This window comes from Salvelinus alpinus, chromosome 16, assembly GCF_045679555.1.
Source record: "Salvelinus alpinus chromosome 16, SLU_Salpinus.1, whole genome shotgun sequence".
Taxonomy (NCBI): Eukaryota; Metazoa; Chordata; class Actinopteri; order Salmoniformes; family Salmonidae; genus Salvelinus; species Salvelinus alpinus.
Window position 1 is genome coordinate 35,316,995 of NC_092101.1, and position 63,377 is coordinate 35,380,371.

Consider the following 63,377-nt stretch of genomic DNA (forward strand, 5'->3'; position numbering starts at 1 on the left):
TCTCTCTCTCACACACGCACACACATTCCCCCCTCTACATTATAGAGGAGACGTCCACTGCCTGTATCCCGCCCCTGGCCACTGCCTACCCGGACCCAAAATGAGTGCTCAGGGCCAGTGTTAGCCCAGAAGCTCTGGTGAATTTAGAGAGGTGTTTGAGCTCTTAAAAACGTCCTAATTGTACCCACTGGGAATGACCTGAAATAATCCACGAAGGCTTTCTTCTTTCATGATTTTGCAGCATGCTATCTCCATCTTGAGTCAACATCTCTGTCGCACACACACACACGAACACAAGTTCAAAATGAGAGATAGAGCATGAGCAGAATAACATCAACATGCCTATGAGAGCTATCATGCTCTTGGGTGGTTTATTAAGCCTAACGACAGAGTATATTATAAGTGTGCATTTGGTTTGATTGCGGTAAGAAATATCTACCGCCTCTACTGTCATTAACATATTTTCAAAGGCAGAATTTGCATAACGGTAGTGATCTTTCCCACTGGGCAGAGACGTCTATTCCACGTTGGTTCAACATCATTTCATTGAAATGACATAGAAAACAACGTTGATTCAACCAGTGTGTGCCCAGTGGGTTAGGTCATTAACATTTAAGCATGTGTTAGTGTGACAGTCGAACATGACAGTACTGAGTTTCAGCCTGATAGGAACAGTCACGTTTGCTCTGAGATGTCGGTGCCAGTCTGCCTCCATCTCCTCTGCTATCTAATAGTAATGAATGTTTATCTGGTAAGTGAAACACTTAGAACACAAATTAACATTTCAACAACTCTCATGACACCATTACCACATTGTTTACTGCAAACTAAATAATCACCCACAATATTTAATTATTATTATTTAATATTTATTTTAAACTTCTTTTATAACTCTCCAATTACTGGTAGCTGAATTCATCAAAACAATATTTTCTATGGAAAAATCTAATCTAAAAATGTTCAACATTATCCATGAATGTCAGATAGCACCTACTGTATTAATAGGTTATCACTCCCATCTCCACAATATCCCAAATTCTCCATCCTGGAGGAACTAAGACACAGACTTACACATACACCAGTGTTTCGCCTATATTCATTTGTTGCCGCCACTCCCAAAAATATGATTGAATGATTTTTCAACAACAAAAAAATCCAGTTGGTAAAACGTTTTCAGTGTAAACTTAACTCACTAAAACTAGATATTAAGTATGTAGAAAAGATAATGGAGCTATAAACAGTACCAGTCAAAAGTTTGGACACACCTACTTATTCAAGGGTTTTTCTTTATTTTTACTATGTTCTACATTGTAGAATAATAGTGAAGACATCAAAACTATGAAATAACACATATGGAATCATGTAGAAACCAATAAAGTATATTTTAAATTTTAGATTCTTCAAAGTAGCCAACCTTTGCCTTGATGACAGCTTTGCACACTCTTGGCATTCTCTCAACCAGCTTCATGAGGAATGCTTTTCCAACAGTCTTAAAAGAGTTCCCACATATGCTGAGCACTTGTTGGCTGCTTTTTCTTCACTCAGCGGTCCAACTCATCCCAAACCATCTCAATTGGGTTGAGGTCGGGTGATTGTGGAGGCCAGGTCATCTAATGCAGCACTCCATTACTCTCCTTGGTCAAATAGCCCTTACACAGCCTGGAGGTGTGTTTTGGGTCATTGTCCTGTTGAAAAACAAATGATAGTCCCACTATGCGCAAACCAAATGGGATAGCGTATTGCTGCAGAATGCTGTGGTAGCCATGCTGGTTAAGTGTGCCTTGAATTCTAAATAACTCACTGACAATGTCACCAGCAAATCACCCCCATACCGTCACACCTCCTCCATGCTTCGCGGTGCACATGCAGAGATCATCCGTTCACCTACACTGCGTCTCACAAAGACACAACGGTTGGAACCAATAATCTCAAATTTGGACTCATCAGACCAAAGGACAGATTTCCACCGGTCTAATGTCCATTGCTCGTGTTTCTTGGCCAAAGCAAGTCACTTCTTATTGGTGTCCTTTAGTTGTGGTTTCTTTGCAGCAATTCGACCATGAAGGCCTGATTCACGCTGTTTCCTCTGAACAGTTTATGTTGAGATTTGTCTGTTACTTTAACTCTGTGAAGCATTTATTTGGGCTGCAATTTCTGAGGCTGGTAACTCTGATGAACTTATCCTCTGCAGCAGAGGTAAGTCTAGGTCTCCATCCCTGTGGCGGTCCTCATGAGAGCCAGTTTCATCATAGCACTTGATGGTTTTTGCGACTGAACTTGAAGAAACTTTCAAAGTTCTTGAAATTTTCCGCATTGACTGACCTTCATGTCTTAAAGTAATGATGGACTGTCATTTCTCTTTGCTTATTTGAGCTGTTCTTGACACAGCCCTATTTGGTAAAAGCCCAAGTCCATACTATCTTCTGTATACCACCCCTAACTTGTCACAACACAACTGATTGGCTCAAACGGATTAAAAAAGTTAAGAAATTCCACAAATTAACTTTTAACAAGGCACATCTGTTAATTGAAATGCATTCCAGGTGACTACTTTATGAAGCTGGTTGAGAGAATGCCAAGAGTGTGCAAAGCTGTCATCAAGGCAAAGGGAGGCTACTTTGAAGAATTTCTAATATAAAAAGTACAATTTGTATAACACTTTTTGGTTAACACACGATTCCATGTGTTATTTCATAGTTTTGATGTCTTCACTATTATTCTACAATGTAAAACATAGTAAAATAAAGAAAAACCCTTGAATGAGTAGGTGTGTCCAAACGTTTGACTGGTACTTTACTTTTAAATAAGATCTTTGAGAACTAAAAATCAACAAAATAAAAACTAGACATTCAGGGAACATCTAAAATTCTGAAGATGTCATGGCATGGGCCCCCATAATTTTTTAAATAATGTTTGAGTCACTCAGATAGCAGAAGAGGATGGCATAAACCATGGAAAAATGTGTAGAATTGCAAGAAATTAGCTATAAAACAGCAAAATATTTTCTCTGCACCCAACAGGAGGGCCTTAAAATCTTGGTCGGAGACCGCACCATTTTACACGCCCACTACCCCACCTGTTGGTTCCAGTCTATGTCTTGGGTCTTGAGTCTTTTACCATTTTTAGGGCCGTCCTCCAACACCTGGATGGCAAGGAGCTCGGCCCCTGTGATGTACTGGACCATACGCACTACCCTCTGTAGCGTCTTGCGGTCAGATGGTGCGGCAGGGTAGCCTAGTGGTTAGAGCGTTGGACTAGTAACCGAAAGGTTGCAAGTTCAAATCCCCGAGCTGACAAGGTACAAATCTGTCGTTCTGCCCCTGAACAGGCAGTTAACCCACTGTTCCTAGGCCGTCATTGAAAATAAGAATTTGTTCTTAACTGACTTGCCTAGTTAAATAAAGGTAAAAGAAAAAAAAAAAAAAAAAGATGCCAAGCAGGTGCCATACTAAGCGGTGATGCAGCCAGTCAAGATGCTCTCAATCGTGCAGCTGTAAACTTTTTCAGGATCTCAGCCCATACCGAATCTTTTCAGCCTCCTAAGGAGGAAGAGGTGTTGTCGTGCCTTCTTCACGACTGTGTTGGTGTGTGTGGGCCATGCTCATTTCTTAATGATATGGACACAGAGGAACTTGAAGCTCACAACCCGCTGTGTTAGAAAGAGCAATCATCGTTCTTTACCGTTTTATTTTCTCTATTTCCTCAGCTGGCAGCACACACTTCTCCCCCTCTATTACCTCTTTCAAAATACCTTTGGGTTTAATTTAAGAGAAACAAACATTCAAGAAGCAGACCGTTTTAATGTATACAGTACAATAGAAAAATACTCTGCATTAACATCTTCAAGCACAAATGTACAAAACAAAGCTCTTCTCTTTCTGCTTAAATTTGCTATTTATTTTCTCATTAGAAAAAGACAAGATAGTGTGAGCTCTTGACAAACGGCAGCAATTATGAAGCATTATCTCGTCTCCTACAGAAACCAATTGACTCAGAGATTATGTTACACATTCAGCAATGACAACTCCAGCAATACGATCTCTATCACACACATAGACACACACACACAAACACACTGATCCTGGCCAGTGTTGTATTACAGTAAAAACCGGGACATACGCCCCCTGGTGTCAAAGCAGAGCATAACAGAAACCAGATCAGAGCACTAACAGTCAGTAGCATGTGTACCTCAGAGTGAGAATAGTCTGGGTGATGTCTCGCTTCTTCACTCTTCTACAGGCAATGTAGAAGGCTGAGGAAAGAGAGAATACCTGCCATATCTTTGTCTCCCATCCAAAACAACAGATCTATCATCAGTCTCACTCACTGACAGTCTCACATACTGACGACACGCCTTTGGCATTCACCTTCCATTGACTTTAGTGATTGTCTTTCTCTCAAAGGTTCTGATCTTATTAGTTGCTTTGTGTTCCCGTTAGTTGTGTTCTTTATTCGTGTTCTCATCTCCGTCTCAGATCTCCTCCTCCTTGTCCATGCAGATGTTGGCCAGTGTTTTGAACTTTGACCCCAGTGAGTCCAGGAAGTCCAGGTTATCCTGGTCACCAAAGTCACTGCAGCAACCCACCGACCCGGCCGGTGACCCTTCACCCTCGTACCCGTACGCTCGGGCCAGGTCGTCTGCAAAACGCTCCTCTGACTCATCTGCAAAATACACCAGCTTCTGCAGGACAGAGAAAAGAGGTGTCAACAGGTTACAGAACGGCTTAGGAATACAACCAGGTCCCGACTGTTGTCACACCAACCCAGATATTTATTGCAAAAACACTTGACAGGAATGACAAATTGAGTGCTGAAATTACATTCTTTTGAAACAGCCCATATTGACTAAATCTACAAATGCAATACATTAATCTGAATGAAAAACCACAACAACAAAAAACCACATGTTGCTTTGGCTATGGTTTACCTTGCCCAGGTAGAGTCCATTGGTCTTCCAGGTGTGCAAGGCGGAGAGAGTGGAGGAAGCCTGGGACTGTTTGAGGAAGGTAGTGTCTGTGTAGAAGTTACCGCCCCCGTACTGTCCAGTGGAGTAAAAGCTACTCTGTCCCTGAGCTGTCAGGAAGTCCCGCCTACTGCTCTCCCGATTCAGATTGATCGTCTTCTGACCAATCAGAGGAGGACCTGGAGCCGGACACCCCGCCCCATTCTGATCCAGAAGCCCCACCAGCCCTGCCCCCTTCACGGAGCCATCCACTGTGTCCACGGCAACACCGGTGGAAGGTACAATCAGCAGGGCCGCAGATTTCTGACCAGAGATGAGACAATGACAAAGTCCCATTCACACACACACACAAACATGCGTGCACACACACACGCATACACACACAAAACACGCAGGCAAACAGTACACACGACACACACACTCATCAATGATAGAGGAGCTAGTCCAGAGGAAAGCTGATCTCACCACTTCATCTCCAGGAGCCTCTGTGTTAGACTTCAGCAGCATGCCACCACTACAGTCTTCCATGTAGATCTTCTCTCCCTTAGTGGTGCAGTAAAACACAAATAATAGACCTGCATATGAGAGAGCAAATATCTTAGTTACATAAATCCAAATAAATAGAGAATTGACTGAAATGATAGATGTGAAGTATAATGTAGGATATGTCATATTCATGCCTGAGAAAATGGTATGTGTACTCTGAGTGGTACTTGATTTAATACAGGAATAAACTGACAAAGTATCCGATGTGACTAAGTGATGCAGGATAAGATATGTGATGAATGTACAAGTGCGGGCATGTGCTAGTGTGTATCCATCATTCCTACTCACAGAGCAGTAGGAGCAGCAGGAAGGCTAGCAGCATGGCTAGGACGCCCCAGATCCCCACAGAGACAGAACTCCTCTTGGCCACACACTCTCCCCCCAGGCACTGACACACCCTTACAGACAACACCTGGACCCCGCCCTTATTCTGGAGGTCAGTCAGATGCACAGGGACCGTATACACACCCCGGGCCATCTCCACCACCTGCTCCAGCACAGCTGACCCATCTACAGAAGGGGTGGGGTGTAAGAAGGAAGGGAGTTAGGAGGTGATTGACAATATGAGGGATAGAAGAATAGAGGAAGGGGATTTAGAGAGTTAGAGAGAAAAAGAGAAAAAGAGAAAGGGGGGAGAGAAAAAAATTAAGAGACAGAGCGAGCTAGAGATAGATTACTCTAACCAGGGTATAAATGCCTCGTGAGGAGATAACCTTTGGAATGTTCAGCGTTCAGAGAGTTTCCCTCCATATTTGGTAGTCTCCTGTGGTGGCTGTGCCCCTCACAGTGTGTGTGTGTGTGTGTGTGTGTGTGTGTGTGTGTGTGTGTGTGCGCGCATTCGGAAAGTATTCAGACCCCTTGACTTTCTCCACATTTTGTGACAGCCTTATTCTAAGATTGATGGGGGAAAAAACTATTAAATCAATCAACACACAATACCCCATTACGAGAAAGAAAAAACGGAAATATTACATTTATTCAGACCCTTTACTCAGTACTTTGTTGAGGCAACATTGGCAGCAATTAAAGCCTCAAGTCTTCTTGGGTATGATGCTACAAGCTTGGCACACCTGTATTTGGGGAATTTCTCCCATTCTCTGCAGATCCTCAAGCTCTTTCAGGTTGGATCAGGAGCGTCACTGCACAGCTATTTTCAGGTCTCTCCAGAGATGTTGGATCAGGTTCAAGTCCGGGCTCTGGCATGGCCCCTCAAGGACATTCAGAGACTTGTCCCAAAGCCACTCCTGTCATGTCTTAGCTGTGTGCTTAGGGTCGTTGTCCTGTTGGAAGGTGAACATTCATCCCAGTCTGAGGTCCTGAGCGCTCTGGAGCAGGTTTTCATCAAGGATCTCTGTACTTTGCTCTGTTAATCTTTCCCTCGATCCTGACTAGTCTCCCAGTCCCTGCTGCTGAAAAACATCCCCCACAGCATGATGCGGCCACCACCATGCTTCACCGTAGGGGTGGAGCCAGGTTTCCTCCAGACGTGACACTTGACATTCAGGCCAAAGATTTCAATCTTGGTCTCATCTGATCAAAGAATATTGTTTCTCCTGTTCTGAGTCCTTTAGGTTCCTTTTGGCAAACTCCAAGCGGGCTGTCATGTGCCTTTTACTGCGGAGTGGCTTCCGTCTGGCCACTCTACCGTAAAGGCCTTATTTGTGGAGTGATGCAGAGATGGTTGTCCTTCTGGAAGGTTCTCCCATCTCCACAGAGGAACTCTGGAGCTCTGTCAGAGTGACCATCGGTTTCTTGGTCACCTCCCTGACCAAGGTCGTTCTCTCCTGATTGCTCAGTTTGGACAGGCAGCCAACTCTAGGAAGTCTTGGTGGTTCCAAACTTCTTCCATTTAAGAATGATGTAGGCCACTTTGTTCTTGGGGAACTTCAATGCTGCAGAAATGTTTTGGTACCCTTCCCCAGATCTGTGCCTCAACACAATCCTGTCTCAGAGCTCTACGGACAATTCCTTCGACCTCATGACTTGGTTTTTGCTCTGATATGCACGGTCAACTGTGGGAGCTTATATAGACAGGTGTGTGCCTTTCCAAATAATGTCCAATCAATTGATTTTACCACAGGTGGACTCCAATCAAGTTGTAGAAACATCAAGGATGATCAATGGAAACAGGATGCACCTAAACTCAATTTCGTGTCTCATAGCAAAGGGTCTGAATAGGTATTTCCGTTTAATTTTTTTTATAATTTTGCTAATAATTCTAATCAGTTTTTGCTTTGTCATTATGTGGTATTGTGCGTAGATTGATCACAACTTTTTTATTTATTTAATCAATTTTGGAATAAGGCTGTAACAAAATGTGGGAAAAATTCAAGAGGTCTGAATACTTCCGAATGCACTGTATGTGCTTTGCAGCGTGTGGCTGTGCGCCATGGCGTCATGTGAGTGTCCTGCAGCGCGAGGGTCCCCTGGAGTGTAACCTGTGTATTTATCTCAATCCCTATCCCCTCCGGCATCTCACTCTATGGTCACTGTGTGCGTGTGTGTGTGGTGTGTGCGTGCCTGCATGCACGTGTGTCTATGTGCCCACTGTGTGCTGGGCCTATGGCAGCCTGTGGTGGTTGTTTTGGAACTTATCCACTGATGTATTTACTCTGCCACTAAATAGAAGGTGACAGACACACACACTAAATGGAGGGTGACATTTCCTCTGTGCTGCCTGGCATTTAGTTGGACCTTTCTCCCCTGTGAGGCTGCAGAGGTCTGGCTAGGGCTGATACACACACACAATACAACCCCCCCCCCCCCTTCCCTCCCACAAACAGAGGTCTGGCTCTGTCTAACATACACTAAGGCTGCAATATATATATATATATATATATAGCAAACTACTTTTGACCAGGTCACACATGGTAGTGCCCTATAAAAGGGAATAGGGTGCCATTTAGGACACAGAACACACAGGCCTCTGAACAATCACTGCCTTCTGTCTGTTCCACTGGGCTTAAAGGGGCAATCTGGGATCTAGTAATCTGTTCTATGGTCATTTAAATTCTAGATATAGTCTTCAAATCAAATGTTACTTGTCACACGCGCTGACCTTAACGAAATACTTACTTACAAGCCCATAACCAACAATGCAGTTAAGAAAAATAAAAGTTGGCAGCATAAAAAAAAGGGGGAGGGTCAATGCAAATAGTGCAAATCTGGTAAATCCAGATAGCCATTTGATTATCTGCTCAGCAATTTTATGGCTTGGGGGTAGAAGCTGTTAAGAAGCCATTAAGACCTAGACTCGGCGCTCCGGTATGGTTTCCATGGGGTAGCAGAGAGAACAGTCTATGACTAGGGTGGCTGGATTCTTTGACACTTTTTTGGGTCTTCCTCTGACACCGCCTGGTATAGAGGTCCTGGATGGCAGGAAGCTTGGCCCCAGTGATGTACATACTGGGCCGAACGCATTACCCTCTGTAGCGCCTTGCGGTCGGAGGCCAAACAGTTGCCATACCAGACGGTGATGCAACCAGTCAGGATGCTCTTGATGGTGCAGCTGTATAACTTTTTGAGGATCTAAAGACCCATGCCAAATCTTTTCAGTCACCTGAGGTAGAACAGGCGTTGTCGTGCCCTCTTCACGACTGTGTTGATGTGTTTGGACCATGATAGTTTGTTGGCGATGTGGACACCAAAGAACTTGAAGCTCTCAACCTGCTCCACTACAGCCCTGTCATAGTCCATGATAATCTCCTTTGCCTTGCTTACATTGAGGGAGAGGTTGTTGTCCTGGCACCACACTGCCAGGTTTCTGACCTCCTCCCTATAGGCTGTCTCATTGTTGTCGGTGATCAGGCCTATCACCCTTGTGTCGTCAGCAAACTTAATGATGCTGTTGGAGTCGTGCTTGGCCACGCATTCGTGGGTGAACAGGGAGTACAGGAGGGGACTACAAACACACACACACCCCTGAGGGGCCCCCATGTTGAGGATCAGCCTGGCAGATGTGTGTTGCCTACCCTTACCACCTGGGGGAGGCCCGTCAAGAAATTCAGGATCCAGTGGCAGAGGGAGGTGTTTAGTCCCACTGTCCTTAGCTTAGTGATGAGTTTGAGGGCACTATGGTGTTGAACGCTGAGCTGTAGTCAATTTTATTTATTTATTTAACCTTTATTTAACCAGGAAGGGCTCATTGAGATTTAAAATCTATTTTTCAAGAGCGTCCTGGCCAAGATAGGCAGCACCAAGTCATTACAAAAATTACAGACAGACAACATGAAAAACTACAAGTAATCTAGTAAAAACCATAGAATTCACAAGAGTATAACAAAATCAAAAACAGCAAATTAAAAACATTGACAGGTCAGGGAATCAGCCTCAAAATCCTTCATCAGTGATTTAAAAACACCAATCGGGACAAGTTCTTCCAGTTTAAAATTATTTTGTAAGGTGTTCCAAGACGATGGCGCAGAGTACATAAAAGACCTTTTACCAAATTCAGTTCGGATATTTGGAACAGTTAGCAGGATTTCTGAACAATAAAAATGCCCAAATAAAAAGGTAGTAAACCCAAAATGGCTTTGTAAATAAAAGTATACCAGTGACTGAGCCTACGAGTGACTAGAGAAGGCCAGCCAACCCTGGTATATAAAGTGCAGTGGTGCGTAAGGGTTTTGCAGTTTAAAATAAATCTCAAAGTGCCATGGTAAAGAGTGTCAATTGATCTCAAACACTGAGCGGAAGCATTCATATATAAAATATCCCCATAGTCTAGTAAAGGCATAAATGTAGCTGATACTAGCCTCCTTCTGGCTTCAAAAGAAAAACAGGCCTTATTCCTAAAATAAAATCCCAATTTCAGCTTCAATTTTTTTGTAAGTTGTTGAATATGCAATTTAAAAGAGAGGCCGTCATCAATTAGAATTCCAAAATATTTATATGAGGTTACAACCTCAATCTCCTTGCCCTGACAGGTAGTAATAGGTGATAGGTTCAGAGGTCTATTTCTTGCATTAGAAAACACCATTAGTTTAGTTTTGTCAGTATTGAGGATAAGCTTCAATTGACACAAGGTATGTTGAACAGTATAAAAAGCAGTTTGCAAGTTCTGGAAAGCTTTTGTAAGAGATGAGGCACAACAGTAAATAACAGGATCATCAGCATAAAAATGAAGTTGTGCATTTTGGACATTTTTGTCTAAATCATTTATATAAATAGTGAAATGTTTGTCTAAATCAATGAACAGCATTCTCACAAAGGTGTTCCTTTTGTCCAGGTGGGAAAGGGCAGTGTGGAGTGCAATAGAGATTGCATCATCTGTGAATCTGTTGGGGCGGTATGCAAATTGGAGTGGGTCTAGGGTTTCTGGGATGATGGTGTTGATGTGAGCCATGACCAGCCTTTCAAAGCACTTCATGGCTACAAATGTGAGTGCTACGGGTCGGTAGTCATTTAGGCAGGTTACCTAGGTGTTCTTGGGCACATGGACTATACTATGGTGGTCTGCTTGAAACGTAGGTATTACAGAATCAGTCAGGGACAGGTTGAAAATGTCAGTGAAGACACTTTCCAGTTGGTCAGTGCATGCTTTGAGTACAAGTCCTGGTAATCCGTCTGGCCCTGCGGCCTTGTGAATGTTGACCAGTTTAAAGGTCTTACTCACATCGGCTACGGAGAGAGTGATCACACAGTCATCCAGAACAACTGGTGCTCTCATGCATGCCTCAGTGTTGCTTGCCTCGAAGTGCACATAGAAGTAATTTAGCTAGTCTGGTAGGCTCGTGTTACTGGGCAGCTCGCTCCATAATAGTTTGCAAGCCCTGACACATCCGAAGAACCTCAGAGCCGGTGTAGTAGGATTTAATCTTAGTCCTGTATTGAAGCTTTGCCTGTTTGATGGTTTGACGGAGGGCATTTCTTATAAGCTACCGGGTTAGAGTCCCGCTCCTTGAAAAGGGGCAGCTCTACCCTTTAGCTCAGTACAGATGTTGCTTGTAATCCATTGCTTCTGGTTGGGGTATGTACGTATGGTCACTGTGGGGACGACGTCATCGATGCACTTATTGATGAAGCCGGTGCCTGATGTGGTATACACCTCAATGCCATCGGATGAATCCCAGAACATATGCCAGTCTGTGCTAGCAAAACAGTCCTGTAGCTTAGCATCTGCGCCATCTGACCACTTCCGTAATGATCGAATCACTTCCACTTCCTGCTTTAGGTTTTACTTGTAAGCAGGAATCATGAGGATAGAATTATGGTAAGATTTCACAAATGGAGTCCGAGGGAGAGCGTTGTATGCGTCTCTGTGTGTGGAGTAAAGGTAGTCTAGAGGTTTTTTTCCTCTGGTTGCAAATGTGACATCCTGGTAAAAATTTGGTCTAATGGATTTAAGTTTTCCTGCATTAAAGTTCCCGGCCACTAGGAGCGCCACCTCTGGATGAGCATTTTCTTGTTTGCTTATGGACTTATGCAGCTCATTGAGTGCGGGCTTAGTGCCAGCATCGGTTTGTGGTGGTAAATAGACAGCTTATTTTTTTCTCATCTTAAATAGACTGCTACGAAAAATGTAGATGTAAACTCTCTTGGTAAATAGTGTGGTTCTTCAGCTTATCATGAGATACTCTACATCAGGCGAGCAAAACCTTGGGACTTCTTTAATATTAGATTTAGCGAACCAGCTGTTATAGACAAATAGACACAGACCACAACCCCTGGTCATAAAAATACAAAAATATTGAAACTTGCTGACTGTACTACATAATTGTAGCGGGTTTACTAATGTGTTAGTTCTATTAGCTATGTTGACTATGACATTAGATAATATGGTGACAACGATGTAGGTAGGCTGTGTGTAGCGATTATGATAGGAATGTTTGGCTTGGAAAGTTTTTTTTGCCTGGTCACAGACAGTAGATATGTTGGATACTGAAGTCCACGTGAAGGGAAAAGGTGAAAGAGGAGGAGAGCGCGTAGATGCGAGAAGGAATTACAACAAAGTGATCATGCTGTTTGTATGTGGCTGTTATGAAAGTGAACTGTGTTTGCGATCAGGGGTGTATTCATTCCACTAATTCTGTTGAAAAATGTTTCTTAAAGCAGAAGCAAATGGAATCAAACAGGGATAAACATACCTAAACTCTCATTTGCAACTGTTGGACTAACGATTACACCCTAGATCAGCTAGATGCAGGCAAGAGTGTGCAAGGCGGTACTGTCACTCTCTGTCACTGATTACTAAAAATGATCTTGACCTGTGCACATACGTTGTAAACTTTAATTCATAGGTTAGATTGTAGCAACCTCATGTTGGGTATAGGGAAAATAGCCTAAACCTATCAATGTTACATTGAGCTGGGTGAATAGAATATGAATGACAGTCATCCAATATGCTGTAATAGAAATAAGGCCAAGCTCATTCAAAAATATATCTTCCTCCCTCATCTTAAACGTCACAGACTGCCACTGCTCTGGATGTAGACATACTATACCCACAATTCAACCACAACCATATTTCAAACCCAACCCACTCTACTCACTTTGAATGTCTCTCAGCCTCCATTTCCCATCATGCCCCTCTGGCAGCATGAAGTTGAAGGGTCTGGCATAAGGTGATAGGTCAGCATCCTCTGCTTCTATGGTTACGGAGCCCATCTGCCCATCCTCCCCCTCACATAGCGTCAGGTATGTCCCCGGGACGATCATCGGGACGTTGTCATTGACGTCCTCGATCAGCAGCGTTATATTGCCATTGCCAGACTTCTTACCTAAGAGACAGAAAGAAGGTGGAGGGGTCAGGTGAACAAGGTCAAGCTCTGAGCGACAGTCCCTGTTGGGTAACTTTTCAGGTTTCACTCATTCAAAACTGAACTTATTCATCCATTCGTTCATTCAAACCTGGAATCGCTCATCCATTCATTCAAACATGATGTCATCTGTAACCTGAATTAATTTGTCTATTCATTCAGTAATCCATTCAACTATTTTGTTACATCTAAAATCCATTGTATTATACAATAGTGCCACATAACAAAAGTACAATACTTTGAGTGGAATATGTAATAACAGTTGAAGTGCTGTACACACACATGCACAGTTATGTTAAGGTCAAATGTAGCCGTTTTTATCTAAATATGAAATCATTTATGGGTAGCAATTAAGTAAGTAGCTTACTGTGATTGATTTAAATTAAAATGGTCAAACAAAAATAGCATCTATTTCTCAAGCAAGAATTTTGCTAGGACTGCCTGGGAGTGGCCTGAGTGAGGGGCCTAATGGGAGGGATATGTAACCTGAAAACTAGCAGTTATGGGTGGAGAGGTTTGAAACTCTTTGTTATTGGTCTATTAACTTATACTGCCAGGTGATGTCGCCAGACATGCCAAAACTCCACCCATGGAAAAAAGAGTTGGAATTGCAGGCTGTCTTTTCAAACAGCTCTTATAATAAAAAAGGTATTATCATAATTTTCTAAATTTCACAGTATTATTCCAATCTCATATTGTGAAATATATATTCAAAAAAAAATATGTATAGTTAAATCCCGTTTTTGACTGCACTGCTCCTTTAATTAGAAAAACAGCTTGTGAGTGTTCTGTTGTGTAGATTTCCTTTGGGGCTTTAGAACAGTTCAGCCCTAATGAAGATTAAACAGTTCAAGTGTCTTGCATGAATGTCCTCCTGCCACATTCTATGTGACTCTGTACTTAAAGCAAGACTAGATAGAGACAGATAGCAACCAACGGCTTTGATCTAATTTACACTATGGTGTTGCGTGACCCTTTCACACATATCACTCTCAGGAATGGTAGACATTCAGATTATACAGATTAGTTTAACCCTTTCAATTCAATGGGCTTTATTGGCATGGGAAACATACACTACATGACCAAAAGTATGTGGACACCTACTCGTCGAAGATCTCATTCCAAAATCATGGGCATTAATATGGAGTTGGTCCCCCATTTGCTGCTATAACAGCCTCCACTTCTGGGAAGGCTTTCCACTAGAGGTTGAAATATTTCTGTGGAGACTTGCTTCCATTCAGCCAGATGGGCATTATTGATGTTGGGCACATAGCCCTGGCTCGAAGTCAGCCATCCAATTAATTCCAAAGGTGTTCGATGGGGTTGAGGTCAGGGCTCTGTGCAGGCCAGTCAAGTTCTTCCACACCGATCTCAACAAACCATTTCTCTATGGACCTCACTTTGTGCACGGGGGCATTGTCATGCTGAAACAGGAAAGGGCCTTCCCCAAATTGTTGCCACAAAGCTGGAAGCACAGAATCGTCTAGAATGTCATTGTATGCTGTAGAGTTATGATTTCCCTTCACTGGAACTAAGGGGCCTAGCCCAAACCATGTAAAACAGCCCCAGACCATTATTCCTCCTCCACCAAACGTTACAGTTGACACTATGCATTGGGGCAGGTAGCGTTCTCCTGGCATCTGTCCGTCAGACTGCCAGATAGTGAAGAGAACACATTTCCACTGCTCTAGTTTCCAATGGCGGCGAGCTTAAACAACACTCCAGCCGACGCTTGGCATTGTGATCTTAGGCTTGTGTGCGGGTGCTCAGCCATGGAAACCCATTTCATGAAGCTCCCAAGAAACAGTTATTGTGCTGACATTGCTTCCAGAGGCAGTTTGGAAGTCGGTAGTTAGTGTTGTAACCGAGGACATGCGATTTTTACGCGCTTCAGCACTCGGCGGTCCCGTTCTGTGAGCTTGTGTGGCCTACTACTTCGCGGCTGAGCCGTTGCTCCTCCTAAACGTTTCCACTTCACAATAACAGCACTTACAGTTGACCGGGCAGAAATTTGAAGAACTGACTTGTTGGAAAGGTGGCATCCTATGACGGTGCCAAGTTGAAAGTCACTGAGCTCTTTAGTAAAGCCATTCTCTGCCAATGTTTGTCTATTGAGATTGCATGGCTGTGTGTTCGATATTATACACCTGTCAGCAACGGGTTGAAACGGCTGAAATAGCCGAATTGACACATTTTAAGGGGTGTCCACATGTTTACATTGCCAAAGCAAGTGAAATAGAGAATAACCCAAAGTGAACTAAACAATAAAAAATTAAGAGTAAACATTACTCACAAAAGTTCCAAACAGAGACATTTCAAATGTTATATTACAGCTATATACAGTGTTGTAACAATGTGCAAATAGGTAAAGTACACTGAGCACAGAGGAGAGTTTCCACCTAGCGCACCCTGATTGACAACCCAACACTGATCAGCCACACCCCAGTTCAGCTACTCCAGGTGTTCTCACCAACGCCTCACAACAGCATAGCAAGTCTGTTATACTGTAAGGACGTGGTCCTTTATGAACACCAATAAAGTCATGTTTTACTGTATCACTGCATGTTCACCTACACTATGAGTAAAGCTGTAAACCTCACAGGGAAATGTTATTAAACCCCAAAAGGCAGATGTGTCATTTCATACTAATACATGTATGAAATATCCTTCATACACTCTCCAGTGCGGTTGCCCATGTGTAATAACAGTTTGGGTGAAAACCACACTCACTCTCGTCCACAGCTTTGATAGTGATGGTGTAGGCTCCGTTGGTAACTAGAGGAGACTCCAGGTCGATGGTGTTAGCTACCCTCAGCTCTCCCGTGGTCTCTCCCACAGCTATCCATGAGCCAGGGTCAAATTTTGTGTAGTACCTACAACACACAAATCAACATTTGTATTGGTCACATACACATTTTTAGCAGATGTTATTGCTGATGTTGCACAAAAAAATTAAATAGTGCAAAGTTGCTTAGGAGCTAGAAGCAGACCTGCCATGTCTGTCAGCACCATCTTACACACACACACACACAGAGACAGAGAGAGAGACAGAGAGAGAGAGAGAACAGGTTTAACAGATAGCATAGAGCTATTGATGCATTCCAAACTACAGGTGACAAGTGCAACACGATATGCATGTAGAAACATGAATAGAAGAATGTATGAAAGACACTAGAAAACATCTCATAACATCTAACTTAATCTAAAGGAAAATATAATTTACTCCCAATCTACTCTAATATAACCAGCTTTAGGGTAGTCATTGGTCTTTATTCTTCCTTTACTGTTACTGGATGTGTAGCGACAGTGGGTCGTTAGCGTGCACTGGGGACAGTGGGTCGTTAGCGTGCACTGGGGACAGTGGGTCGTTAGCGTGCACTGGGGACAGTGGGTCGTACTTGATCCCCTTGCTACTCTTGGTCTCTGGGTCCAGTGCGGTGTAGGTGGAGAGGAGGGTCCCGTTGGGAGTGTTCTCTTTAACCCTGATCACCATGTTAGGAGGGGTAAACTCTGGCCCCTCGTCCTCATCACCCACACTGACATCCACAGGGATGGACAGCCAGGTCCCTGCTATGCCCACCAGGGGAGCCTCGTTCTGGGCAGAGATCATCAGCTTCACTGTCTTCCCCTTCTCATAATCAAGAGGCTGGAGGGGTGGGAGAGGAGAGAAGAGGGGAAAAAAACAGGTTAAGCTCATGACTAACTCAGACTAGCCTGGCTGTCATTCTGTCAGCATTAGCCTGAGCTCTGTGGCTGCATCCCCAATGGCTCCCTATTCCCTACCAAGTGCACAACTTTTGACCAGAGCCCAATGAGCCCTATGGCCCCTGGTCAAAAGTAGCACACTATATAGGGAATAGGGTTCCATTTGGGAATAGGGTTCCATTTGGGACATAACCTGTGCAAAATGTTCCTGTTACGACTCAGGTCAAGCTGAAGTATCCATCCTCGGACACATTTAACACCCACCTACCAGAGAGCAGAGACGCACTGTGACCTGCTAATAATAACATCCACGCTCACTTCTTATCACTGCTACAACTTAGACACACATACCCCCACAAGTCTGACAAGACTAATCCACACTCAGCTCTCCAGGGAGCTATTAACTTATACCGCCAGGCAGGCCAAAAGTCCACCCATCCAACCTCATATTGTGGAAATATATATAAAACACAGGGAAATCATGTTTTTGACTGCGCTGTCACTTTACTAAGAAAAACAGCTTGTGAGTGTCTCTGTGTGACACTCTATGTGACACACACAGAGAGACAAGTCTGCCAATACAAATTCCACGCTCAACTCTCCAGAGAGCTGCCTCTGAATTATAACAGTGTGAGCAGATTAATTTCATCATTCATCTTTTAGTCAGTGTCGCTCTGTCTTTGTCAGTATGTCAGTCTCTCTCTGTAGCAGTCTTTTTATTTGTGTCAGTCAAGTAAAAAGCAAGTGTTGACACACCCAAACGAGATGGACATGTGCTGACTAATGGAATAGTAAAGTTATGAAATCATAGTAGTATACCCATAAAAGTATTTGGAACATATTTCAAGTACGTGACTATCTTTGTTTGTGTCAGTGCTTTCGTCTGTGGTTGTTGTTATCTCTGTCACCTTGATGACATAGAGCAGGCCCTCGTTGGTTTCAGGGTCCGTGTCGATCCGGAAATTCACATTCTCGTTGCCCTGGGTGATGACAAACCTGGCGTTCCAGTTTGGAGTCTTCTCCTCATCCTTGTCATCCACAGGAATCCTCAGGACCAGCACGTCTGCTTGGTTCTCCTTTACACTGGCCTTGTACTGTCAGGCAGAAACAAACTAAATCATTTTGTAAAATAAGTGGAGCCCTCGTTTTTTGTTGTCGTTGTTGTTTTTGCCCTTGCCTGGTTATATTTCACCAAATTTTTTATGTATAATGTATCCTTTTAAGTGCAAATAAATACATTAAATAAATAGCGTCGCCTGAGTATATTTGACTATTTAAGTAGCGTGTCAATAATGACCACTTAGCACCTACCGAAAACACCCTGAGGTGATTTGTTGACTGCATTATTAACACCACATACCTGTTTTGTTTAGACACATATTGACTGAATGGACAGGTACGAAAGGTCAAAAGGGTAAAAGAGGGCAAAAAGAGGTGTTAAAAAGAGGTCTGCAAAAAGTCCAAATTAAAGGTCTTGTGGACACAGCCTTCCAGATCATCCATTTAATGACCCCAGAAGCACACACACATGACTAAATCACTAACACCTCTGATCGTTTTAATTGAGGATACCAAGGTTATGGTCTTTTTATACCACAATATCAGACTCTACCACTTCTGTGAAGGATTGCACAACTTGTTAACTTTCCCCAAATTCCCAGGTTTTTTGCTTACTCCCTTTCGATTTCGGGAATCTTTCATCCAGGATTTCTAGAAAATCTGGTAATTTAGGAAACATTTCCAGAATCTTACAACCTTACTATGTGTTATTCTCTTTACATTAAAACACATTTTGCAGGTCTGCTTCCAATCAAAATTATGTGTTAACTAATACACTCTAAATGGCCTGTCCACGCAGAGATTAGCCAGCAGTGTTATTTTCCAACAGCCAATTTAATGTAAATAATTTCCTTTATAGTGCATGACTTTTGACCAGGGCCCATAGGGCACTATGTAGGGAATAGGGTGCTATTTGAAACACAGAACAGTGCTGTCTCATGGCAGAAGGGTTGAGAGGTTAGAATAGGACCTCAGGTTAAAGAACTGGTAACCTGTCCAGGCAATTACTCTCTACAGCTCTGATGTTACCTAAATATCTCAGCATGTTTGAGAAAAGTGAAAATCTATTTAACATTTTCAAATGCTGTAGGCTAATGCATTGTGGCGAGGGGTTGGGATATCAAAATGTAACGTTTTCCACATATTCACTCTATGGCTATTATTTGTGTGCAATATCGTTGAGTTTGCGTCAAAGATGAGTGATTTATTGACAGCATTCCAAATGGCACCCTATTCCCTATATCCCGACGGACTCCGGTCAAAAGTAATGCACTATATAGGGAATAGGGTGCCATTTGGGATGCAAGCCATAGTTGTCATCTTAAACACAAGTGGGATGAGTGACGTACGATGGTCTCCCTGAAGGTGGGAGGGTTGTCGTTGATGTCCAGTAGCGTAATGGTGGCCGTAGCAGTGTTAAACAGGCCGTTCTTAGCTCCGTCCATGTCCCGGATCTCCACGGTAACAGCATTGACAACCTGCGTCTGGAAAGACCCAAACACACAGAGAGACATTTCTACTACATATACATTTTAGTCATTTAGCAGACGCTCTTATCGAGAGTGCATACATTTTTTCGTACTGGTCTCTCACAACCCTGGCATTGCAAGCTCAATGCTCTATCAATTGAGCCACAACATTTCCACCACAGAAAACCTCAGTGAAGTATCATCATTCAAGAGTACTCAAGTCTGCTCTGGTTTATACCTCAAATTCAGTACACCATTCAGTTAGCTAGAATGTCAGAGACTAACAATCACTTGTTAGACAATATTAACATAGCCCAACAATACAATAGGCTAACTCTATCTTACAGTGATGCTGGTCTATTTAGAGGGAAACAGGTGGGTGTTGAATAAGGAAGGAAGCCCTGCCTATGGTACCTCTCTGTCAAGAGTGCTGGTCTTGGCTGTGATCAGCCCACTGTGAGACCCGATGGTGAAGAACTGACCACCAGTCAGAAGGGTGTATCTGATCTTAGTGTGGGGGGTGTCTGCTTCATCCTTATCAGTGGATCTCACTTCTCCTACCTCAGTACCTGGAGAGAGGGAGGGAGGGGGAGAGAGAAAGAAAGATCAATATTGTATTTAAACTATCAGACGCACACACACACACACACACACACTCACCAGGTTTGCACTGCTCTAAAACAGAGAAGGTGAGTGGTCCAGAGAAGGTCGGTGCGTTGTCATTGATATCTTCCACCAGAACAGTGATGTCCAGAGGTCGATCTGTCTCCTTCCCTGACCGCCTGTCAAACACCTGGGCTGTGAACTACACACCACTCATTAAGAACACACATACTGAACACATCTGGTCAGAGGTACAGACAGCAGACAGACAAGATGACTCCACTGCTATTATCTTGCCTATAATCGTTGTGCGTTCATTTAGACCAACTTTATGGCCTGTACTGAAGGTCTGTCACACTTACCACAAACTTGGGGTACTGTTCCCGGTCAACAGGGTAGTGCACACGCACCATGCCTCTGTCCCGATCCACAGAGAAAAGGTTCTCCGGGGGCATGGTCACCCCTGAACCACTGATTATATAGTACACTGTGAAATTCACTGATGAATCTGACCCCACCTACAGAGAGGGAGAGAGAAACAAACTTACAGAAATAGCCTAAAATAACACCAGTACAGTTCTAACACACTGACACATAAAACAAGAGCCAAGGAGAGAGGTGAATGATGATAACAAAAGGGGGGAGTTTGAGATTGGAGGAAGGTGATTGAGATGAGGGGGGGAGATTACAGAAGAGGGATAGGAGAGTAAGACTGATGGGATACATAAGGAAACAGAAGAGAGGATGTGAGGACAGTGATAACGATGAATGCATGTCCTCACCAGTTCTACATCTTTGGGGAAAGGAGGGATGTCCTGCTCTATGATGCTGAAAGGGAGAGGACTCCATCTCCTTTTAGAGCGCCTCAGGACCTCAGACGGACCCCTCGGAACCCCTTTATGCGCAGGCACATTGAAGGGCACCCTCATGGGTACTTGAATATGCTCCTACAAGGACAGTGTCACAGTGATAAGTAAAGATACAAGCAGTCTACTTTCTAAACCTTACCGGAAGACTCACATATCTACTGTAACTCTGTTATTGCATTTCTGTTGTAGAGTGCAGTTTGAGTGGAAGGGTTGGTGGGGAGTACTGGGTGTGTCTTCTGTTTGTGATTCAATACTGCATGTTGCATGTATGATTCATTGCATGATTCAGTAAAGTCATTCAGAAGTATCTCTCTCTCCCTCCCCCCTCCCAGGCATTCCTCACCTGTTCAAGGTCTGGGGACAGATGGACCTCCATCCTCCAGCGCCGTCCTCCCCCGTCCCTCCCCCTCACCCAGAAGGACCTGCCCTCCGCTGTAACCGTGGTGACGTCCACCGTGACTATGGTGCCGTCGCTCCGCATGGCGAAGTGGGGGTCACTGGAGGTCAGCCACTGACCCTGTATGTGACACCCTGTCACTGGTACTGGACAACAGAGAACACAGACACACACAGAGAGAACACACACTGTTATGTCGATTGAACTATCATTAAAAGTGAAGACATTTTATCAAATCAATTTTCTAGGTGTAATTATTATTATGCGATTTAACTAATCATGTAAACTTTAATTAACTAGGAAGTCGGAGCACCATGGAATTTTTTTAATAGAGTCTCTATTTCCCGAATCGACTCTTCAGATATTTTCATATCTTATCAAGTACAATCTTCTATTAATGCTTATTAATCTTTACCTTCCGTTAGTCTCATTCCAAACGTCATAAAATTCTTGGTTATCTGCACGAACCCTAGCATAAATTATGAATCAGTGATATACAAATTGGTTTAATTATTTATTTACTAAATAACTAATCAAGTCACAGAAATACATGAAAATACACACAATTAGTTAATACATGGGGTATTACATGATACAAAAAAAGTGTCCCTGGCGGACAAAACCGATAGCTGATAACTACACTAATAGAAATTGATAATACCTTACATGAACGACCTTTAATTTGAAAGGAAATTGCAATTTACATATTTACGAATGTATGTCTTGTTGTCTCTCTATGGTAGCCGGTCCATCTGCTGGAGAGAGTCGACAGAAAGCCTCTGGTTTGTCCACCAGAGATCAAAGTTGTAGGTTGTTAGAATGGATACTTCAGAGTATCATTCAGAAATGTTTTTAGAATAGATGTTTCGGCGGTTGTCGGTATTCTCGTTCTAGACTTAATTTCCAACTGCAGACTAGTAATTATACGTCTAACATTTGCTCTTATTCTGTAGTGATCAATGGTCTCAGAGTTTAACCATTTCCAGCCGTGTAGCCAATGCTCCACGTGATATGGTCTTGTCCTTTGGTAGAGTTGTAGTGCCAACTATTTCAACATGTCGCATCAGCTGCATGTTTTCTAGTCTCATGTCAATTTCGTTAGGTGGTAATGTAGTTCAACCATTTGCAACCTCAGCTTACACTGTGGTTTGCGTGGTCTGGTGTGAATTGCGTCACGAGTGGGTTTTATACACTTCAGAGAAAAGGGCGGTCCATGACACCGACGTAATGTCTATGCTCACGTACGTGTAACTTTATATGAAAAACCCACTCTCATTTATAAGGTTAACATCACATTACATCTTTCACAAATAGTTTCATGTTTAATCACATACGTTTCACAATATTTAGATGCAAACCTGATAGCTGGGAGATGTACACTTTAAGAGATACAGTTATGTGTGTTTCCTGTCCTTCATGGGATCACCAAATGAAACACACTTGTCATAACTGTCCCCTAAGTGTCCACGGAGCATTCCCACATTCTCAAAAGTAGAAATATTGCTTAATTTGGCCAAGAGGTTCTTTGTTCTCTTAGACTCTCTAAATACTGCATGGCAGTTTCTACCTGTCGTAAAGTCATAAACCTTTGGAGAGAAAGAAGAGAAGAGAGAGGACATCGTTACAACACTGTATATATACATAATATGACATTTGTAATGTCTGTATTCTTTTGGCACTTCTGTGAGTGTAATGTTTACTGTTCATTTTTATTGTTTATTTCACTTTTGTATATTATCTACTTCTCTTGCTTTGGCAATGTTAACATATGTTTCCCATGCCAATAAAGCCCTTAAATTGAAATTGAGAGGAGCAGTCATGAGCACATGAGCTTCTGCATTTTTCAGCATGTTCTTAAAAAAGATGGATTTAGAGTTAGAAAAAAGTAAATTGTGTGTCAGGGACATATACTGTATGCTACCCTCTACAACATAACCTTAACTCCAAATCAAAACCTACAACCTGATTTTGGACGGAATTACGGAATCACCTGGAAGGCGTACAACTACCAAAGATTATTATTCCAAAGCTATACAGCAAATGCTCTGGATAACAGAAACCTGAAAACACCATCCAACCTGGAACTGAGTGAGTAATATTTAGTCTGAAGCTATATTTTATTTCTAAAAGCCAAGAAGAAAAATATATTACTTTACTTTAGAAAGGACTGAATGCAAGAATTAAGGCTGCCAAGATACAACTTAAATTAGCACTGACATGTCAAGTGAGAGGTGTCAAAGCCCTTTTGCCCAACAATGGCAGGAGAGTCACACAGTCTACTCCAACCAAATGGAGAGGCCTTAGAAGCTGCCTCCCGCTGTTCAGAGGTAGTTAAAATACAGTACCCTGTGTATGTAAAGAATGATAAGACACAAAAAGAGCACAAAATGAAGCTCCTTATGGAAAATCAAGAGACACTTTTTGCTGACTATTAAAAAAATGGGAACATCAGCAACCTCATCTTCCACACAGACCATCCCCTGGCATGGCACAGTGCTATATTAACACACTACCCCTCAGTTAACCTCTCTGGCACCAGTGGGACGGTAGCGTCCCACCTCGACAACAACAAGTGAAATTGCAGGGCGCCAAATTCAAAACAGAAATCCCAAAATAAAAATTCCTCAAACATACAAGTATTATACACCCTTTTAAAGACACACTTCTTGTAAATCCAACCACAGTGTCCGATTTCAAAAAGGCTTTACGGCGAAAGCACACCATGTGATTATGTTAGGTCAGCGCCTAGTCACAGAAAACCATACAGCCATTTTCCAACCAAGGAGAGGTGTCACAAAGGTCAGAAATAGCGTTAAAATGAATCACTTACCTTTGATGATCTTCATCTGGTGGCACTCCCAGGTCTCCATGATAGACAATAAATGTTTGTTTTGTTCGATAATGTCCCTCTATGTCCAAAAACCTCCGTTTTGTTGGTGCGTTTAGTTCAGTAATCCAAAGGCACAACGCGCGCTCTCAACATCCAGACGAAACGTCAAAAATAGTACAATAAAAGTTCGTAGAAACATGTCAAACGATGTTTAATATCAATCCTTAGGTTGTTTTTGTTATGAACAGTCAATATTTCAACCGGACAAAAGCTTCGTCAATAGAAAAGGAGAAACAAGAAATGCGCGCTCCCGAACACGCGCTGGAATCATGTCTGGAAATGTTCACTGTCCACTCATTGAAAGTGCTGTATCTCCCTCATTTTTCAGAGTAAAAGCCTGAAACAATGCCTAAAGACTGGCCACATGTAGAGGAAGCCATAGAGATTGTGAAGTCTTTGTATGGTGGATAGGCTTTCAATGGAAAAACAGCCTTTCAAAATAAGAGTACTTCCTGGATGGATTTCCTCAGGTTTGCGCCTGCCATATCAGTTATTTTATACTCACAGACATCATTTTAACAGTTTTGGAAACTTTAGAGTGTTTTCCATCCAGATCTACTAATTATATGCGTAACTCAGGATACTAGACAATGAGGACTGAGTCAGCTAATAATAATCTCTATAAGTCTGGAACAGTATAGGTAAAGGGTAACCCCAAACAGTTTCAGCTGGACTTTCTCAAGCTCTACCTTGAGAAAGATACCCCCACCCCGAGCGGGTCAGACCTCGTCATTATATAACCCCACAAACGAGCAACCCCAAGCGGAAAGTCAACCTCCCAGCACAGAGTACTACTCCCTCATTGAAATGAAGGATAAATTCACCTAAGTGGAGGTAAGGCAGGTGGAGCTGGAATAGCAGGTGATTACACTCCAGTCAGCACAGACCCAGACAACAGTCCAGCACTACAACACCCCCTTAACCAGACCCGGAGAGCTGGAGGTGGAGAGAGACATATCTGCACTCTGAACTGTGGTGAGACAACTTCAACAGGAGAAAAAGCAGGAGCAGGAGAAGAACAGAGCACTAGAGGAAAGGATCAGACTGCTGGAGGAGAGGGTAATTGGGATAGCGTGTGACAGAACAACCAACTAGAGAAGTGGCAACCCCCGCAGAGAAGCCAGCAGAACAGCCCACCTCAGCTCCCGAAAAAAGTCTTGACACCACAGCAGAACAGTCCACCCCAGACCATGATCACAGCGGGACAGACAAATAAAGAACCCCAAGCCCAGGGGATCTCGCCCCTCTGAGCAAGCCCCCTGTCAGCCACCCTGATAGTCCTCCTGACAACCCCCCCACACGCACTGAGGACATACACACGACACAGATTGTACTCCCTATGGACTCAAACGGGAAATATATACAAGATAAAAAAACTTTTTCCCAAACACAGTGTGTCTAAACTCTGGTGTCCAAACACCCAGCGCACCCTAGACCTTCTGTCTGAGGACCAACTAGGTTCACCTAGGGACTTAATAATAGACACAGGCACAAACGACCTGAGAGCACAGCAGGAAAGGGAGTGATTGAAAAAGCTTCTTTTACTTTCCCCAATGCACAAGTGGTTATATCCACCCTGATACCATGAAAAGACTTCCACCCTGCTACCATACAGCGGGTAAACACAAGTATTTCCCGTGACTGTGCCTCAAAACCAAATGTTTACCTGGCCCACCACTCCTCCCTGGACTTGAACAGCCTTTATGACCAGGTCCACCAATACAAGGCAGCAGTGCCCACCTTCCCCCAGACCCTAAAGGACATCGCTCTCAAACACAGCCCCAATACTTCACACAGGAGCAACAGATCAATTGACACCCCGCCCAGACCAGCGAGACACTCTCCCAGACCTGTGGAACCCCACCCCCCGGACCTACACAGAGGACCCACGCCGAGAGGACCTACATCCAGAACACAACACCACCAACCACATCCACACCCCCACCAATCAACACCACCCCCCCCCCCCCCAAGTCAACCATACCCACACCCCATTTAGGTCTCCTCAGATCAGACCTATTCCCACCCTGCCCACCCCATGCACCCCACCCCCGCAAAGAGGGCCTCAACATGGATGGCACACATGCGCTCAGACCGTGAGCAAGCAAACAGGTCCAACCCCCATTCTTACACTAACCCAAGCCAATGGCATGTACCAGATGCTCAGCCGGCTCTGCTCACACTTACTGGCCTGAGGCCAAACCACGCGAACAACAACATTGGACACTTTATGTAACACAAAGCCTTCACTATCTCATCCTGGAATATCCAAGGCCTGAGGTCATCTGCCTTTGGCCAAAAGAGCAGGAACCTGGACTTCATCAAAGAAATCGGAAATACAGACATTGTCATCCTACAGAAAAATGGTAGAGGAGACGGACCCACTGGTTTTCCTCTAGGTTACAGAGAGCTAGTAGTCCCATCCACCAAACTACCAGGTGTAAAACAGGGAAGGGACTCAGGTCTACTCTATACCAAATTAGCATACCCCCTAACTCAGTCCATTAAATTAATCAAAACAGGAACATTTTACATTTGGCTAGAAATTCAAAAGGAAAAGATCTTAACAGAAAAATGTCCTCCTGTGTGCTACCTATATCCACCCCACTAGAATCCCCATACTTTAATGAAGACAGCTTCTCCATCCTGGTGGGGGAAATCAATCATTTCCAGGCCCAGGGACATGTACTAGTCTATGGCGACCTAAATGCCAGAACCGGACAAGAACCTGACACCCTCAGCACACAGGGGGACAAACACCTGCCTGGAGGTGACAGCATTCCCTCCCCCATATCCCCCTTGGCACAACTATGACAATATAACCAACAAAAACGGGTCACAATTCCTGCAGCTCTGTCGCACACTGGGTATGTACATAGTCAATGGTAGGCTTCGAGGGGACTCCTATGGTAGGTACACCTATAGCTCATCTCTTGGCAGTAGTACTGTAGACGACTTTATCATTGACCTCAACCCAGAGTCTCTCAGAGCGTTCACAGTCAGCCCACTGACACCCCTTTCAGACCACAGCAAAATCACAGTCTACTTGAACAGAGCAATACTTAATCATGAGGCATCAAAGCCAAAGGAACTGAGTAATATTAACTTCTTGCAACTATAGGGGGTGCTGTTCCGCATTAGCATATTTGGGTCTCCAAATTAAACTGCCTCGTGCTAAATTCTTGATCGTACAATATGCATATTATTGTTATTATTGGATAGAAAACAGTCTATAGTTTCTATAGGAGTTGAAATTTTGTCTCTGAGTGGTACAGAACAATTTCTACAGCACTTTTCATGACAGGGTTCAGATTTCAGAAATTTTTACCTCTGATCTGGGGTCTGTTTATAAGGCCACAGTGAATGCTATGAAGAAACCGACACTACCTACGTCTTCCTCTGGGTGTCTGTACGTCATCACGTTTTCAATGAACTCGATGGGATATTCCCAGCCATTATAAAAGCCCAAAATGTACAGAGACCCCCCTTTCTCAACGTGCGCCTCAAGCGTGAAGGCCATCGGACCTGCCTCGTTCCAAATCGTTTTCTAACCAGCTATATTTCTCCGGTCATGTTTTCAGTCGTTATAGTTGTTAAAAACATCATAATGTAGTTAAATTTAACCGTTTTATAGCAATTTATATCCGTTTAGTGCGATTCTGAGGAATTTATTTGTCGTGCACTTTCTAGCTTTGGGAACGTTTCGCGGTCTCGGTCGTTGTTAGTGGACATTTCGAAGGACAGAGGACATCTATCGACCAAAAGACGTTTATAACATAGAAAGGATACATTGCCCAAGAATATGATGGAAGATCAGCTCAAAGTAAGCAATATTTAATATGATAAACCGTGTTTCTGTCGAAATATTTTAAACGCATACATCGCCATTTTGTTTGGTATAGCTTCACTTGGCCAACCCTGTATTGAAAAGTAAGGATAATTTTAAAAATGTAAATCAGCGGTTGCATTAAGAACTAATTTGTCTTTCGATTCCTGTCAACCCTGTATTTTTTAGTCAAGTATATGATTAGCTTTTAATTAAACTAGATCACTCTGATAGATGACGTCAGACATATTGAGGCTTGATTTCCTAGTATTTTTATTGTGTAACCACGGTTTTGTATGGCTAAATATGCACCTTTTCGAACAAACTGTATATGTATGTTGTAAAATGATGTTACAGGAGTGTCATCGGAAGAATTCTGAGAAGGTTAGTGAAAAAATTAATATCTTTTGGCGGTGATTACGTTATAGCGCTCTTTGGCTGGAATCGATGCTCTGGTAACGTTTTCACATGTAGTATGCTAACTTATCGATTTATTGTGTTTTCGCTGTAAAACGCTTAGAAAATCTGAAATATTGTCTGGAATCACAAGATCTGGGTCTTTCCATTGCTATGCTTTGTCTATTCTTATGAAATGTTTTATGATGAGTAAATTGGTCATACACGTTGCTCTATCTAGTAATTCTAGTCGATTTGCGATGGTCGGTGCAATTGTAAACTGTGATTTCTACCTGAAATATGCACTTTTTTCTAACAAAAACTATCCTATACCATGAATATGTTATCAGACTGTCATCTGAAGAGGTTTTTTCTTGGTTAGTGGATATCAATATCTTAGTTGAGCCGAATTGGTGATAGCACCTGAAGGAGTAAGAAACTGATGGAGTTAGAATAGTGGTGTATTTTGCTAACGTGTTTAGCTAATAGATTTACATATTTTGTCTTCCCTGTAAAACATTTTAAAAATCTGAAATGGTGGCTTTATTCACAAGATCTGTATCTTTCATCTGGTGTCTTGGACTTGTGATTTAATGATATTTAGATGCTACTATCTACTTCTGAAGCTATGCTATCTATGCTAATCAGTGTGTGGGGGGTGGGGGGTGATCCCGGATCCGGGGTTGAGGTTCTAGAAAGGTTAAGAAATGCTATAGATGGAAGGAATGTAGTTTGGAAACCTATCAAAAATCAATTAAGCAACAAATTAAAATCTCTTTTAGACAACTTCCTGGACAAAATGGTCTACTGTAATAGTGAAGGTGTAAACTTTGCAGTAGAAATTTTTAACAGTATATTTGACATATCAGCTTCCCTATCAAATCTAAAAATCTCAATTAGAAAACCGAAGAAAATGAACAACAATGACAAATGGTTTGATGAAGAATGCAAAAATCTAAGAAAGAAATTGAGAAACCTGGTCCAACCAAAAACATAGAGACCCAGAAATCCTGAATCTACGCCTTCACTATGGTGAATCGCTAAAACAATACAGAAATACACCACGGAAAAAGTAGGAACAGCACGTCAGAAATCAGCTCAAATTAATTGAAGAATCCATAGACTCTAACCACTTCTGGTTAAATTGGAAAACACTAAACAAACAACAACATGAAGAATAATCTATCCAAAATGGAGATGTATGGGTAAAACACTTCCCTAATCTTTTTGCCTCTATAACAAAGAACAAACAGCAAAAATATATACATAATCAAATACAAATCTTAGAATCAACAAATAAAGACTACCAGAACCCACTGAATTCTCCAATTACCGTGAATGACCTACAGGACAAAACAACAACCTTCCAACCCAAACAGACCTGTGTTGTTGATGGTATCCTCAATTAAATGATAAAATATACAGACATCAAATTCCAATTGGCTATACTAAAACACTTTAACATCATCCTTAGCTATGGCATCTTCCCCAATATTTTGAACCAAGGACTGATCACCCCAATCCACAAAAGTAGAGACAAATTTGACCCCAATATCTACCGTGGGATATGCAACCTTGAGAAAATCCTCTGCATTATCGTTAACAGCAGACTCATACATGTACTGAACAAATGTCAACTTGGCTTTTTACCAAATTATCGTACGACAGACACACATTCACCCTGCACACCCTAATTGACAAACAAACAAACCAAAACAAAGAAAATCTTCTCATGCTTTGTTGATTTCAAAAAAGCCTTCGACTCAATTTGGCATTAGGGGCTACTATACAAATTGATGGAAAGTGGTGTTGGGGGAAAAAACATACAACATTATAAAATCCATGCACACAGACAAGTGTGCGGTTAAAATAGGCAAAAAAAACACACGATTCTTCCCCCAGGGCCGTGGGGTGAGACAGCTTAAGACCCACCCTCTTCAACATATATATCAAAGAATTGGCAAGGGCACTTGAACAACCTGCAGCCTTACCTTACAAGAATCTCAAGTCAAATGTCTACTGTTTGCTGATGATCTGGTGCTTCTGTCACCAACCAAGGAGGGGCTACAGCAGCACCTAGATCTTCTGCACAGATTCTGTCAGACCTGGGCCCTGACAGTAAATCTCAGTAAGACCAAAATAATGGTGTTCCAAAAAAGGTCCAGTCGCCAGGACCACAAATACAAATTCCATCTAGACACCATTGCCCTAGAGCACACAAAAAACGATACATACCTTGGCCTAAACATCAGCACCACAGGTAACTTCCACAAAGCTGTTAACGATCTGAGAGACAAGGCAAGAAGGGCATTCTATACCATCAAAAGGAACATAAAATTCGACAAACGAATTAGGATCTGGCTAAAAATAATTTAATCAGATATAGAACCCATTGCCCTTCATGGTTGTGAGGTCTGGGGTCCGCTCACCAACCAAGAATTCACAAAATGGGACAAACACCAAATTGAGACTCTGCATGCAGAATTCTGCAAAAATATCCTCCGTGTACAATGTAAAACACCAAATAATGCATGCAGAGCAGGATTAGGCTGATACCCGCTAATGTTCAAAATCCAAAAAAGAGTTAAATTCTACAACCACCTAAAAAGGAAGCAATTCCCAAACCTTCCATAACAAAGCCATCACCTACAGAGAGATGAACCTGGAGAAGAGTCCCCTAAGCAAGCTGGTCCAGGGGCTCTGTTCACAAACACAAACAGACCCCACAGAGCCCCAGGAGAGCAACACAATTAGACCCAACCAAATCATGAGAAAACAAAAAGATAATTCTTTCCAATGTGTCAAGTAATTAACAAAAAAAAACTGAGCAAACTATAATGCTATTTGGCCCTAAACAGAGAGTACACAGTGGCAGAATACCTGACCACTAACTGAGCCAAATTTAAGGAAAGCTTTGACTATGTACAGACACAGTGAGCATTGCCTTGCTACTGAGAAAGGCCGCCGTAGGCAGACCTGGCTCTCAAGAGAAGACAGGCTATGTGCACACTGCCCACAAAATGAGGTGGAAACTGAGCTGCACTTCCTAACCTCCTGCCAAATGAATGACCATATTAGAGACACATATTTCCCTCAGATTACACAGATCCAAAGAATTCGAAAACAAACCCGATTTTGATAAACTCCCATATCTACTGGGTGAAATACCACAGTGTGCAATCACAGCAGCAATATTTGTGACCTGTTGCCACAAGAAAAGGGCAGCCAGTGAAGAACAAACACCATTGTAAATACAAGCCATATATGTTTATTTATTTCCCCTTTTGTACATCGTTACAACACTGTATATATACATAATATGACATTTGTAATGTCTTTATTCTTTTGGAACTTCTGTGAGTGTAATGATTACTGTTCATTTTTATTATTTATTTCCCTTTTGTATATGATCTACTTCACTTGCTTTGGCATCGTTAACATATGTTTCCCATGCAAATAAAGCCCCATGAATTGAATTGGGAGAGAGAGGGGGGGGGCTATGATCCTCCCCCCAGGGCACATCATGACAGTAGACACACTGGGCAACACACACACACACACACACACACACACACACACACACACAGACAGAACAAAACACAGAACTTTGGACAGAACACTCAAGCTCGTATTCACAAATAGTTTCAGAGTAGAAGTGCTGATCTAGGATCAGGTCTTCTCTATCCATATAAACTTATTCAGTATGATCTAAAAGGGAAATCTGATCCTATATCCTACTCTGAAACTCTTTGAGAATACGGGCCACGGTAACTACAGGCAGTGAGGCAGACATAACTCACACACACATAAAACACTGTCACTAACTAAACTCAGCAAAAAAAAGAAACGTACCCCTTTTTCAGGACCCGGTCTTTCAAAGATAATTCGTAAAAATCCAAATAACTTCACAGATCTTCATTGTAAAGGGTTTAAACACTGTTTCCCATGCTTGTTCAATGAACCATAAACAATTAATGAACATGCACCTGTGGAACGGTCGTTAAGACACTAACAGCTTACAGATGGTAGGCAATTAAGGTCACAGTTATGAAAACTTAGGACACTAAAGAGGCCTTTCTACCGACTCTGAAAAACACCAAAAGAAAGATGCCCAGAGTCCCTGCTCATCTGCGTGAACGTGCCTTAGGCATACTGCAAAGAGGCATGAGGACTGCAGATGTGGCCAGGGCAATAAATTGCAATGTCCGTACTGTGAGACGCCTAAGACAGTGCTACAGGGAGACAGGACGAACAGCTGATCGTCCTCGGAGTGGCAGACCACGTGTAACAACACCTGCACTGGATCGGTACATCCGAACATCACACTTGCGGAACAGGTACAGGATGGCAACAACAACTGCCTGAGTTACACAAAGGAAGGCACAATCCATCCATCAGTGCTCAGACTGTCCGCAATAGGCTGAGTGAGGGGTGGCAGGCAGCCTAGTGGTTAGAGCGTTGGACTAGTAACCAAAAGGTTGCAAGCTCAAATCCCTGAACTGACAAGGTAAAAAGCTGTTGTTCTGCCCCTGAACCAGGCAGTTAACCCACTGTTCCTAGGCTGTCATTGTAAATAAGAATTTGTTCTTAACTGACTTGCCTAGTTAAATAAATGTAAAATAAAAAAATTATAAAAAAAGACCAGACATCACTGGCAACAACGCCCCCTATGGGCACAAACCCATTGACGCTGAACCAGACAGTACTGGCAAAATGTGCTCTTCACTTAAGAGTCGTGGGTTTGTCTCACCAGGGGTGATGGTCAGATTTGCGTTTATCGTCAGAGGAATGAGCGTTACACCGAGGCCTGTACTCTGGAGCGAGATCGATTTGGAGGTGGAGTGTCTGTCATGGTCTGGGGCGGTGTGTCATAGCATCATCCTACTGAGCTTGTTGTCATTGAAGGCAATCTCAACGCTGTGCGTTACAGGGAGACATCCTCCTCCCTCATGTGGTACCCTTCCTGCAGGCTCATCTTGACATGACCCTCCAGCATGACAATGCCACCAGCTATACTGCTCGTGATTTCCTGCAAGACAGGAATGCCAGTGTTCTGCCGTGGCCAGCGAAGAGCCCGGATCTCAAACCCATTGAGCATGTCTGGGACCTGTTGGATCGGAGGGTGAGGGCTAGGGACATTACCTCCAAAAATGTCTGGGAACTTGCAGGTGCCTTGGTGGAAGAGTGGGGTAACATCTCACAGCAAGAACTGGTGCAGTCCATGAGGAGGAGATGCACTGCAGTACTTAATGCAGCTGGTGGCTACACCAGATACTGACTGTTACTTTTGATTTTGACCCTCCCTTTGTTCAGAGAGACATTATTCCATTTCTGTTAGTCACATGTCTGTGGAACTTGTTCAGTTTATGTCTCAGTTGTTGAATCTTGTTATGTTCATACAAATATTTACACATGTTAAGTTTGCTGAAAATAAACACAGTTGACAGTGAAAGGACATTTATTTTTTGGACTTTACATTGACTAGGCTACACACAGATAGGCGTTATAGACCTACCTTGAGAGATGACATAGCCAGGCCTGACCTCCACTGGGACCTGGGCTTGGATGGAATGAGGAACACAGCACTCAACAGACTGAGCTATGATCTGAGAGAGAACAGAGAGAACAGGGTTTACGTGTGTCTTTCATCCTGTCTTTGTCACTCTCCTCCTACAGTCCATATTTTAAATTCTTTATTGGCAGTGATGCATTAACCCCCAAATCCATTTCTGCTATCTGCCAACTCCTTGTCACGAGAGCAGACAGACTGGCTACAGATGCATGTCTTCTAACACTAACCTTTAAGATATAATCCTTAATTAAAACAATAACAAAGCAGCCACCTTGCCTCTGTTTTCCTAAAAAGATTAGGGATTGGCCGGGAGAAATGTAACCACTCAAATTCAGACAGATCTATGGATGCATGGACTGACCATACAATTATAGTTTTAACCATGTATCAGGGCTGGGAATTGCCAGGGAACTCACGATACGATATTATCACAATACGCAGGTGCCGATACGATATGTATTGCTCATTGTACACAGTGTACAAAACAGTAGGAACACCTGCTCTTTCCATAACATAGACTGACCAGATGAATCCAGGTGAAAGCTATGATCCCTTATTGATGTCACTCATGGCAGATGAAAGGGAAAAGACAGGTTAAAGAAGGATTTTTAAGCCTTGAGATATTGATTGTGTACTTGTGCCATTCAGAGGTTGAATGGGCAAGACAAAAGATTTAAGTGTGTAAAGAACTGCAATGCTGCTGAGTTTTTCATGCTGAACAGTTTCCCGTGTTTATTAACAATGGTCCACCACACAAAAGACATCCAGCCAACTTGACACACCTGTGGGAAGCATTGGCGTCAACATGGGCCAGCATCCCTGTGGAAAGCTTTTGACACCTTGTAGAGTCCATGTCCTGATGAATTGAGGCTGTTCCAAGACCAAAAGGGGTGCAACTCAATATTTGTTTTTGTAATGTTTTGTACACTCAGTGTATGTCTACTGCAGAGAGACAAGTGAGACCCATAATAAAAATTTGTATTGATCAGTCATGGAAATATAAGTGCTGAAAACTTGTTGGCTCACTATTTAAAAAGCTATAGGATGAAAAATACTTCAGTTTTGGCATAGATACAGCCGACTAGCGCTTGCTAATGCTACCAAAACATAATAATCTACAAATCTATATTTGGAGTCAAAGTATCAATATAATATCATCCCAAATAATATTTTGATATGTAACTATCAATTTCTTCCCCATCACTAGTTTTGAGGCTGTACGGTGTTTGTTCACATTTATGTTGTTTACAAACATTGAAGTAAAATAAGCTTATATTTTGGATTCTGATGGGGTATGACAGTTGAACTTAGCTCATGAGGCATTTATCTATATTCTTCAAGAATCAAAGGGTATATTTCCCTCAAACGCAACTCTGGACCTCGAAACCAGTTCCACTGCGTTTATTGTTCCCCTCTAATCAGGGACTGATTTATAACTGGAACAACAGGTGGGTGCAATTAATTATAAGGTAGAAATGAAAACCAGCAGGCTCCGGACCTTGTAGGGTAAGAGTTGAATACCCCTGTTATATACCATTTATTTATAAGTCCAAAAATGGATGTAGAAACTAGGGATTCTAGCTTCACTGAAAATACCTAACCTTTAGAGTGGCGGGTAGGCTAGTGCTTAGAGCTCTGGGTCAGTTACCGAAAGGTTACAAGATCAAATCCCACCGCTGACAAGGTAAAAATCTGTCGTTCTGAACAAGGCAGTTAACCCATTGTTCCTAGTCTGTTATTGTAAATAAGAATTTGTTCTTAACTGACTTGCCTAGTAAAAAAAAAAAAATAACCAATCAAATGTATTTATAAAGCCCTTTTTACATCAGCAGCTATGCAGAAACCCAGCCTAAAACCCCAAACAGCAAGCAAAGCAGATGTAGAAGCACTGTGGCTAGGAAAAAGACACTCATGTTGGACAGATCAGTTTTCCAATCACACTCTGTTCACATCATTGAAATGTGTTTGAACTAATAAGCCTATAGTAATACTACTGCTGAAGAGTGCCTGACTAATTCTAGCAAGTGTGAGGAAACCAGTAGACGTGTGAATAACATACAATGATAAATGTAGCCCGAGTCAAAGGCAATACTACTTATTCAAGTTTAATCTTCAATGTGAGATTGGTACATCAATTTTTTTTCTCACACATCAACTGTTTATCAAAACAAGTGGTGAGGTGACTGCTTTGTTTTTTTAATCCCAGATTGGGATATGGGTTATTTTAAGCAATATTTCTAATATAGGTCTCTGAAACTGTATAAGATGTTTTGGTGGGTCATTGTTGAGCAATGAGTAAGTAGGCCTAATGCTGTTTGTATGAAGCCCCCAAATGACCTTATTATTTTCCTATATGGAGTAGCCTGGTCATTATGGCTCAAAACAATGTCAACATGGGCCGCCACTCACTTGGCTATTTGAAAATATTTTATCTTTACAGGAGTTTATCAAAAAAGTCTTATCTGGATTCTGCTTTCCCAGGCCTTCGTTTCATTTATAACCCGTAGTGCCTTCGATAATCATTAACCCCATTCGCAGCGAGAGTGCTGTATCAGTGAAATGTAGAACTAATGAATGCATTTGCAAAAGATCTACACAGGCCTACTCAGTTTGACAAATAAGTAGCCTATAGCCTAAACACACGTCAGAGAAAGAGACTAGGACAGGAGACTAGAGAACACGGATCATGCTCATTTTATACACAGTTTCAGCTCAACAACATACGTCTGTCATTTCTGTGCTAAATTCCACAACGATTTGCTTACGAAACTTCTGCATGAGATAAGCGCAGTGGTCAGACATTGAGGACTGGACTGCCCACCTACTTTTAAAGCTGAACTTAAGTCCCTCAACACTTTTATTCAGGGGAAATACCGAAAATACCGAAAAAAACGGATCCCTAGGTTTTGGCCTTTCTAGGGAGTTTTTCCTAGTCACCGTGCTTCTACACCTGCATTGTTTGCTGTTTGGGGTTTTAGGCTGGGTTTCTGTACAGCACTTCGAGATATTAGCTGATGTACGAAGGGCTATATAAAATAATCTTGATTGATTGAATACCTTTCCACTGGGCACAGACGTCAATTCAACGTCTATTCCATTGAAATGACGTGGAAACAAAATTGATTCAACCAGTGTGTGCCTTGTGTGTTAAATTGTCTACATCAGAGCTATTCTCCAAGACAGCTATTGCAACTTTCAAGACAAAAGTATTGTTTGCGGTTTCCGTCACTTACCACAGTGAGCAGGCTGACGCAAAAGACGCCCGGGGCCATGGCGCGGCGGGATGAATAAACAGAAGTCTGGAGAATCGCGCCCTACCTAAAATGACTGAAGTCGTTCGGTGAAGTCCCGGGTGCAGCGAGGGATGGGTGAGGTTTTGGCTCTAGAGCCTTTGTAATTATTTTAGCTCACACATTAATTCCAAGGGTGTGTCGGGAAGAATTGAGACTGAGAGAGACAGGCTGTGAGGGGGTACGGAGTCCGCTCTGGGGTTGGCCGTAACGATCACCACCTACAGGTTTACCGGGAGGGACTGTCCCGCCTCCTGTCCTGTCTTATCTCGGCTCTGGACTCCACCCACGCCAAACCTACCCAACTGTGTGTGTTTTACTGTCTATGTTGACTATAAGTGTTTATCTAAGTTATTATCCAACATTTCAAAATGTGCTATTGTAATAAAAGTGACACCCTGTATATTAGGCCTATGTTTTTAATTTTTAACAGAGTCATTGACCAAACCAACCAGAAAGGAACCAGAGGCTTCAGTGTAGACCAGAGGTGTGATTTTATCTCTTTGCAGGTAAGAAGTCTGACAGCCATGTATAGTATCATTCCCCTAAAATCCCCAAAAGTCCCCACAAAGATAGGAAAACAAGGAAAATTCTCTCTCGTGGGAACATTTCCCACACCCTATGAGGACAAAGGCTTAGGGGTTAGATTTAGGGTTACAATTAGGGTTAGATTAAAGGTTAGGGTAAGGGTAAAGGCATCAGCATGCTTAAGTTCAGCAGGCGCCTAGCCAACCTCGGCTAGCCGACCTGCACTTGAACATTTTGAAAAAGCGCAATAGTGCTGTTTTTCCATTTTGAGACGCCGTAGCCAGTATACAGTTCCTCAAAAGTCCAAATTAATCTAAGATAACTCAAGAAATCAGGCATTAATTCTGATGTTTTTGCCAAAGAGATCGTAATCGTGCAATTTTACATCTAACTAAAATGTTTGGTGAAGTATTTTTCAATGAAAAAATGTGCATGAAAATGAGTTGTCTCTCATTGAATGATAAAGTCTTTATTGAAGAATTCGTATTGAAGAATTGAAGAATTCGTACTGTTGACCAATCACAGACGAAGGGCATAGACTTCCGCTCCGAACTTCGGCTTGACTCCTGAAAAAAATGTGTGTGCCCGAACAACCGAAAAAACCCTCACCGAAGTCCAAAACAAACAAAAAGTCATCATCATCAAAACTCTACCAAAATGTTTCGGCTGGCAAGCATGCAGCCGAAATAACCTTAAGGGGTTAGGTTTATTTGTTTAACCTTTAGGCAAGTCAGTTAAGAACAAATTCATATTCACAATGACAGCCTACTCCGGCCAAACCCGGATGACGCTGGGCACCACCCTATGGGACTCCCAATCACGGCCAGATGTGAAACAGCCTGGATTTGAACCAGGGACTGTAGTGACACCTCTTGCATTGAGATGCAGTGCCTTAGACCGCTGCGCCACTCGGGAGGGTTAAGGTTAGGGGTTAGGGAAACTAGGATTTGAATGAATTTTAGGTCCCCACGAGGATAAAATAACATAACATCTGTGTGTGTGCGTTCGTGTGGTATGCGTGTGTGAGAAAGAGAGAGTGAAGTAATCAGTCATAATAAAACCTTTATCTGTCACGTTCTGACCTTAGTTATGTTGTTATGTCTTTGTTTTAGTATGGTCAGGGCGTGAGTTGGGTGGGTAGTCTATGTTCCTTTTTCTATGTTATTCTGTTTCTATGTGTTTGGCCTAATATGGTTCTCAATCAGAGGCAGGTGTCAGTCGTTGTCTCTGATTGGGAGCCATATTTAGGTAGCCTGTTTGTCATTGTGTGTTGTGGGTGATTGTTCCTGTGTCTGTGTTTTCACCATACGGGACTGTTTCGTTTTCGTTCGTTCACTTTGTTGTTTTTGCTCAGTGTTCTATTTCTTTATTAAAATATGGACACTTAGCACGCTGGGCATTGGTCCTCCGATCCTTCTTACTACTCCTCCTCAGAAGAGGAGGAAGACGAGCGTTACAGAATCACCCACCACCAAAGGACCAAGCAGCGTGGTAACGGGCAGCAGCAGCAGCAGCGGCCGAAATCTCAAGACTCCTGGACATGGGAGGAGATTTTGAACGGAGAGGGACCCTGGGCTCAGGCTGGAGAATATCGCCGCCCCAAAGCAGAGCTGGAGGCAGCGAAAGCTGAGTGGTGGTGGTATGAGGAGGCAGCACGGCAGCGCGGTTGGAAGCCCGAGAGGCAGTCCCAAAAATGTATTGGGGGGGTGGCACACGGGGAGTGTGGCTAAGTCAGGTAGGAGACCTGAGCCATCTCCCCGTGCTTACAGTGGAGAGAGAGGGACCGGGCAGGCACCGTGTTATGCCGTGAGGCGCACGGTGTCCCCGGTGCGCAGGCATAGCCCGGTGCGGTACATAGCAGCGCCTCGTATCGGCCGGGCTAGAGTGGGCATCGAGCCTGGTGCCATGAAGCCGGCTCAGCGCATCTGGTCTCCAGTGCGTCTCCTCGGGCCGGGGTACATGGCACCAGCCCTACGCATGGTGTCCCCGGTTCGCCAGCCCAGCCCAGTGCGGGCTATTCCACCTCGCTGCACTGGCCTGGCTACGGGGAGCATTCAGCCAGGTAGGGTTGGGCAGGCTCGGTGCTCGAGACCTGCAGTGCGCCTCCACGGTCCGGTCTATCCGGTGCCGCCTCCACGCACCAGGCTGTCTCTCCGTCTCCTCCCTACAGGTGCTCCCGCCTGTTCAGTGCTGCCAGAGTCTTCCTCATGTCCAGCGCCGCCTGAGCCGCCCTCCTGTCCAGCGCCGCCTGAGCCGCCCTCCTGTCCTGAGCCGCCTGAGCCGCCCTTCTCAGGAGCCGCCCTCCTGTCCAGCGCCGCCTGAGCCGCCCGTCTGTCCTGAGCCGCCTGAACCGCCTGTCTGTCCTGAGCCGCCCTTCAGTCAGGAGCCGCCTGAGCCGCCCTTCAGTCAGGAGCCGCCTGAGCCGCCCTTCAGTCCAGAGGCGCCTGAGCCACCCTTCAGTCCAGAGGCGCCTGAGCTGCCCTTCAGTCCAGAGGCGCCTGAGCCGCCTTTCAGTCCAGAGGCGCCTGAGCTGCCCTTCAGTCCGGAGCTGCCCCTCAGTCCGGAGCTGCCCCTCAGTCCTGAGGCGCTCCTCAGTCCAGTGGGGACCTTTATTAGGGTCCCCAGTCCAAGGTCGGTGGCAAGGGTTGCCGCTCCAAAGACGCCACTTAAGCGGGCTAAGACATTGGTGGAGTGGGGTCCCGCGCCAGAGCCGCCCCGCGGACAGATGCCCACCCAGACCCTCCCCTATAGGTTCAGGTTTTGCGGCCGGGGTCCGCACCTTTGGGAGGGGGGGGTACTGTCACGTTCTGACCTTAGTTATGTTGTTATGCGTTACATTATCTCCAGACATAAACAGGTTGAACTTTACTTAATTCATTCATACAGGTGTATCAGACAGAACAATAGTACATGAGTCACAGTCTAGTCTACACCTTGAAATACAGACATACAGAAAGAAGCCTGCTGAGGGAGAATACAAATGTGATGTGTGCTGAGCATCCTGGCACAAATGGTTGCCATGAATCACCCAAGTGGGTGCCACACATTGGTGGTGGATGACGCGAGTTTCCCCCTTACTATGTAAAGCGCTTTGAGCACCTAGGTGGAAAAGTTATTCCAATCAATTATTATAATTAATTATTATGTGTCATTACAGTGTAACCGATGTGAAATGGCTAGCTAGTTAGTGGGGTGCGCGCTAATAGCGTTTCAATCGGTGACGTCACTTGCTCTGAGACGTTGAAGTAGTTGTTACCCTTGCTCTGCAAGGGCTGCGGCTTTTGTGAAGCGATGGGTAACGATGCTTCGTGGGAGGCAGTTGTTGATGTGTGCAGAGGGTCCCTGGTTCGAGGTGAGGAGAGGGACAGAAGCTATACTGTTACAACAGTAAAACATGTTAATCTTTGTTTGTGGTTGTGCATTAAGGTGTCTATACAAAGACTACTGCTCTAGCCTCTTATTCATGTACCGCACACTTTTCCACAGAGAAAATAAACCACCTAGCCCTCATAGCCCAGACTCCAGGAATGCACATCCACCACTCCAGGCCCTTGAGGAGTGTGTGTGAGGAATATGTGTGCGTATCTACATTCATATGTGTGTGTGATAAGTGTGTGTGTTTGTGTGTCAATGTGTGTGGTAGGCTAAGTGAGGGGCACAGACAGGGGAGTTGAGAGGGAGTGAGAAAGCAGAATGGTGACCTCACTCCCACCTCTTTATGAAGAGCTGATCAGGGTGCATGACACTGGAGGGAGCAGAGAGAGAGAGCAAACTAATATTCCTTTCAAACAGAGACGAAAACCTGCCAACTTTAACATTCCACCAACTTTTCTTTATATCTGAAAGGTATTGCCCGCCACAAAGCCTGTACTTCTATTTCCACCATCTGACCTAGTCATGATTGCGGTAATGTATAAATGTCAACTTTCATATTACCGTCGTTAGCACGCATTCAATTATTAAAGGGGAACTGCACCCGGTGATTTGGCCTCGTTTTGGGGCTTTTGGCTAGTTGGGTGTATTAGTCAGACTCAGACATGAGTTAGCTGCCGCCATAGCTGCATCTATTATTTTGTTTTGCCCTAGACAATACAGAATACACTTTATGAGCAACAAACTACCTTGTAGCTAGCTAGCTAGTCTGCATCGCTAGCATTATCAAATGATAACGTTACATAACCAGCAGTATCTAGACAATACACAATAAACTCGTATGAGCTACGACCTAACTAAGTTGTAATGAGGTAGCTAGGTAGCTAACGTTAACTTAAACATTAGCTAGCCTGCCTCGCTAGCTAATGTTAGCTAGCCTGCCTGCTTTATCAAAAGATAGCTACCTACATAACCAGCAATAACATTATCTACATTTACATTACATTTAAGTCATTTGGCAGACGCTCTTATCCAGAGCGACTTACAAATTGGTGCATTCACCTTATGACATCCAGTGGAACAGCCACTTTACAACAGTGCATCTAAATCTTTTAAGGGGGGAGGGGGGGGGGTCAGAAGGATTACTTTATCCTATCCTAGGTATTCCTTAAAGAGGTGGGGTTTCAGGTGTCTCCGGAAGGTGGTGATTGACTCCGCTGTCCTGGCGTCGTGAGGGAGTTTGTTCCACCATTGGGGGGCCAGAGCAGCGAACAGTTTTGACTGGGCTGAGCGGGAACTGTACTTCCTCAGAGGTAGGGACGCGAGCAGGCCAGAGGTGGATGAACGCAGTGCCCTTGTTTGGGTGTAGGGCCTGATCAGAGCCTGAAGGTACGGAGGTGCCGTTCCCCTCACAGCTCCGTAGGCAAGCACCATGGTCTTGTAGCGGATGCGAGCTTCAACTGGAAGCCAGTGGAGAGAGCGGAGGAGTGGGGTGACGTGAGAGAACTTGGGAAGGTTGAACACCAGACGGGCTGCGGCGTTCTGGATGAGTTGTAGGGGTTTAATGGCACAGGCAGGGAGCCCAGCCAACAGCGAGTTGCAGTAATCCAGACGGGAGATGACAAGTGCCTGGATTAGGACCTGCGCCGCTTCCTGTGTGAGGCAGGGTCGTACTCTGCGAATGTTGTAGAGCATGAACCTACAGGAACGGGTCACCGCCTTGATGTTAGTTGAGAACGACAGGGTGTTGTCCAGGATCACGCCAAGGTTCTTAGCGCTCTGGGAGGAGGACACAATGGAGTTGTCAACCGTGATGGCGAGATCATGGAACGGGCAGTCCTTCCCCGGGAGGAAGAGCAGCTCCGTCTTGCCGAGGTTCAGCTTGAGGTGGTGATCCGTCATCCACACTGATATGTCTGCCAGACATGCAGAGATGCGATTCGCCACCTGGTCATCAGAAGGGGGAAAGGAGAAGATTAATTGTGTGTCGTCTGCATAGCAATGATAGGAGAGACCATGTGAGGTTATGACAGAGCCAAGTGACTTGGTGTATAGCGAGAATAGGAGAGGGCCTAGAACAGAGCCCTGGGGGACACCAGTGGTGAGAGCACGTGGTGAGGAGACAGATTCTCGCCACGCCACCTGGTAGGAGCAACCTGTCAGGTAGGACGCAATCCAAGCGTGGGCCGCGCCGGAGATGCCCAACTCGGAGAGGGTGGAGAGGAGGATCTGATGGTTCACAGTATCGAAGGCAGCCGATAGGTCTAGAAGGATGAGAGCAGAGGAGAGAGAGTTAGCTTTAGCAGTGCGGAGCGCCTCCGTGATACAGAGAAGAGCAGTCTCAGTTGAATGACTAGTCTTGAAACCTGACTGATTTGGATCAAGAAGGTCATTCTGAGAGAGATAGCAGGAGAGCTGGCCAAGGACGGCACGTTCAAGAGTTTTGGAGAGAAAAGAAAGAAGGGATACTGGTCTGTAGTTGTTGACATCGGAGGGATCGAGTGTAGGTTTTTTCAGAAGGGGTGCAACTCTCGCTCTCTTGAAGACGGAAGGGACGTAGCCAGCGGTCAGGGATGAGTTGATGAGCGAGGTGAGGTAAGGGAGAAGGTCTCCGGAAATGGTCTGGAGAAGAGAGGAGGGGATAGGGTCAAGCGGGCAGGTTGTTGGGCGGCCGGCCGTCACAAGACGCGAGATTTCATCTGGAGAGAGAGGGGAGAAAGAGGTCAGAGCACAGGGTAGGGCAGTGTGAGCAGAACCAGCGGTGTCGTTTGACTTAGCAAACGAGGATCGGATGTCGTCGACCTTCTTTTCAAAATGGTTGACGAAGTCATCTGCAGAGAGGGAGGAGGGGGGGGGAGGAGGATTCAGGAGGGAGGAGAAGGTGGCAAAGAGCTTCCTAGGGTTAGAGGCAGATGCTTGGAATTTAGAGTGGTAGAAAGTGGCTTTAGCAGCAGAGACAGAAGAGGAAAATGTAGAGAGGAGGGAGTGAAAGGATGCCAGGTCCGCAGGGAGGCGAGTTTTCCTCCATTTCCGCTCGGCTGCCCGGAGCCCTGTATCTAACGTCGTTACCTAAATTATACCAGAGAGGTCATTATATTCCAGTATCCCTGATTATACTCACCACCACCGGTCATTGCACACAAAGCAACCGTTACTGGTGCAGACTTGGGGCCTGACCAACTCCAACCACCTATTCTGCATACTAGGGTCCTTCGGCATGACATGCAGAAAATAGAACTTTGGCTGTGGAGGCATGGTCAATCCGTTTAGGGCTTTTCAGTCTGCCGTCCTTTGAATGCGTTGGGGGCCATGAAACAACGGAGCCCCATTAAATGCAGGGAAGCAAAGTGGGCGGAGGGGCGATTTGAACGTGGAGCTTAGCAAAAGGGGGCATGATTTGTTGACATAATTTTAATCCAAACCCAACCTTCATTTACTCTTGTGATGAACTGAGGTTCCAAACTTTGTTTCAGACGAGGCTGAACTTATGACCAAAATGATCCTATTTACACTTTGTAGTCAAAATGTTTCTGACTCATATAGATGCCACATAAGCCGTTTACAAAGGGATTTGTTGCTTTTTGGGGCAGTCGCTCTTTAACATTCTATCGTTGTTGTCCGGCAAAAAAGTTGTCCTTTCATTATGAAAAAGCATAAACACAAAAACAGCAATCTGCATGACAATCATCACAGCAGCCTGGTCCAAATAACTGTCTGGAACATATTATCTAACCAGATGATTGTTTGCGAAAATTCTAACTGAGAGATTGACGGGTTTTCAGTTGAGGTCGAGGAGATTGTGTGTGTGTGTGAATCCTGGCACTGCGCCTGCAAATCCAATTTGTTTCCCAACAACACTTTATTCCAGTCATTCTGAAGCATATATCATCACACCGCTAAAGAGAACACACACACATACACAATAAATGCGACGGTAAACACACACACACACACACAGAGAGATTTGCCAGGGCAGAGCCGCAGGATTCACAGGGTGCGGCTCCAGCAGAGCCTGAAATGTAGCACTACTCTGATATTTGGGGAGTGTCTCCCTCCTCCCTCCTCTCCCTTCTCTCTCCCCCTTCCTTCCCTCAGGTCCAACTCAATCCTTAGCTTCCCACCCCCGGGCCTCCACCCTTCTGACTTGTAGCTTGTAACCAGTGGCAACGAGAGGACAACCTCCCACAGTGGTGTCCAATTACATTAGCAGAAAGAAGGAGGAAACTGAAAGAAAACCTCAACTACTGGTCTATCCCAAATGGCACTATGTTCCATTTATAGTGTAGGGGAAAGGGTTCCATTTGAAACGCAACCGCTGATCTGCTGAAAGGGAAAGTCCACTTCATCCAGCAGATCAGAGAAACTTTGTCTGCGTCCCAAATTACAGCCTATTTCCTATAGGGCTGTGGTCAAAAGTAGTGCACTATGTAGGGAATAGGGTGCTATTTGGGACCACGAAACTAGGCTAGGGATCAACAGACCAGCTATCATCCCCATATGACCAGTGGCGATTTTAGCATGTACATCTTGGTGGGGGGAAAAATAAACTATGTGGGATGCATGCCAGCAAAGCCACTACACAACACAACCCTAAACAATACATTAATTACATAAAGCTGTTCCAACAGCAGAGTCCCAACAGCAGTCCCAACACCTTACCACTGCTACACCTGGCTATCAGCGCAGCCTTGTCTGGCAGCAAAACAGTTCCTTAGACCTCATTTACTGCCTTTAAAAAAAACATAGCTGATATGGCTGACTTGCTTAAACAAATGTGGTTTCTACTGACAATTGAGATGCACAAACTATGGCATAAGGGGACGACAAGCGGATAAGAGGCAATCCGTAATTCCGATTAAGACATTAATGAGCAAGCTAGAACGGACGTTGTCAATATAACTATTTGTTCAGCACTTTTGAAATGTACAACGACAGAATTCAGAATATGGGCCATTCTTACAGTATTCTCCCTGTACACAAAGTCAGAACTGTAGGATAAATAAAGGGGGCATATAAGCAGACAATGAAAGCTTTTACAATATTCGATGATTACATTTCTCAAAAACAGGTTATAGGCTACATGTGCACCACCACGTCAGAACAGTACGTGAAATTAAGAGGTGAAAATAGACCAAATTATTAGGGTGAGGCACATGGGCTACTAACAGCTTACTACAGAACATACACTTAGTATTACTTTCTTAGCTACAGTATACATACCTCCCTGGCATATTACATAGTTTATGCAGCAGCACACAAGACATTTTTGGACTCACCTTGTTGTGCTGTGCTCACTTGAACAGGAAGGTGGCGCCGTGGCCCTTGGGCAAATGTTGTCATCAAACTTTGTCATCAAAGTCTGGCATTCTCTGGATTTATGGTGCTTTCAAGACAACTGGGAAATCTGAAGAAAAAAAAGTTGAATCATGATGACGTCAGTGACCTTCATGTCGTAGCTCTATAAAGAGGCTTGAGTTCCAGATTTACAATTGGATGAAAGTTCAAAATGTATTTTCCCAGTCGTAGCTCATTTTTCCCTAGTTTCCAGTTGTCTTGAACTCACTAAAGTCAGATTTTGCAGTTCTGAGTTAACAGTTGTTTTGAGAGCGGCACAAATCATGCTTCATTGACTGCATGGCCAATGTTGAATGTTTATAATTTTAAACTAGGAAAAGAGACCCTTAATCTTAGGCTTGGGACCACACAGCCACTCCTCTGAATAGCAGGCTAATGATTGCTTTGCAATGCTTGCAGTTAGCCACTGATTCCTTCCAAACTCCTTGAATTTGCGATTTCCAACTTGTTGTGTAATGTTTATGTCCAATGGCCGATGAGCACCAATATGTTTTATCTATAATTTCATAATTTCTCTTCATATGACAAGGATTAAAAAGGATTTGCCAGTAGATTGTCGACTTGATTCATGATGATGACTGCTAGCTAAGATCAATCCAATCAAAGCTACTGTAGATATAATGTGATTTGATGTAATTTTATCTGTGGCCAATGACCTTGAGCCTTCTTGGATGGGTACTTCTAATGTAACTCTATGGCAGCACCCAAGGGGCTTGAATTTTAGAGCTCTACCATTAGACTTGGCGGTGACGTGTCCCGATGAGCGACAGAACATTGAGTCAATTGGTGCAACGCTCGAATATTCACCTGTAGTTTTCCTTAAATCCACCAGTAGCAGTTAGGGACCACCAACTATTTTTTCTAATTTCAATAGCTCTTTAACCATTACTCCTAAAACTTTCAAAACTGGTTCAAGCTAACCCGATGGCATAGACACACATTGCACACACTTTTTTTTGTTGGTTTAAATCTCACACTATTTTAAATCATTTATTTTAATTTCTAAAATTCAATAGTGCCTTGGTCTTTTGACCCACACACCTCAAACAATATTCAGAATGGACACTCAGTGGGCCTACACATTGCACACGCTTTTGTTTGGCCATTTGCATCTCATGAGATTTTATGATAATTTTTTAAAGATTAAATGTCAATAGCTCCTTAGTCTTATGACCTATAACCCTCAAACTACTTTCAGAATATCCACTGAGTAGCCTTATATGTAGTACATCCTTTTTTTTGTCCATTTTCATCTCACACGATTTTACTTTAATTTTCAATGTTTTTCAATGTTGCTCATTTCAATATCTCCTTGGTCATGTGACCTACAACCCTCAAACTACTTTCAGAACATCCAGTCACTTAATTGCACACCCTTGAATTGTTCATTTTCAACTCAGGTGATTTTACATTAATTAAAACTATGTTTTTTATTGTTTTGAATTTCAATACCTCTCTGGTCATGTGACCTACAACCCTCAAACTGCTGTCAGAATATCCACTGACAAGCCTTATATATTGCACACCCTTTTTGTCCATTTTCATCTCAAACGATTTTACATTTTTCAAACATTCAAATTTCAATAGCTCCTTGGTCATGTGACCTACAACCCTCAAACTGCAGTCAGACTATACACTGAGTAGCCTTATATGTAGCCATTTTAATCTCAAGAGTTTTTACATTAGTTTTCAATGTTTTTCAATGTTTCTAATTTCAATAGCTCCTTGGTCATATGACCTACAACCCTCAAACTACTTTCAGAACATCCAGTTACTAGCCTTTTATATTGCACACCGTTGAATTAGTCCATTTTCATCTCAGGTGATTTTACGTAAATGTTTCAAATTTCAATAGCTCTCTGGTCATGTGACCTACAACCGTCAAACTTCTGTCCGAATATCCACTGACAAGCCTTATATATAGCTGGACTCAAACAAGGTTCAGAATGTCCAATGACTACCCTTCCATATTGCACAACCTTTAGTTTGTCCATTCTCATCTCACACAATTTAACATTAATTTTTCAAACTTTCTCATTTCAATAGCTCCTTGGTCATGTGACCAACTTGACTCAAACAAGGTTCAGAATGTACACTCAGTGCACCTACACATTGCACACAGTTTAGTTTGTACATTTTCATCTCAGTCGATTTTACATACATTTTTTACATTTAAAATAGCTCCTCAATAGCTCCTTGGTCATGAAACATACTGTTAAATAATTTAAATGTTAAATTTCAATAGCTCCTTGGTCATGTGACCTACTGACCTCAACCAAGGTTCAGAATGGCCACTTGAAAATAAAGGAGAGCCGCATACTCTAGGAGCAAAAATGTAATTACCAACGTTTCGACAGCCAAGCTGTCTTCATCAGGGTATAATCACAAACACTGCGGGATGACTCGTTTATATAGTGTCAAAAGACACACAGGTGTCTGTAATCATGGCCAAGAGTGGCCTAATATCATTAGTTAATTCTCAAATATTAAAATGACATACAAAGTACAGCATACAAAAAACTGATGGCCACTAACTACCCTTCTATATTGCACACCTTTTTGTTTGTCCCTTTTCATCTCAGGTGATTTTACATCCATTTTTCAAAATTGTACATTTCAATTGCTCATTGGTAATGTGAGCTACTGACCTCAAAAAAAGTTCAGTATGTACACTCAGTGTGCCTACATATTGCACACCCTTTAGGTTGTCCATTTACATCTCACACGATTTTACATGAATTTTGTCAACTTTAGAATTTCAATAGCTCCCTGGTCATGTGACCTACTTGACTCAAACAAGGTTCAGAATGTACACTCAGTGCACCAACACATTGCACACCCTTTAGTTTGTCCATTTTCATCTCACTCGTTTTTACATACATTTTTTACATTTATAATGTACATTTTAACAATTAATCTCAGGTGATTTTACATACATTTTTCAAAATTTTACATTTCAATAGCTCCTTGGTCATGTGACCTACTTGAATCAAACAAGGTTCCGAATGTACACTCAGTGGGCCTACACATTGCACACCCTTTAGTTTGTCCATTTTCATCTCACACGATTTTACATTCATTTTTTACATTTAAAATGTCAATAGCTCCTCAATAGCTCTTTGGTCATGCGACCTACATGACTCCTTTTTTTGTGGGTTTACATCTCACACTATTTTAAATAATTTAAATGTTACATTTCAATAGCTCCTTGGTCATGTGACCTACTGACTTCAACCAAGGTTCAGAATGTCCAATAACAAAACTTCTATATTGCACACCCTTTGGTTTGTCTCTTTTCATCTCACACATTATTACATTAATTATGTAAACTTTCTCATTTCAATAGCTCCTTGGTCATGTGACCTACTTGCCTCAAACAAGGTTCAGAATGTACACTCAGTGGGCCTACACATTGCACACCCTTTAGTTTGTCCATTTTCATCTTACATGATTTTACATTAGTTTTCAACATGTTACATTCAATAGCTGCTTGGTCATGTGACCTACTGACCTCAACCAAGGTTCAGAATGGCCACTAACTACCCTTCTATATTGCACACCCTTTTGTTTGTCCCTTATCATCTCAGGTGATTTTACATTAATTTCTCAAAATTGTACATTTCAATAGTTCCTTGGTCATGTGACCTACTGACCTCAAACAAGGTTTAGAATGTTCACTCAATGGGCCTACACATTGCACACCCTTTAGTGTGTCCATTTTCAACTCACTCGATTTTACATTCATTTTTCAAAATAAAAAATGTCAATTGCTCCTTGGTCATGTGACCTGCTGACCTCAACCAAGGTTCAGAATAGCCACTAACTACCCTTCTATATTGCACACCCTTTTGTTTGTCCATTTTCATCTTACGCAATTTTACATTAATTTTCAACATGTTACACTCAATAGCTCCTTGGTCATGTGACCTACTGACCTCAACCAAGGTTCAGAATGGCCACTAACTACCCTTCTATATTGCACACCCTTATGTTTGTCCGTTTTCATCTCACTCGATTTTACATTAATTTTTCAACATGTTACATTCAATAGCTCCTTGGTCATGTGACCTACTGACCTCAACCACGGTTCAGAATGTCCACTAACTACCCTTCTATATTGGACACCCTTTTGTTTGTCCATTTTCATCTCACTCGATTGTACATGCATTTTTCAAAATTGTACATTTCAATAGCTTCTTGGTCATGTGACCTACTGACCTCAAACACGGTTCAGAAGGTACACTCAGTGGACCTACACATTGCACACCCTTTAGTTTGTCCATTTTCATCTCACTCGATTTTACATGCATTTTTCAAAATTATAAATGTCAATAGCTCCTTGGTCATGTGACCTACTTGCCTTAAACAAGGTTCAGAATGTACCCTCAGTGGGCCTAAATCAAATCAAATCAAATCAAGTTTATTTTATATAGCCCTTCGTACATCAGCTAATATCTCGAAGTGCTGTACAGAAACCCAGCCTAAAACCCCAAACAGCAAGCAATGCAGGTGTAGAAGCACGGTGGCTAGAAAAAACTCCCTAGAAAGGCCAAAACCTAGGAAGAAACCTAGAGAGGAACCAGGCTATGAGGGGTGGCCAGTCCTCTTCTGGCTGTGCCGGGTGGAGATTATAACAGAACATGGCCAAGATGTTCAAAATGTTCATAAGTGACAAGCATGGTCAAATAATAATCAGGAATAAATGTCAGTTGGCTTTTCATAGCCGATCATTAAGAGTTGAAAGCAGCAGGTCTGGGACAGGTAGGGGTTCCATAACCGCAGGCAGAACAGTTGAAACTGGAACAGCAGCAAGGCCAGGTGGACTGGGGACAGCAAGGAGTCATCATGCCCGGTAGTCCTGACGTATGGTCCTAGGGCTCAGGTTCTCCGAGAGAGAGAAAGAAAGAGAGAAGGAGAGAATTAGAGAGAGCATACTTAAATTCACACAGGACACTGGATAAGACAGGAGAAGTACTCCAGATATAACCAACTGACCCTAGCCCCCCGACACATAAACTACTGCAGCATAAATACTGGAGGCTGAGACAGGAGGGGTCAGGAGACACTGTGGCCCCATCGGATGATACCCCCGGACAGGGCCAAACAGGAAGGATATAACCCCACCCACTTTGCCAAAGCACAGCCCCCGCACCACTACACACCACTACACATTGCACACCCTTTAGTTTGTCCATTTTCATCTCACTCGATTTTACATGCATTTTTCAAAATTATAAATGTCAATAGCTCCTTGGTCATGTGACCTACTTGCCTTAAACAAGGTTCAGAATGTACACTCAGTGGGCCTACACATTGCACACCCTTTAGTTTGTCCATTTTCATCTCACTCGATTTTACATGAATTTTTCACTTTTTAAAATGTCAATAGCTCCTTGGTCATGTGACCTACTTGACTCAAACAAGGTTCAGAATGTAAACTCAGTGGGCCTACACATTGCATACCCTTAAGTTTGTCCATTTTCATCTCACTCGATTTTACATGCATTTTTCAAAATTGTACAATTCAATAGCTCCTTGGTCATGTGACCTACTGACCTCAAACAAGGTTCAGAATGTACACTCAGTGGGCCTACACATTGCACACCCTTTAGTTTATCCATTTTCATCTCACTCGATTTTACATTATTTTCAACATGATACATTCAATAGCTCCTTGGTCATGTGACCTACTGACCTCAACCAAGGAGCTATTGACATTTTAAAAAGTGAAAAATTCATGTAAAATCGAGTGAGATGAAAATGGACAGACTAAAGGGTGTGCTATTTGTAGGCCCACTGAGTTTACATTCTGAACCTTGTTTTAGGCAAGTAGGTCACATGACAAAGGAGCTATTGACATTTTTATTTTCCCTTTTCATCTCAAGTGATTTTACATACATTTTTCAAAATTGTACATTTCAATAGCTCCTTGGTCATGTGACCTACTGACCTCAAACAAGGTTCAGAATGTACATTCAGTGGGCCTACACATTGCACACCCTTTAGTTTGTCCATTTTCATCTCACTCGATTTTACATGCATTTTTCAAAATGTTACATTTTAATAGCTCCTTGGTCATGTGACCTACTGACGCCAAACAAGGTTCAGAATGTATACTCACTGGGTCTACACATTGCACACCTTTTAGTTTGTCCATTTTCATCTCTAACGATTTACATAAAAGTTACAAATATTCTCATTTCAATAGCTCCTTGGTCATGTGACCTACAACCCCCAAACTGCTGTCCGAATATCCACTGAGTAGCCTTATAAGTAGCACACGTGGTTGCTTGTCCATTTCCATCTCAAGCATTTTTAAATACATTTTCAATGTTTCTAAATGTTTCTAATTTCCATAGCTCCTTGGTCATTTGACCTACCAGACTCAAACAAAGTTCAGAATGTCAACTGACTACCCTTCTATATTGCAAACCCATTTGTTTGTCCCTTTTCATCTTAGGTGATTTTACATACATTTTTCAAAATTGTACATTTCAATAGCTCCTTGGTTATGTGACCTGCTGACCTCAACCAAGGTTCAGAATGTCCACTAACTACCCTTCTATATTGCACAACCTTTTGTTTGTCCCTTTTCATCTCAGGTGATTTTACATTAATTAATCAAAATTACATTTCAATAGCTCCTTGGTCATGTAACCTACTGACCTCAAACAAGGTTCAGACTGTAAACTCAGTGGGCCTACACATTGCACACCCTTTAGTTTGTCCGATTTTATCTCCCTCAATTTTATCTCCCTCAATTTTTCTGCTGACCTCAATTGCTGACCTCAAACAAGGTTCAGAATGGCAACTAACTACCCTTCTATATTGCACACCCTTTAGTTTGTCCATTTTCATCTCACACGGTTTTACATTAATTTAAAAAATATATATATATTCCAATAGTTCCCTGTCATGTGACCTACATCCCTCAAACTACTTTCAGAACATCCACTGACTAGCCTTATACATGGCACACCCTTTTGTTTGTCTATTTTCCTCTCATACGATTTTACATTAATTGCCTGGTCTGCTCCCCTGAAGGACAGTTTCACTCACACACCTAATCACTTGGGCCTTCTCCCTGGGGCCTTCCTGACCTCCAGGCAGGCCCCCATTGAACTGGTGACCTCTGACTCCAGGCCTCTAGGCCTACACTCCCTGCCCGCCTCCTTGCCCTCTCCCTGGGCCTGAGAGTGTATAGCTTACTCCCAGGAACTACAGACCTCCAGGCCTCCACACCCACTCTCCCTACCTGGTCAACACCCTTCTCACTGGGCATCACCCATCATCGCGTCTCGGCCGGGGCTCAGCCATCTCCATAACCTTGCCCACCAGGCGAACCGGGGCACCCACACGTCCCTCCCTGGACACTAAGACGTCTATATTTCCTCTGTCAGGAACCACGCTCACCTGGTAACCCGAAACAGGCTCTGTGTGCCAGGTAACCCAAAACAGTCTCTGTGCACCTGATGACCCGCATGCTTTTTTCCACTCAGAGACTAAGTCCCCTCTCCAACCTCCATGGCCCCCGAGTCCGGCCGCCCCTGCTCGGACTCTGAGTGCACTCGTGCACCTGGTGACCCTTTGACTTCCACAGCGAGTCCCAACCTGACTCACAGTCCCACCAGAGGACGACCCCGGGTGGATGGGCGACCATCACCTAGCCCCCTACCTATCCAGAGCCCCATGTCAATGTCTTACGCCTTCTACCTGCCTGCCTGGGCTCTCTCACACTGTGTCCAGCCTCTGGTCCCTGGCCCTTCTGCGTGAACCTGGTAACCTGTAAGTAAAGAAAGAGGATGGTGGAGGAAGACGCCTTCTGTCCCGACAAAAGCTTGGACTGAGGGCTGACTTTCAATAGATCACAGCGAGTGAGCTGCTCTGCTACGAATGAAACCCTGACCCAGAATCAGGTCGTCTTCGAGTGATTTAGCACCAGGTTCCCCACTAAATGCGGTGCGCATCAGGAGAGGGGCGGAAACTCATCCGGCCGCACCCCAACCCCGTCACGAACGGCTCTACTCACCTGCCAAAAGAGGCAGACTATCCTGAGCCAACCGAATATCCATGGTGCTACGGTATCGTTACGTTTAGGGGGGATTCTGACTTAGAGGCGTTCAGTAATAATCCCACAAATGGTAGCGTCACACCATTAGCATACACCAAATGTGCTTGGGTGATTTGAGTGTGTCCGCGACAGGTGGGTACGGTCCTTTGAATTTCATCAAGTTGACATTCAGGGATCCATGCCCAGTGGGAACCCAGGCTTTTTCTGTCCGTTTTATGGGTCCGCAGCAAATCAATGGGAGTGGGTGGTACTACCCACATCAGATGTAGGCCTCCCTCCCTAGACAATCTGGAGATACCTCTCTCCACTTTGTAGGGCATGATCCAGATCCATGCAATGCCCTATCACTGCGGAGCCAATGGGTTTAGTCTCCCACTCGAGTCTAGTGAGCGTAGAGGAGACCTCCCCACCTACAATGTGTGGTGTCCCACACTTAGCCAGCATTCAATTCAAACCTTCGCAGTTTAGAGTTAGCTAAGTATACGGGGGACGCATGTTTCAACGTTTCACCACAGCCGCTCTGTGATCAGACTGATGCCAAGTAGTACACTTTCATCAGCCGTCTCCCAGGACTTAACTCCCCCCTCCCAGCCAAAGCCAGGGATGCGTTCAAGCCATCATTCTCTGATTGGATTCCTGTCAAGGTCAGGATTCGTTTAAAAGAGCCCTCAGCAAATCATTGAGTCTGATGGAACCGCCCTCACATTTTCATGCTTGACCTAAAGCCCCATATTCCAGGACCGACTGCCGCCTTTCCGGTAAAGATCAACAGCCGTCACCATCTGCAGGACTCTCTTTGCGTACGGACTAGTACCGAGGTAACTCCCGTTTGGTTTGCATTGTTAGCGACACCTGAAAACAGGTGACATACAGGGAGGGTTTGGAAGAGCCCTGCTAGAGGGTTACCTCATTATCTCCCTTACTAAGGCTAAGGACTCCTTAAGAGAGTCATTGTTACTCCCACCGTTGACCCGCGCTTTATTGAATTTCTTCACATTGACATTCAGAGCACCGGGCAGAAATCACATCGTGTCAACACCCACCTCAGGCCTTCGTGATGCTTTGTTTTAATTAAACAGTCGGATTCACCTGGTCCACACCAGTTCTAAGTCAGCTGCTAGGCGCTGGCCGATGCAACCCGCCGGAGACCCAGCATGAACAGGGCTGGCGAGCGCCGTAGCTGGGGACATCCGTGAAAAGGATCTCCCCAACACTCCAATGGTCTGCCTTCGGCAAGCCGACGGACACTACCCTGACGAACACCCGCACACAGCCCCTTGCAAGACCACGTACGAGAGACCGCGAGATGGGTCGCACAATGAACTTCTAACGGTGGCGAGAGGAGGGAGACAGAGCGACTGCTCCCCCAGCCGCGGCTTGAGCCCTGCTTCGCACCCCAGCCCGACCGAACCAGCCCTTAAAGCCAATCCTTATCCCGAATTTAAGGATCTTACTTGCCGACTTCCTTAACCTACATTGTTCTAACATGCCAGAGGCTGTTCACCTTGGAGACCTGCTGCAGATATGGGTACTGCCCGGCACGAGATTTACACCCTGTCCCCTGGATTTTCAAGGGGCAGCAAGAGCTCACCGGACACCGCTGGAACTGCAACGCTTTCCAGGGCTTGGGCCCCTCTCAAATCAAATCAAATCAAATGTAAATTGTATTAGTCACATGCGCCGAATACAACAGGTGTAGAATTATTTTTTTTACGGATAATAATAAGAAATAAAAATAACAAGTAATTAAAGAGCAGCAGTAAAATAACAATAGCGAGAATATATACAGGGGGGTACCGGTACAGAGTCAATGTGTGGGGGCACCGTTTAGTTGAGGTAATATGTACATGTAGGTAGAGTTATTAAAGTGACTATGCATAGATGATAACAACAGACAGTACAGCTTGGGGTAGAAGCTGTTTAGAAGCCTCTTGGACCTAGCTCCGGTACCGCTTGGACCAAGCTCCGGTACCACTTGCCGTGCGGTAGCAGAGAGAACAGTCTATGACTAGGGTGGCTGGAGTCGGTGACAATTTTTAGGTCCTTCCTCTGACACCGCCTGGTATAGAGGTCCTGGATGGTAGGAAGCTGGCCCCAGTGATGTACTAGGCTGTTCGCACTACCCTCTGTAGTGCCTTGGGGTCGGAGGCCAAGCAGTTGCCATACCAGGCAGTGATGCAACCAGTGAAGATGCTCTCGATGGTGCAGCTGTAGAACCTTTTTTGGATCTGAGGACCCATGACAAATCTTTTCAGTCTCCTGAGGGGGAATAGGTTTTGTGTCGTCGGCAAACTTAATGATGGTGTTGGAGTCGTGCCTTGCCGTGCAGTCATGAGTGAACAGGGAGTACAGGATGGGTCTGAGCACGCACCCCTGAGGGGCCCCTGTGTTGAGGATCAGCGTGGCAGATGTGTTGTTACCTACCCTTACCACCTGGGGGCGGCCCATCAGGAAGTCCAGGATCCAGTTGCAGAGGGAGGTGTTTAGTCCCATGGTCCCTTAGCTTAGTGATAAGCTTTGAGGGCACTATGGTGTTGAACACTGAGCTGTAGTCAATTAATAGCATTCTCACATAGGTGTTCCTTTTGTGCAGGTGGGAAAGAGCAGTGTGGAGTGCAATAGAGATTGCATCATCTGTGGATCTGTTGGGCTAGTATGCAAATTGGAGTGGGTCTAGGGTTTCTGGGATAATGGTGTTGATGTGAGCCATGATTAGCCTTTCAAAGCACTTCATGGCTACAGACGTGAGTGCTACGGGTCGGTCGCCATTTAGGCAGGTTACCTTAGTGTTTCTTGAGCACAGGCACTATGGTGGTCTGCTTAAAACATGTTGGTATTACAGACTCGGACAGGGAGAGGTTGAAAATGTCAGTGAAGACACTTGCCAGATGGTCAATGCATGCTCGCAATACACGTCGTGGTAGTCCGTCTGGCCCTGCGGCCTTGTGAATGTTGACCTGTTTAAAGGTCTTACTCACCGGCTGTGGAGAGCGTGATCACACAGTCTTCCGGAACAGCTGGTGACCTCATGCATGTTTCAGTGTTATTTGCCTCTAAGCGAGCATTGAAGTAGTTTAGCTCGTCTGGTAGGCTCGTGTCACTGGGCAGCTCTCGGCTGTGCTTCCCTTTGTAGTCAGTAATGGTTTGCAAGCCCTGCCACATCCGACGAGTGTCAGATCCGGTGTAGTATGATTCGATCTTAGTCCTGTATTGACGCTTCGCCTGTTTGATGGTTCGTCGGAGGGCAATAGCGGGATTTCTTATAAGCTTCCGGGTTAGAGCTCCACTCCTTGAAAGCGGCAGTCCTAGCATTTAGCTCAGTGCGGATGTTTCCTGTAATCCATTGCTTCTGGTTGGGGTATGTACAGTCACTGTGGGGACGACGTCATCGATGCATTTATTGATGAAGCCAATGACTGATGTGGTGTATCAGAGGAATCCCGGAACATTTTCCAGTCTGTGCTAGCGAAACGCTCCTGTAGCTTAGCATCTGCTTCATCTTACCACTTTTTTATTGATCTAGTCACTGGTGCTTCCTGCTTTAATTTTTGCTTGTTAACAGGAATCAGGAGAATAGAATTATGGTCAGATTTGCCAAATAGAGGGCGAGGGAGAGCTTTGTATGCGTCTCTGTGTGTGGAGTAAGGTGGTCCAGAGTTTTTTCCCCCTCTGGTTGCACATGCTGATAGAAATTTGGTAAAACAGATTTAAATTTCCCTGCATTAAAGTCCCCGGCTTCTAGGAGCGCCACCTCTGGGTGAGCGTTTTCTTGTTTGCTTATGGCGGAATACAGCTCATTCAATGCTGTCTTAGTGCCAGCCTCAGTCTGTGGTGGTCTGTAAACAGCTACAAAAAATACAGATGAAAACTCTCTAGGTAGATAGTGTGGTCTACAGCTTATCATGAGATACTCTACCTCAGGCGAGCAATAGCTCGAGACTTCCTTAGATATCGTGCACCAGCTGTTATTTACAAAAATGCATAGTCTGCCGCCCCTTGTCTTACCAGATGCCGCTGTTCTATCCTGCCGGTACAGAGTATAACCAGCCAGCTGTATGTTGAAAGTGTCGTCGTTCAGCCATGACTCCGTGAAGCATAAGATATTACAGTTTTGAATGTCCCGTTGGTAGATTAATCTTCTGCGTAGGTCATCAATTTTATTCCCCAAAGATTGTGCGTTTGCTAGCAGAATGGAAGGAATTGGGGGTTTATTGGATCGCCTACGAATTCTCAGAAGGCAGTCCGCCCTCTGGCCCCTTTTCTCCGCCTCCTCTTCACGCGAATGACAGGGATCTGGGCCTGTTCCCGAGAAAGCAGTATATCATTCGCGTTGGGCTTGTCAGACTCGTTAAAGGAAAAAAAGGATTCTGCCAGTCCGTGGTGAGTAATAGCAGTCCCTGATGTCCAGAAGTTATTTTCGGTCATAAGAGACGGTAGCGGCAACATTATGTACAAAATAAGTAAAAGAAATATGTTACAAACAACGCAAATAAACAAACAAAAAACACAATCGGTTGGGGACACGTAGAACGTCAGCCTTCTTCTCTGGCGCCATTGTCATGCTTCCTCTTGGGGCGAACCCATTCCAGGGCGCCATGCACTTCACAAAGAAAAGAGAACTCTCCCCGGGGCTCCCACCAGTTTCTCCGGGATCGGTCGCGTTGACACACTGGACGCCTCGCGGCGTCCGTCTCCGCTAGTCCGTGGATATTCTGAAAGTAGTTTGAGGTCAGTAGGTCACAAATTAGAAAGTTGAAAAATGTATGTAAAATCTTGTGAGATGAAAATGGACAAACTAAAAAGGTGTGTAATGTGTAGGCCCACTGAGTGTACATTCTGAACCTTATTTTAGGTCAGTAGGTCACATGACCAAGGAGCTATTGAAATTCAAAAGTTTACCAAATGAATGTGAAAACATGTGAGATGATAATGGACAAACTAAAGGGTGTGCAATATAGAAGGGTGGACATTCTGAACCTTGGTTGAGGTCAGTAGGTCACATGACCAAGGAGCTATTGAAATTCAAAAGTTTACCAAATGAATGTGAAAACGTGTGAGATGATAATGGACAAACTAAAGGGTGTGCAATATAGAAGGGTGGACATTCTGAACCTTGGTTGAGGTCAGTAGGTCACATGACCAAGGAGCTATTGAAATGAGAAAGTTTGAAAAATGAATGTAAAAACATGTGAGATGAAAATGGACAAACCAAAGGGTGTGCAATATAGAAGGGTGGACATTCTGAACCCTGGTTGAGGTCAGTAGGTCACATGACCAAGGAGCTATTGAAATTCGAATGTAAAAAAAAATTGTACTTTGTTTACGCTCCCTAATTCAACTAGGAATACAAAATGCTGCCCACATTTCCACATGTTTATTAGCTTTGGAAAGCGGATGAATGTCCAAATCGTGAAAATAACACCTGTGCAATTTTGTGCCCAATTTTTCCAACATCATGACACTTATTTGGAGTCTGTGGCTCAAGTGGTTTGAAAGCTATTGAGGTTTGAAACTGTCTTTACCTTGGTTTGTGACCGCACTTGTTAGTTACCGGAACATTCCCTCTCGTTGTGTCCTCTAAAAGCCAATTATTGCATGCTCAAAAACACAGTGGTTTTGATAAGCCGCTTGAGAACATCCCTGTTTCTTCTTACTTTCTCGTTGTGTTGCGCATTTTGAATACGCAGACCTTCGTCATGATCGATGCAGCTTTTTCCCAGAAGCTTGAATCTTATATGCTCCCTGCTTTTGTTTTGCCGTTTAGCTGAACGATTGATGATCTTCAGGTCACTGTACCCTCTTTCGCCCAAGGCTCACTTTCCAAAAAGCAGACAAGGCCAGCAATATAAGCGGATTCATGAAAGGCTCCCCGTTAACCAGCTATACTTTTGATACCAATTGGTATTAAACGCCCTCACCTTTTCATCTTTCTTCATGAAACAGATATCAGGCAGAGGTCGACCCTCGGTTTTAATTCGCACCTTTTCTGTGTACCCCAGAGAATGAAAGGGGTTCAACAAAACCTAAACACAATTTGCGGTAGCATTGGTGGCGAAAGGTGCACACTCGAGCTGGTAACTAGCTAGTTAGCTATTGCTAACAGTACTTGCTACTGAAGTTAGCAGGGCAAATTGAAATAAATTGCACTAACTGGACACAAAAATAAAGTTATAAAACCAAGAAAACAATGTTTGATCTACCTCCTCCGTCTCCTGTAACTTGAAGAAACTAATTTGAATTGAAAAATATAAAAAAAAATACTCAACTATCACTTTTCAATCTCTATCCAATAATGTCACCAACTCAAGCTTCTCAACACATAGAACTCCTTATAATCCTCTCGAACTCCTATACAACGCACTAGGTTCGTTTTCTGATCCTAATCGTATGACTGGATGGACAACATGTCAGTTCATACTGAAAAAGCTTTGATTGGTTGGAGGACGTCCTCCAGAAGTGGTCATAATTATCATGTAGGTCTATGGAAGGGGGTGAGGCCTACGAGCCTCCTAGGTTTTGTATTGAAGTCAATGGATCCAGACGAGGACAGAAGCTAGCTGTCCTCTGACTACACCATGGTGCTGACCCAGAGAGTGCTGTTGAAATTACTATAGATCTTCCTTGCAAAATAGTGTGTTTTAATCAATTATTTGGTGACATATGAATATATTTAGTATAGTTTTATCTAAAAAGGAAAACTTTTTTAGTGTATCACTATTTTTATAAAATTTCACTGAGGAGGATGGTCCTCCCCTTCCTCTGAGGAGGAGCCTCCACTGGTTGTTACCTCACAATAACTAGTGTTAGACAGGGTGCTAGGCACCACAGGTAGATCCTGCTTTTGGGTGTGTCTACCTGGCAGGACACCCTGCCATGCCCCACCTGGTCATGCCTACCTGTTGACGGCCTTGCCACGCCCTGTCATGGCCTAGTAGGAGTGTCTCAGTCATGACAACGCCTGCCTGAGGGGGATGCATAATGATACCCAGAACGATACTGTTGCTGTCTCACTGAGAGGAGTGGACTGTGGAGTTCAAATATTCACTCTGTCTCCCAAGTTACATCTAGTCTATGAGACCAGGCTGGTGGGAAATAACCAAACTACTGTAACTGATGTTATAACGATTATGGTGCTATTTGGGACTCAACCCACAAAACTTTCAACTGAACTTAGTCAAATATATATATGTTTTGTTTTATTCCCAACTCCTAAACACACCACCGACCACACACACCACACCTACAGCAGCACCCTTGAATAACTCATTAGCAGTGTTCATAAACCTTACCTCGACCCTGATCATCAATAAAACTCCCTCCAACTCCTCTATATTTGACAGAGATGTTTCCTCTCTCTCTGACCCCAATAATAACTGCCATGAAGAAGAACAGGTATGTGCATGTATGCACCTGCTAGTCAACAGACATGTCTTAGGTGAGTCACCTGTTCAGTCTGTTCCCAGAACAGTCACATCTAATTAACAAGGTGTGTCCATCTCTAATACCTGTGTGAATATAGTACACTTGTGATCATAATACCTTTGTGAATAATAAACCTGTGATGATCATTATCTCACACTGGATTCCCCTCTTATTACTAAGAACAGCTATACCACAGAAGACAAAACACAAAACCTCCAGGACTTTCTGCAACACCTGATCAAGGTGAATTTCCTGAAGCCTTCGTAACTAAAGTAGCATGTTTTTCCCTCAACAACCCAGACTCACCCTATTTGTAGAACAGCAAAGTGCTTCATTTCACATTCTCATGACTGTTTAGCAGGGTTGTGGAGTGAATTTATGCCTGTGTCCCAAACAGCACACGATTCCCTACATAGTGCATTACGTTTGACCAGGGCCCACATACTTCATTACTTTGACCAGAGTCCTATGAGCCCAGGTCAAAAGTAGTGCACTATGTAGGGAATAGAGTAACATTTCGAATGCAGTACGATTGTAATAATTTAGCTACAAAGAAACCCTCCCCAGTGTGTATTCTACTGGTTAATTTAACATCATAACCCATATGTCCACATGAGGTTGTGTCAGTATAGACTAGAGCCAGCTCAGGGATGTCTGTATGCAAGCCTCTCTTTATGTCTCTCTCTGTGCCTGACGCCACCTCAGCTTGGGTTACACCAACACTGCTTCACCATGACAAGAGTGTCTTGTTTCAAATGGAGCAGATAGAAAGACAGGACAGAGAAAAGGAGAAAGTGAGAGAGATGAAGGTAGAGGGAGGGAGAGAGAGGGAGAATTTACAGCTGTACTCCACCCTTGTTATTAAGTTCCATTAAACATGTTAGAGCCAGTCTCTTTGTGTGTGTGTGTGTGTGTGTCTTTGTATGACATGCTCATACAGGGTTTGATTGTCTGTGTTTATACCTGTGGTGGACAAGTGTTGGGGCGTTTCCAGAAAGACTGGTTCTGTCTCTCTCCCTTTCCTCTCTCCAGTCCTATACCCACCTACAGTATATCCTCCTCTCCCTGTCCACCGCTCAAAGTTCTATTCTGCACTCTTTTTCATCCCTTTTTTCATTCTCTCTTCTTCCTGTACCCCCTCTGCCTCTCTCTTAATTCTCCCTTTCTCCCCTTCTCTCTCCCACTCTCCCTGTCCCTCATCTCTCTCTCTATCTTATTTTTTTCTCTCAGGTTCAGGTTTCCCTGAAAGTATGACTCATCCATCCAACACTCCTCTGCAGCCGCACC

General features: G+C 43.8%; 1 protein-coding gene across 1 annotated transcript; it reads right to left on the bottom strand.

The window, feature by feature from the left end:
- Window positions 1-3,780: 3,780 nt before the first annotated feature.
- Window positions 3,781-37,539, bottom strand: LOC139541409 (desmocollin 2-like protein). Its single transcript, XM_071346037.1, has 16 exons — window positions 37,286-37,539; window positions 33,996-34,086; window positions 21,315-21,514; window positions 20,885-21,049; window positions 20,465-20,620; window positions 20,160-20,304; window positions 19,914-20,068; window positions 19,380-19,514; window positions 17,880-18,065; window positions 16,665-16,912; window positions 15,997-16,139; window positions 13,000-13,227; window positions 5,798-6,019; window positions 5,429-5,538; window positions 4,928-5,266; window positions 3,781-4,681 (listed from the first exon to the last, which is right to left on the bottom strand). Exons 1-16 carry the CDS (start codon window positions 37,322-37,324, stop codon window positions 4,472-4,474), a joined length of 2,772 nt encoding a protein of 923 aa, XP_071202138.1. The 5' UTR covers window positions 37,325-37,539; the 3' UTR covers window positions 3,781-4,471.
- Window positions 37,540-63,377: the final 25,838 nt, after the last annotated feature.

Excerpts from the sequence above, each read along its gene's own strand:
- LOC139541409 (XM_071346037.1), bottom strand. The coding sequence starts at position 37,324 with ATGGCCCCGGGCGTCTTTTGCGTCAGCCTGCTCACTGTG. Across the intron at positions 16,913-17,879 it reads GCCTGCTCTATGTCATCAAG|CCTCTTGATTATGAGAAGGG; the intron begins GTGACAGAGATA and ends CCACCCCTCCAG. Across the intron at positions 16,140-16,664 it reads AAGAGTAGCAAGGGGATCAA|GTACTACACAAAATTTGACC; the intron begins GTACGACCCACT and ends TGTGTGTTGTAG.